The 69,444-nt window shown below is 45.5% G+C and overlaps 3 protein-coding genes across 10 annotated transcripts; 1 reads left to right on the top strand and 2 right to left on the bottom strand.

Moving 5' to 3' along the window:
- Window positions 1-10,376: 10,376 nt before the first annotated feature.
- ISCU (iron-sulfur cluster assembly enzyme) lies at window positions 10,377-17,494 on the bottom strand. 5 transcript variants are annotated; one of them, XM_025403842.1, is made up of 6 exons: window positions 17,282-17,412; window positions 15,873-15,969; window positions 15,641-15,754; window positions 14,330-14,440; window positions 12,462-12,540; window positions 10,377-10,902 (listed from the first exon to the last, which is right to left on the bottom strand). In XM_025403842.1, the coding sequence occupies exons 2-6, from the start codon at window positions 15,909-15,911 to the stop codon at window positions 10,817-10,819; spliced, it is 429 nt and encodes a 142-aa protein (XP_025259627.1). In that variant the 5' UTR covers window positions 15,912-15,969; window positions 17,282-17,412; the 3' UTR covers window positions 10,377-10,816. The 5 variants fall into 5 exon arrangements, with proteins under 5 accessions (XP_025259627.1, XP_025259624.1, XP_025259625.1 ...); XM_025403839.1 differs by lacking the exon at window positions 15,873-15,969 and having other exon boundaries at window positions 17,282-17,494; XM_025403840.1 differs by lacking the exon at window positions 15,873-15,969 and having other exon boundaries at window positions 10,377-11,811; window positions 17,282-17,490.
- Window positions 17,495-18,584: 1,090 nt separating this feature from the next.
- SART3 (squamous cell carcinoma antigen recognized by T cells 3) lies at window positions 18,585-53,942 on the top strand. Of its 3 annotated transcripts, none has more exons than XM_025403833.1 (19): window positions 18,585-19,139; window positions 27,180-27,306; window positions 28,406-28,510; window positions 31,077-31,261; window positions 31,873-31,978; window positions 33,262-33,386; window positions 37,339-37,494; window positions 38,209-38,347; window positions 38,814-38,921; window positions 39,629-39,706; window positions 39,842-39,900; window positions 40,930-41,039; window positions 44,059-44,171; window positions 45,094-45,170; window positions 46,067-46,235; window positions 49,938-50,392; window positions 50,882-51,034; window positions 51,988-52,178; window positions 52,861-53,942. In XM_025403833.1, exons 1-19 carry the CDS (start codon window positions 18,828-18,830, stop codon window positions 53,036-53,038), a joined length of 2,946 nt encoding a protein of 981 aa, XP_025259618.1. In that variant the 5' UTR covers window positions 18,585-18,827; the 3' UTR covers window positions 53,039-53,942. The 3 variants fall into 3 exon arrangements, with proteins under 3 accessions (XP_025259618.1, XP_025259620.1, XP_025259619.1); XM_025403834.1 differs by having other exon boundaries at window positions 18,592-19,139; window positions 31,927-31,978; XM_025403835.1 differs by lacking the exon at window positions 38,814-38,921 and having other exon boundaries at window positions 31,927-31,978; window positions 52,861-53,810.
- A 3,130-nt stretch (window positions 53,943-57,072) lies between these two features.
- Window positions 57,073-61,398, bottom strand: FICD (FIC domain containing). Of its 2 annotated transcripts, none has more exons than XM_025403837.1 (3): window positions 61,221-61,398; window positions 59,319-59,677; window positions 57,073-58,189 (listed from the first exon to the last, which is right to left on the bottom strand). In XM_025403837.1, the coding sequence occupies exons 2-3, from the start codon at window positions 59,617-59,619 to the stop codon at window positions 57,108-57,110; spliced, it is 1,383 nt and encodes a 460-aa protein (XP_025259622.1). In that variant the 5' UTR covers window positions 59,620-59,677; window positions 61,221-61,398; the 3' UTR covers window positions 57,073-57,107. The 2 variants fall into 2 exon arrangements, with proteins under 2 accessions (XP_025259622.1, XP_025259623.1); XM_025403838.1 differs by having other exon boundaries at window positions 57,073-58,471; window positions 61,221-61,295.
- Window positions 61,399-69,444: the final 8,046 nt, after the last annotated feature.

Genomic DNA, 69,444 nt, shown 5'->3' with positions numbered 1-69,444 from the left:
CCTGTTTCTGTCTGTAGTCTATACTTGCATTGGTTGTGTATCCAGTGATTTTCAACTTTTTTGAGGCACAGAACCCTTTGTTCAAATAAACGAATCCTAACATGTAAGTCAAATGAAAGTAAAGCTAAACCCTTGAAAGGGATGGGATACCCAGGCTCACTTCCCTTTGCCCCCATAGGGGCCTCAGGCTCAGTGAAGCATAGTTTGCAGACAGTTGTTCTAGTCCCTCCACTCAAGCTATGGATGGGAAACTGAGACTCAAATTGCCCAGAAAAGTCATGGCCAAGGCCAGTCTCTAGTCCAGGTCACCTGACTCTGTCCAGTGCTCATTCAAGAATGGTCTCTAGGTAGATGATCGAAGCATCCACAGAAAGGAAGATTTACCACTTCCTTTCTATACTCTTCACTTCATTTATATTTTTATGTGCCTTATTGTAATCACTGAAATGTCTAATTCAATAGAGTGCTGGTTGTGGTGGTGGTGGAGGTGGAGGTAGTGATGATGAAGGCGAGGGAGACAGTGGTAGTGGAGGTGGAGATAGTAATGATGGTGGTTGTGGAGGTCGTGATGGTGGAGGTGATTGGAGGTGGTGGTGATGGTGATGGCAGAAGTGTTGGTAGTAGAGGTGGAGGAAGAGGTGGAGGTGGAGATGGTGGTTGTGATAGTAGTGGTGGTGTAGGTGGTAATGGTGGAAGGGGTGGTCATGGTGATCGTTGTGGTAATGGTGTTAATGGTGGTGGTGGTGGTGGTGATGGTAGAGGTGATGGTGAAGGTGGAGGAAGAGGTGGTGGTGAGATGATGGTGAAAGAAGTGGTGGTGGTGGAGGCAATGGTGGAGGTGGGGAAGGAGGTGGTTGTGATGGTGGCGGTGGAGGAGGTGACAGTGGAAATGGTTGTAATGTTGGTGGACATAGTGGTGATGGTGATGGTGATGGTGGTGGAGGTGGTGGTAACAATGGTGGTAGAATTGGTAATGGTGGAGGTGGTGGTGGTGGTAGAAGTTATGGTGGTGATGATGAAGGTGAAACAAGTGGTGGAGGTGGNATAATGGGGGTGGTGATGGTGATGGTGGTGGTGGTGATAATGGGGGTGGTGATAATGGTGGTGATGGTGATAATGGGGTGGTGATGGTGATGGTAGTGATGATGGTGGTGGTGGTGATGGTGATGGTGATAATGGGGGTGGTGATAATGGGGGTGGTGGTGATGGTGATGGTGATAATAAGGGTGGTGATGATGGTGGTGATGGGGATGTTCATGATGATGATGATGACAATGATGATGATGATTGTGATGATGATGATAATGATGATGGTGATTGTACTAGTGTTCAGGGTGCCATAACAAAATACTACAAACTGAGTAGCTTACACAACAGAGTCCAAAATCAAGGTTCTGGCATGTCTGGTTTCTGGTGAAGGGTCCTCCTCTTTCAGGCATATAGATGGTCACTTTTCTCACATGTCACATGGCCTTTCATGTGAGTGCACACTGACTTCCTTTTTGTTTTCTTTTGTTATTGTTGAGACAGGGTCTCTGTCACCAAGGCTGGAGTACAGTGGCATAATCATAGCTCACTATAGCCCTCACCTCCTGGACTCAAACAATACTCCCGCTTCAGCCTCCTGAGTAGCTAGGACTACCGGCTTGTACCACCACACACAGCTATTTTCATATTTAAAGATGGGGTCTTGCTGCGTTGCCCAGACTGGTCCTTAACTCATGGCCTCAAGCGATCCTTCCACCTTAGCCTCCCAAAGTGTTGGGATTACAGGTGTGAGCCACTGTGCTGGGCCAGACCTCTTCTTATAAGACCACCAGTTCTTTCAGATTACGATGCCATTTTTATGAACTTATGTAACCTTAGTTACCTCTTGAAGACCCTCTCTTCAAATATAGTCACATTGGGGATTAAAGCTTCTACATAAGACTTTTGAGGTGATATGACTTAGTCCATAGCAGGAATTGGTAGCAATAACAACTACAGCAGAGCTGATGATTTTTATGGTGATGATGATGATGGTGATGGTGAGGATGGTGATGATGGTAATGGTGGTGGTAACCAACATTTACTGAGCACCTACTACATGCCTGGCACTGTGCTTTTTTCACTTTACATGGGATAATTTATTTAATCCTCACAATAATCCTGTGACTTGGGAGCTAGTTGTCTCCTGATTTTTCAGAAAGAGAAACCAAGGCTCAGAGAGCTTAAGTACTTGTGTAAGGTCACATGGAGAGATCACAGCAGAGTTGGGATCTGAACCTGAGCCCCCAAGACCTTGCTCAAAGTTGTTACCTAACGTCCTGTGGTCTTACCCAAAGGGACCAGTGACATAGGACTGTCTATTGAGGAGGTTTGGGGCAGAAGGGAATCCAGCCCCATTTCCCCACTGGGGCTTCCTTCGATGGATAGGACTGAGGTCCTGGGGGCAGGATGGGAGGCCCCTGGAAGTCCCTTTGCACCAGCAGCTCCAGGATAATAAAGTTATCCTCACCTGGGGTGCCTTTTGGAGTTATTCTGGGAGTTGGGTTTCTTTGAGGTGAGGCTATGGGCTGGAGTGTCTATGTGACATTTGCAAAGATAGCTGGGTGGGGTGGTGGTATTAGAGAATGGGTCTGGGGAATAGCTGTGGCCTGTGGTCGGCCACTCGCTGTGGGGTGAGCTTGCTTGTCAAGCCATGTGTGACAAAAATCACGTCAGGGTGTCTCCTGCATGGATGCAGACAGGCCACTGCTTTGCAGAATTTTGGAGGCTGGACTGTGAGGGTTGGTTCTATGCCAAAGACACCAGAGCTTGGAAGCCTTGAGGCAATAATATTTTTTAAATAGTTCATAGTAGCAGTAGCAACAATAGTAGTAATAGGACCAATAGTTAGTATTAGTCATGGTAATCTGTGGCCCACCTCATTTTATTGTGCTTCCAAGATACTGTGTTTTTTATGCATGCATTAAAGGCTTGTGGCAACCCTATCTTGAGCAAGTCTATCAGCACTATGTTTCCAGCAGTGTATACTCACTTTGTGTCTCTGTGTCATACTTTGGTAATTCTCATAATATTTGAAACCTTTTCATCACGCGTCAGTAATTGTTTTGGGGCACCACGAACTGTGCCCATATAAGACAGTGTCTGTAATCAATAAATGTGTGTATTCTGACTGCTCCACCAATGAGCTGTTCCCTTCTCTCCCTCTCCTGTAACCTCCCTATTCCTAGAGGAACACAAACATATCGAAATTAGCCAATTAATAACCCTACAACGGCTTCCTAAGTGTTCAAGGAAGAGTTACATGTCTGTCACTTTAAATCAAAAGCTAGAAATCATTACACTTGGTGAAGAAGGCATGTTGAAAGCTGAGACAGGCTGAAAGGAAGGCCTTTTTTACTTAATTGTTTGCCAAGTTGTGAACGCAAAGGAAAAGTACTTGAAGGAAATTGAAAGTGCTACTCCAGTGAACACATGAGTGATAAGAAAGTGAAACAGCTGGCCAGGCGTGATGGCTCATGCCTGTAATCCCAGCACTTTGGGAGGCTAAGGTGGGTGGATCACGAGGTCAGGAGTTCAAGACCAGTCTGGTCAAGATGGTGAAACCCCGTCTCCACTAAAAATACAAAAAGTAGCTGGACATGGTGGCACGCGCCTGTAATTCCAGCTGCTCGGGAGTCTGAGGCAGAGAATTGCTTGAATCCTAGCTGCTCGGGAGGCGGAGGTTGCAGTGAGCCAAGATCATGCCACTGCACTCTAGCCTGGGCAACAGAGCAAGACTCCATCTCAAAAAAAAAAAAAAAAAAAAGCAAAACAGCCGTATTGCCTTATTGCTGATGTGGATAGCACATCACTGCGGTCTGGAGAGAAGATCAAACCAGCCACAACACTCCTGTAAGCCAAAGCCCAATCTAGAGCAAGGCCCTAACTCTCTTCAATTCTGTGGGGACTGACAGAGGTGAGGAATCTGCAGAAGACAAGCTGGAAGCTAGCAGAGGCTGGAAGCTAACAGAGGTGAGGAATCTGCAGAAGACAAGCTGGAAGCTAGCAGAGGTTGGTTCATGAAGTTTAAAGAAGTCATCTCCATAACATAAAAGTGCAAGGGGAAGGGGCAAGTGCTGATGGAGAGGCACATCAAGTTATCCAGAAGGCCTAGCTATGGTCACTGATGAAGATGGCTACATTAAACAACAGATTTTCAGCTGGGTGCGGTGGCTCACACTTGTAATCCTGGCACTTTGGGAGGCCAAGGCAGGAGGATAGCTTAAGGCCGGAAGTTTGAGACCAGCTTGGGTAACATAGTGAGACCCCATCTCTATTAAAATTAAACAACACATTTTGGCCGGGCATGGTGCCTCATGCCTGTAATCCCAACACTTTGGGAGGCCGAGGCAGACAGATCACTTGAGGTCAGGAGTTTGAGAACAGCCTGGCCAACATGGTGAAAACCCGTCTCTACTAAAAATACAAAAATTAGACAGGTGTGGTGGCACGCACCTGTAATCCTAGCTAATCAGGAGGCTGAGGCGTGAGGATTGCTTGAACCTGGGAGATGGAGTTTGCAGTGAGCCCAGATTGCACCACTGCACCCCAGCCTTGGTGACAGAGGGAGATTCCACACTACAGATGTGGTGGAAATAGCAAGAGAACTAGAATTAGAACTAGAGTCTGTAGATGAGGAGTTGTTTCTTATGGATAAGCAAAGTAAAGGTTTCTTGAAATGGAATCTACTCCCAGTGAAGATGCTGTGAACATTGTTGAAAGAACAGTAAATTATTTAGAACGTTGCATAAGTATAGTTGGTGGGCTGGGCATGGTGGCTCATGCCTGTAATCCCAGAACTTTACGAGGCTGAGGCAGGCGGACCACTTGAGGACAGGAGTTTGAAACCAGCCTGGTCAACATGGAGAAACCCCATTTCTACTAAAAATACAAAAATTAGTTGGGCGTGGTGGTGCACGCCTGTAGTCCCAGCTACTTGGGAGGCTGAGGCACAAGAACCACTTGAACCCAGGAGGCAGAGGTTGCAGGGAGCTGAGGTTGTGCCACTGCACTCCAGCCTGGGCAACAGAGCAAGACTCTGACTTAAAATAAGGAAGGAGAGAAAAAAATGAAAGAAAGAAAGGAAGGGAGAAGGAAGGAAGGAAGGAAAGAAGGAAGGAAGGAAGGGAGAGAAAGGAAAGAAAGAAAGAGAAAGAAAGAAGAGAGAGAGAAAAAAGAAAGGAAGGAAGGAAGAAGGAAAGAAAGAAATTTGGTGAAGCAGTGGCAGGGTTTGAGAAAATAAGTTCCAATTTTGAAAGAAGTTCTACCATGGGTAAAATGCTATCAAGTAACATCACAGGCTATAGAGAAATCTTTTGTGAAAGGAAAAGGCAATCAAAGTAATGAACTTCACTGTTGTCTTATTTTAAGAAATTATGGCTGGGCGCAGTGGCTTGCGCCTGTAATCCCAGCACTTTGGGAGGCCGAGGAGGGCGGATCACCTGAGGTCAGCAGTTCAAGACCAGCCAACATGGTGAAACACCATCTCTATTAAAAATAAAAAAAATTTGCCAGGAATGGTGGTGCATGCCTATAATCCCAGCTACTCAGGAGGCTGAGGCAGGAGAATTGCTTGAACCCGGGAGGTGGAGCTTGCAGTGAGCCAAGATCGATCGCAGCCCTGCACTCCAGCCTGGGGGACAGAGTGAGACTCCATCTCAAAAAAAAAAAAAAAAGACATTGCTGCAACCACCTTGACCTTCCGCAACTCCCAGCCTGATCAGTCAGCAGCTGTCAAAATTGAGGCAAGACCCTCCACCAGCAAAAAGATAATGACTTACCGAAGGCTCTGATGACTGTCAGCATTTTTTTTTTTTAAGCAATAAAGTATGTTTATATTAAGGTATGCACATCGGTTTTTTTTTTTTTTTTAAGCTGTAATGCTATTGCACACTTAATAGACTCCAGTTTAGTGTAAACATAACTTTTATATGCACTGGGAAAATTTGTGTGACTCGTTTTATTGAAGCATTTACTTTATTGCAGTGATCTGGAACTGAACCTGCAACATCTCTGAGGTGTGCCTGTAGTAATACCAATGCAAATAGTAATAGTGAAAATAGCAGTAGAGAAAATACAGTCATAGCATGCAGGGTGCTTGTGCTCTGGATCGAACAGCTCTGGGCTAGAATCTTGATCTTACCATTTGCTGACACATCACTTTACCTTTTAGTTTCTCTACCTATAAAATGGGATATTGATAGTATTTTAGGATTTTTGTGAGGCAAATGAGCTGACCTCTGTAAAATACCCAGCAACAGTGCCCAGGATGTAGTCAGGGCTGAAGTGTTACCTGTAATAATGAGAACCACCTCAACAGCAATGAACTATTTTTTTCCTCTTTCTTTCTTTCTCTTTCTTTCTTTTCTTTTTTTTCTTTCTTTTCTTTCTTTTCTTTCTTTCTTTCTTTCTTTCTTTCTTTCTTTCTTTCTTCTTTCTTTTTCTTTCTTTCTTTCTTTCTCTTTCTTTCTTTCTTTCTTTCTTTCTTTCTTTCTTTCTTTCTTTCTTTCTTTCTTTCTTTCTTTCTTTCCTTTCTTTCTTTCTTTCTTTTTTCTCTCTCTCTCTCCCTCTCTCTCCCTCCTCCTTCTTCTTCTTTTCTTTTCTTTCCTTTTCCTTCCTTCCTTCCTTCCTTCTCCTTCTTCGTCTTTTATTTTTTTTTTGAGACAGGGTCTCACTCTCTCTCCCAGGTTGGAGGGCAGTGGTGCTTTTGTAGAGATGGGGTCTTGCCATCTTGCCCAGGTGTTGACAGCTGTTGCGAGATCTCAGTTCTCGCCTTCTTAGTTTAAAAGAATATAGACAAGAGACACATAGCAAAGGGGAGGTGCAGCATAGAGTAATTTATTGCAGAGAAAAAAGAACATTTTGAAAGTTAGGTACAGAAAGGACAGGACACCCTGAGAGAGACGGGATTCAGGGCAGACTGCTTGTAAGGATAAGACAGCATTGATTGTTGCTGGGAGACTCCCTTTGAGGGGGTTTTACATGATTATTCATAAGGGGTTGAGAGAGGCATTACTAGTAAGCATGTTCTGGGTGGTCCTCTCAGTGCCCATGCACAGTAGCTGTACGTGCTTGTTCATATGTTGCATGTCTCATTAGCATCTTAAATCTCCACCTAGGGGTGTGTTTTTTACTCTTTTAATGCACAAAGGGTCAGTGTGAGGACAGTAAAATCAAAGTGCGTATGCTTTCTAGAGGGGAAAGTCCCTACTGAAGATCACTTTGCTTGAGTGAGCTCAATTACAATGCGAATGCTGAGGCTTGTTGTGTTGACTGTATAGTCACCACGGATGCTGCATCTTGAGGACATGGTCACTTCCTTGACTACCTATCCTGCCTCACAGGCTGGTCTCAAACTCCTGGGCTCAAGCAATTCTCCTGCCTTGGCCTCCCAAAGTGCTGGGATTACAAGCATGAGCCACTGTACCTGGCCCAATAATGAACTCTATGTGCCATGTGCTTTCCATGTATTATCTCATTTAATCGTCAGGTCTACCTGATCAGGTAGGTACTATTATTGTTCCCATTTTGCAGATGAATAAACTGAGGCTTGAGGAGGTGGAGCCTTTTGCTCAGGGTTACACAACAGTAGCCAGCATTTGATTCAACACTCCAAGCTCACTCCACTCTGCCCTGCTGCTTCCTCCCTGGGTGGAGATGATCTTCTCTGGGGAGGTGGCCTTTTGAGGGGTTGGCTGATATTATCTCGGAGGGTGGGGAAAGCAAGCAGACAGGCCACAAAGAGCCATTGGCTGGAACTCATCTGCAGGAGTTCTCTAACGCCACCAAAACTTGGCGGGACCTAGAAGTCTTCTCTTCTGTCGTGAGGATAGACACAAGGTCTTCACTCTTGCCTCAAGTTCAAAGGGCCTGAAGTATTGAGAAGTACGCCTCATTTGTTTGTCTTTTTAAGAAAACTCACCCTAGGGCCAAGTAGTTTTTACAGGACAATGCTTAATGTAAGTTCTAGAACTGTGCATTTGGATGTGGTCCCGGGTAGCCCTGGTCCAGGAATCACACTGAGGAAAGGTTACATCTGAGATGTGGTCATAGCTGTAGTGTGGCACCCAGGAGAGGGTGGGAGGTGAGCAGAAGACCTCAGCCAGAGCTTGATTCTACCACTTCCTAGCTGTGTGCCTTGAGGCAAGTCATTTCACCTCTCGGAGCCTCTGCTTCCCCGTCCATCCATTCATCCATCCACCCATAAACTCACCCAGCCCATCAGGTGATGCCAGTGCCCAGGCCCCACCTCCAGAGCACTGGCTTTAACTTGGCTTCAGAATTTAATTAGGCTCCTGGTAGGAGCCAGGGTTGGCATGAGGGCCATGGTGCTTGGCAGCCAGTTGGCCAAGTGGATGCATCAGGCTCAACCTGTGTTGGTTCAGCTATTTCATTGAATGTTCAAGGCACAGGTGAACCTCAGATATGCAGTTTGAATCCCTGGTGTGTTCTGCCAGGAGGGGTAAGGCAGAAGAATGGGCTTTGGGTCACTCAAATCAATCCAGCTGGCTTGAGGGTCAGTTGGCCTCTTGAGCCAGTATCCTTGTCTGAAGCAATGCCCACCGCAGGGGGCTGTCATGAGAATTAACAGGATGACAAATGTAAGGGCCTGGCACAGAGCACGGATGCTTAACAGACGGTTGTAACGTACCTGTGGAGGTTTTCCATGGAGGGGTTTATTTAGAGATGCTAAGACCTATTTGGAGGCTGCAAAACCCCTAGACTTGAGCTCACTGAAGGGCACATGATGCCCTCGTGTGGCTCTAACTAGATTTGTCTTGGGAAAGGGTGTCTTTAATGTGAGTTTAAAAGATATCCATTCGTTTTAGCAGCACAACCACATTTGGAGACTTGGGTTCTTCTGGGAATGTTGCTTCAGTTGTTTATAAGCTCCTCCTGATGTCAACTCTGAGGACGTTAACTGGGACAGAAATGTCTCATTTAAATTAAAAAAAATCACAAAGAAAAGTGGTGGGGAATTGTGGTGGTGCCACATGTAATAAACAAGGGAGAGACAAGCTCAGTCTAGAGGGACTGTGAATTAAATTGCAGAACATGCCACACATGACAATTTTACATGGTTCTACCCAGGGTTCTAATTTGAGATTCCTATAAAGTCCCTGGTCTGTGGCTGCCTTCACAGACTACACAGGGAACAGTCTTTGAAGTTCTGCGCCCTCCACCAGAACCCAGAGCATTAAAACAAAAAAAAACCAAAAAAAGTAAGGGAGGCATATTTAAGAGGCAGCCAGCCTATGCCTGAACAAAAAAACCACCACCAGAAAAAACAAACACATCTTACTTTTGAAGATGAACATTTGAGACCATGGGAGTCAATATTTCAATAACCCATCTTCACTAGAAGATAGGGCATCCTTTATTGAGATTTGCATGACTATGAGTAGCTAAGAATAGGGAGACATCAGGGTAGGAGGAACCGTGCTTAGACTTATGCCCAAGCCAGGGATGAATGCTTGTTTGTCTGGTTTTTTTTTGAGAGAGTCTTGCTCTGTCTTGCAGGCCGGAGTGCACTGGTGCAATCTTGACTCACTGCTACCTCTGCCTCCCAGGTCAAGCGATTCTCCTGCCTCAGCCTCCCGAGTAGTGGGATTACAGGCACATGCCGCCACGCCTGGCTAATTTTTGTATTCTTAGTAGAGACAGGGTTTCACTATGTTGGCCAGGCTGGTCTTGAACTCCTGACCTCGTGATCCACCCGCCTCGGCCTCCCAAAGTGCTGGGATTACAGGTGTGAGCCACCGCGCCCGGCTGGATGAATGTTTTTTAAACAACCTCAGGTGTACTATGCAGGTACAGAGAGTTCAGAATGAACCAGTTACATACTACACCGATGCAGAACAGAACATTCAGAAGTTTCTTCCCTAAAGTTTGGCTCATCTATGACCTTGGTTCTTAAAGTGGTTCTTAAAAGTCAGGGGCTCTGGAATTACCTGCCCAGACAGAAGTCAGAAACTTGGGCCTAGAAATCTGCATTTTAAACTCATTCCCGAGGTGCTCGTCGCGTATCTTTAGGGTGCTAAGCCAATGCTTCTTAGATTTGAGCAACCAGTGAAATTACAAAAAGAATCTTCAAGACTCACTTCGAGCTGTCAACTATTATCTCACAAAGAACAATGAAAAGCGATAATCATCTCCTTTCATCCTTGTTCCAAAAAAATATTATGTGTATTTGTCTTTGGAAAAAATCTTGTACATGACCTTTACTGTTGTTTGCTTGGAGAGCTGTGTATGTCATTGCGGTCCAACATCTGGGAACCCCAAGGGGCTTTGGGCACCACTTTGGAGTGAATGATGGGCCCAAGAGACAAGGCTTATTAGAGAACACCATTATCTTCCATTGTTTTATTATTTTTTATATATATATATGCAGATCTGTTTTATGTACAACAATTAGTTCTATCAAATATTCAGACAAAGGCATTCTACTGGTAATTTCCCTCCAAATCAATTCAGGTAAAATTAGATACTTACGCACTTCATGGGCTATCAACATTTGCGACTTATCAATTTCAGTTCTGAGGTCATACACACAATTCAAAATATACATTAACTAGGTTAAGGCAATAAAAGTGGACTGAAAGAAACCACGGGATTCAGAACAATGAAACTGTGTATTTTGCTTGCATGAGAGTCATAATGTGAACAGCAAGTATTGTGCGTATCTCATAGCTCTTCAGTGGAGAGGGAGCGGCTTCTGAACATCTAAGGTGATTGCACGGCAGGTGGGAAACAAGGGTGTGGCCTGCTGGAGGCTTCGCTGAGGGAGGGCTCATTTCTTCTCTGCTTCTCCTTTTTTGGGTTCTTGTTTCAATTTGTAATCAGCCAGGGCGGCCTTGATTGCATCTTCAGCCAGCACTACAGGTAACAGAAGGAAAGAAGCCTAAGTTTCTAGATGCGAAAGAAGTGGTTTTGGGAATAGAATCTTTAAGAGCTTGGAGGAAGTGGTGCTGGTGGGGACTAACGGGGTAACCAAGCCAGAAAGCTGGGGTGAGGAGTTGCCAGGCAGGTCAGCAGCTGCTTCCTGAGCTGAGTTACTCCTGTGGGTAATCCTGGAGACAGACTAGGTTTTAAATATCTGTGATCCCAGGCTAGTTCCTTAGCCTCTTCGAACCTACTTTCTACTCTATAGAACTGGGATAATCATGCTTTTCTTGCCAGGATAGTGCGAGGACTTACGGAAGATGTCTAACACATAGGGACATAGCAAATATTAGTTCTTGCCTGCTCCCATCAAAGTCTGGCTTTGGACAAAATCATATCATGATAAAAAGTTGACATGACCTTTGGAAAAAAGATCATGTCAATCTGTTGATGGGATGGCATTTGCCACATCACCCTCTAGTGATCAAGAGTTTGACCACTTTTATTTAGGAGTCAATATTCAAAGTGAGGCTATGGGGAAAATAAAAACCAAGAGAGCTGGAATGACAGCAGAAAGCAAGCAAATAGCAGAGAACATCAGCTAAAGGTTTCAGTACCTAAAAATGCCTAATAAAAGGGCTAGGGATTTCCTGAAACCATGTGAAAATGTTTACAAGTGATGACCTTTCTTTATGGGTACTTAAAATTCCAGATCAAGTGGAAAGAACTTGGGTCTGACCAGGCTTCCTGAAGAATGAGTTAGTGTGTCTGCCCCGGCACCTGGCTCTTCTCCTTGTGAGTATTACCCTGGCAAGAGGCCTGACTCTCTGCTGATTTTTAACTAATTTGGTTAGTAAACCTCCATCGATGCATTAAGGCTAATGTTTCTCATTCCTTCTTTCCCTGAGAAGGTTAAGAAATGATGGAAAAAGCATTAGATTTAATACAGAGACCAAACTGGAAAGCCAAGTACAAGTCTTAAGGCATCTGAGCTTTTTTTTAGGATAGCAGAGAGGGGGACATTGTACAACTGGGCTTAGTTGTGCCATATATACAGATGCAGACCCTGACAGTTATAGCATCCAGACAGGAAGTGAAGAAATACACAGGAAACGGGATTATGGAGAAAGCTGAGTTTTCTCCTCTGCTAGAAACAGCAGATTCTGAAATCAAAGATTGGAGCTTAAATTCTGGCTCTCCCACTTATTAGCCATGTGATGTGGGTGTCTCAACCCAAGCCACAGCTCCTTCATCCATAAGAGGAAAGTAATGACATCGACTGTGCACTCAAGGATATCTGTGAGGTTTAGAAATGATGCCCATCAAGTGCTCAGTATGATGGCTGGTGCATATCTCCTTCTGGCATGATTCTCTTAGGGATGAATGTGAGACCACGGGGGCTCTAACCCTCTGCAGGTTGTAAGGACAGACTCATGAGCTCTAATTCTGAGGGTTATAAACATGGGCTCCATGACCTAAAAGGACTGTTGCAAATGCAAGTTGAAATTACTGCCAAATGTCCCAGCTGACTGGTATGGAGAGCAGAGACTTACTGGAGCAGTGCAGTTTCACGGGAGGCAGGCAGAGCTCCTTGGCGATATCTGTGTTTTTGATAGTCAAGGCTTCCTCCACCTGAGAGGCATAATGGAAAGACGGGCAGTTTTAGCAACGCTTTATCTTGTGAGGGCCAGACAATAAAAAAGGGAGGCCAAAAAGGCCCTCGGGGTTGGTGGGGATAATTTTTGTTTAATAACTCAAAGGGCTGAGGGTCTTCTCAGGATGACTCCCACTCTATCAAAGCTGCAGCTGCGATTCTCAAGCATGAAGTATACACAGCTGCACTGCCTGGCTTGGGTAAGCAAAGACCGCCCAGACACTTCTCTAAGCCAGGAGTGGAACCGGTGAGAAGTCTCTTAGGGATCTGCTTGTGGCCTGTGTCAGGAATCTTTTCCTTAAAAGGTAGTGATTTCCGATACTGGTTTTGTGAATATCAGCTTCTCTGATATCCTCATACGAAATGTTAGAAAAAATCCTTTTGACTAGAAGTGCCAAATGGCATCAGAGAGGTTGGGAAGATGTCAGGTAAGTGGCACAGTGGCAGTGGCACAGCCGGGTCAGGCTGAACGCTCTCTCTGGTGTCACCCTTTGCCTATAGGAGCATCTCCTCCAGATCAACTGAGGACGCCTGGCATCTGGTTGACAGCCCGGGGGGGATAATGTGAGGCAAACAGATCCTCGCCTATGTGGAACAGTGCCCCACCGCCTTACAGAAAACAAGATTTCCCAACAGCTGGGCTCCTTCGCTATGTCTGACTATCGTTCAATTTCCCAATTCTGCTAACCCTTCTTGGCTGATTCAGGTTCTGCTCCTGAAACTCAGATAGGCGATCTCAAGGTTAAAGAAAATGTTCTCTCTCCCATTTTCTGATCACAATTCACAGTCCCCTAAGGGCCAGGTTCTGGGAGCATAAGTGCCTTGTCTCATTTCTCCCTTCACCTGAGGACAGTTCCTGACAAATCACTTCAGGGCTACCTCCTGCCAGAGCAGGTTAGGTCTGAGCTTCCTGGCCCACAGGAGCTTGCCAGCCAGAAGGCCGTGAGCCACAGGAAGCAGGTGGCACGTGGCCTGGCAAACCGCTCTGCCGTGGAGCTGGCCAGCTCCCAAGCATGCTCCTCCATGACTCAGCTCCCTGCACCTGGTCCCTTGGGGCAGCAAAGATGAGTGCCATGATGGTTGGCTTTTCTGAGAGGTTCTGACAGCAACTGGATTTTAGAAAGTCCAGCGCTTCACTGCTTTTGGGACCTTTGACCTCTGCAGCTACCAGGGAAAGACACTTCGGAGAGAAAGGGATGAAAGAGAAGTTCTAGCTCTTTATTATCTCTGCCTTTAGAGGGCTTGCGATCAGCCACCTGGATCACTGTTCTGATTTCGTTGTTCACTTTGCCCCTACCCTTGCTGTGTTTTTGATTCTTTAATCCCTCTTTTAACACAGGCTAGTTTATTTCACCAATCCTTGTAAGCCACCTAGAACCCTTCCTGAAACATGAGAGGAAATAAGCAAGAAAATAACTACCATATAACAACTCTCTGACTTGACAAATTATAAGAGTATTGGTAACCTTAGAGAAAGCCAAAGATTTCTTCTAAATTCTATTTTGTTAGAGGGACAGGTGAGGATCTTTTTTGTATGTAATTAACACCCAAACAAACAAAATGATCAACAAGAAAAAAACCCAAACATCATCTAGAATGATCTATAATTCCCAATTTGAAGAATATAATCAACATCTGTATAGCAGAAACTTTAAAAATTCAGAATATTAAAAAAAAGTTATGGTTGTTTTTGACCCATTAGACCCGTCAAGAGACAGGCTTGGGGTGAATGCAATTTCATTCTGTTAGATATGTGAGCAACCTTACCGTCTTTCCTTTCACCCATTCAGTGGCTAATGAGCTGGAGGCAATTGCAGAACCACAGCCAAATGTTTTAAACCTAGCATCCACAATTTTCCCCTTTTCATCCACTTGAATCTAGAAAAGAGACAAGAGTTAAGTGGTGAGTCCTGGGACCACCCTCTGGAACTTGGCACTCACGAAGGTTCATTGGGGCCTTCCCCAAGGGCTTTGGGCTTGCTTTCCATACTAAGTGATGGCATTAATTACTGATTTTGCCTTGTTTCAGAGAGCTCAGTGATGAAAAGTGAAATGCAGGGACAACTATCCAGGCCCAACTGACAAAGATCAGCTGAAAAATATGTTCCTCCACCCCAATATTATTTTGTTTTGCGACTCTGGCTTGCATTTTGGCTATGAACTTCTATTTGAGGCAGTCTGCTCACAGCTGCTGGGGCAATCTGCCTCTTTAAACACTGAGAGAGTCCACAATAAAGGTCTCTGGTTAATACTTTTTTTCTTGGGCAGCAGATTATACTTAGTGGTTTCCTCCTGTTTTGTTTCTGTATTCCAAGATAGGTATGAAGATCTGGCAAGCTGCCCACTCACCATGAAGCAGCAGATTGGCGCTACAACAACAGTTTCCCCAAAGCACTAGACACTGTCTTCATGTTGCCCCCAATCTGGGGACAGGTTTAATTTACTGTGTTTCTTATCTCATTGGGGACTGCTAGCTCACTGGGATTTTCCTTTGATCAGTAAAACTCACAAAACTCTTTCGTTGGCTGAAGTTGGAATTTAAACTTATACAGTGAGTACAAAAATGAGATTACTTTTCTATTTCGGAAAAAGTCGGCATAGTACACTAGCCTAGCAGGAGAGCTACGATTGAGGCCCTGTTCCAATCATGTCTAACATGGACTCATCCCATCTCACAGGAATAAAGATGGAGACTGAGTGAAATGCTGTATGTGCAAGTGCTTTGTAAACTTAAAGGGATTATTGTTATCACTATTAAAGACTAGCCAGGGCCGGGCGCGGTGGCTCAAGCCTGTAATCCCAGCACTTTGGGAGGCCGAGACGGGTGGATCACGAAGTCAGGAGATCGAGACCATCCTGGCGAACACAGTGAAACCCCGTCTCTACTAAAACTACAAAAAACTAGCCGGGCGAGGTGGCGGGCGCCTGTAGTCCCAGCTACTCGGGAGGCTGAGGCAGGAGAATGGCGTAAACCCGGGAGGCGGAGCTTGCAGTGAGCTGAGATCCGGCCACTGCACTCCAGCCTGGGCGACAGAGCAAGACTCCGTCTCAAAAAAAAAAAAAAAAGACTAGCCATACCTGTAATTTCATTACGTCACCACATGCTGGAGCCCCCACCAGTCCAGTTCCAACATTTTTAGATGTCTTGTCAAGGGACCCCACGTTTCTAGGATTTTCATAATGATCAACAACCTAAAATGAGAGGGTTAAGATAAATCGTGTTCACTCTCTATTGGTGCTGGTCTCTGGTATGATGGCAAGCTCCTGGAAGTCAGCATCTTGAACCTGGCAGGCAATCACCAAATTTCACCTGAGTAGAAAGGTCTACACTCATGTCAGTGAGAACCATTTGTGACCCCCAATTCCTTTTGTGTCTCCTCTACAACTACTTCACAGATTAGCGATACCTAGAAGAAAAAAAAATCAGTGAAATCATGTCTTAATTCCATAGGGTTTTTACAAAAATACTTGACTTTTACCCACCTACATCACCAGACTTGGGCTCAAACAGCAGTTTTGTTATTTTCAAATAAAAACGATCCTCAAAGGATGATTACTATTTAAAAATTCTAAAAATAACTATGGCCCAGGGAGGGAAAACTTTCTTAGAAGCCTTAAGGTGACTGTTACACAGAGAACAATGCTATGGAACGTGTACGTTTATGTGTCTTTTAAAATAAAAACAGTGCCATTACCGTATTTCAGAGCCTGTCATCACCCTGGTGCAGCAGCGCACCCTGGCTGCTGAAAGGCTGCTAGTCCAAGTTTCCTCGCGGTGTACCCTCAACAAAACACACCCCCGGGAGGGGGAGGAGTGAAGAAGCCCTTGGAGAAAGGGCAGAGGCCAGATCAGAATCAACATCCATTCGAACTGGCACACAGAAGGCCTTAATGTGGTTACTGGTTAGTAGTAAGCACCCCGATCTTCCAGTCCCCTTTTCCTCCCCATCTGACTAAGGATTTTGACTCCGAGTAAAGGCCCCTATAGGATAGTATCTAACGGAGGGACTTTTTGTGCCACGTTGATTTATGGCATTCTTTAGTTGTTTCTAGAGTGGGAGTCTCACGTCTGGGGGACTTTGCGTCACCAGACAGCAAGGGGCTGCAAACTATGCATCTATCCCTCCTTCCCCGCCAAAAAAACCCCCAAAACAAAACAAAAACACTACGCATGTTGGTTACAAGCCTGACTCCCCTATGCACTCCTAAAGCAGTAACAGAAACGGTCTCCTCGTGCTGGGGCCTATGTGCCAGGAACCATGACAGGATTCCACGCACAATATACTTTGTAAGAGACAGCTGAGAGTGCCTCATTTACACCTGGGGAAACAAGTTCAGAGAGGCGCAGTGACTAGCGCAAGGTCATCTGGCCAGGGCAGCAGCGTGGCTGAAGCCGGAGCCCGCTCCGGGGGTGTGTCTGTCCCTGGACTCTAAAAGACAAGTCCCAACAGGACCCTGCCTCCTGGGCTGTTGGCGAGTTTAAAGTTGGGATGCACGAAGTCGCGGCCAGCGGCGGAGCCCCCTGGAAGTCGCAGCCCGATGAGCGGTAACTGTTGTTTATCAGTTGCAGTGAGCCTCACTGCGCAGCAAGGGAAAGTGAGTCAGGGCAAAGACGTGGGAGGCGACAGCTAGTCCTGGCTGCGTAGAACCCCGCGGCCGCCGCTCCAGCCCAGGCCTCCCCCGAGTCGGCATTCCGCCTGTCCCCTCGTTTGTCCCTACCTTCTTGTGATAAAGTCGGGCCGGGGCCGATAGCTCCCGGGCGGGCAGGCGGGGGCTCCGGAGCAGCAGAGCCGACGCTGCCCGCCTCAGACGGCCAGCTCCAGCTGCCGCCATCTTGCCGGCTTGCGCCTGCGCCAGTCCAGAGCGATGCCGAGGGGCGGGGCGCGTCTGCGAGTCGGCTCCGAGCTGGGAGCGCGCCTCTCTGGCGTCACCGAGGCTTTGCGCCTGCGCCTTACGGTTCCGTGCAAGCGTCCGCCCTCTGGCCCCGCCTTGACCACGCCTCTCGGGGGCGGGCGGGGTCGGGAGCGGGAAGGTCTGAAGTCGCTAGAGGGCTTGTCCTGGGTGCTGGATTCTGGTTGAGAGAGGACCTCAGGCTTCTGCAGTGTGGGAATGCGGCGCAGAGGACCACCGAGTCCACTTTTCCTAACCCTATTTTGCAGCTAAGGAAGCTGAGATTCAGGGCAGTTTGGTCACTCCGTCCAAGGTCGCTTAGGGCTTAGGTTCAATTAGAATTCGAACTTGGGTAGTCCTGGGTTAGAATCCTGGTTCGGTTCCTTCCTGGCTGTGTGTCCCTAGACAAATGGTACCGGCTTGCTAAGTCTGAATCTTCCCTTTTGTATTAATTCGAGGACAATTCCTTCATCATGAAGCCAGCATCTGTGTCGAGTACCTACTATGTGTCAAGGCACTCTACTAGACCCGGGGATCCAACGGAAAGCAAAACAGACGTAATTCCTGCCCATTAAGCTTGCTAATGAGGGAGCAAGGTAGAGATAGAGATACACTCCAGTACTTGCCTACCTCAACAATGGGAAGCTTAAGAAGGAAACGAACACCATGTCCTGATTGAAAAAAAATGAGTATATGTCTATTTTTCTCTCTAAAACAACAGCAAATTCAATTTGTATGTCGGTGCCTAGCAATTAAGAATTTCTAAAGAAATGCGTATTTACTGTTGGTTTGCAGTATGTGAGCTTATAAAACCGGAAAACTCAAGTGTATTTAACGCCTCCTAAGTACCAGACGTTTACATAAAGGGGAAGAATTTCTTTGGGAAATGGATTTTTCTCTTGAATGGTGAAATCGATCCTTCCCCGAGGACCTGCAGTTTTCTTTGCGTTTGAGGTGCAGTTGCTGGGGAGACTAAACCCAAGCGCCAGGTCACACTAGGCGGTAAGTAAGGTATTTTTTCTAAGAATCACTTTGACCTTCTCAAGATGGCGCCAAATTCTTTACTACAGACACCACTCTCGCTCCATGACTTCCTCTATGGCCTCCACTTCCTGCCCAAAGACCCAACTTCTGTCCGAAGTTGTGACGGAACGTATGCCATGATAATGAGTTTTTTCTCTGGTGGGAGTTTTTACAGGGGTATAAAATAAAATGAATTTAGTGTATTTGGAGATTTTCTCGTTATCTAAGGTTCCCAGTTTCCCTTTCAGTGTCAAGAAAACGGGCTTTTGATAAGGCGCGCGCGGCGGGCAGCTTCTGCCTCAGCGGGTCTTCGGCGGCCGCGGGAAGACCCGAGAGTCATTAGAAGCGCAAGATGGCGACTGCGGCCGCAACCTCGGCTTCAGAACCCGAGGCTGAGTCCAAGGCTGGGCCCAAGGCTGACGGAGAGGAGGATGAGGTTAAGGCGGCCAGAACAAGAAGGAAGGTGTTATCGCGGGCTGTGGCCGCTGCGACATACAAGACCGTGGGGCCAGGGTGGGATCAGCAGGAGGAAGGCGTGAGCGAGAGCGATGGGGATGAGTACGCCATGGCTTCCTCCGCGGAGAGCTCCCCCGGGGAGTACGAGTGGGAATATGACGAAGAGGAGGAGAAGAACCAGCTGGAGATTGAGAGACTAGAGGAGCAGGTGGGCCCGGGGGTGGGCAGCGGGCACCTTCCAGTCTTTCAGGTCCTCAGGTCCCCGTGTCCTGGCCCGCCTCCCTAGTCCTCGGCGGCCATAAAGCCGCCAAGGCTGCAAACCCCTTTTTCATGACTGTAGCTCCTGTCATTTGAGTGCTTATTGCGTGCCCGGTGCTTTGCAAATGTTATCCCATTGAATCCTCCTCACCACCCTGTGAAGGAAGCCCTGTTATCTATCCCCATTTTACTGGAGGAAACTGAGGTTCGTGGAGGAAAGTCTCTTGCTCAAGATAATACTTCTGCAAGTCAGGCCTCGTACTTTGATCCCATTCCAGAACTCCCTCTCGTAGCCACACGTCCAACAGTAGAAATACACTCATTCACAAGAGACTGTTACTTTGTTGTGTAGGAATGACGGCGGTGATGAAACTTGTGGTAGGAAAAATATTGACCGCGATGGTGATAATAGAAATGGAAAGGTTTGCTGGTTCTGGAGTTTAAGGCCTCAGTTCTAGCTGTTCCACCCTTGTATGTCCTTGTGAGAATTTCTTATTTTCTCTGATCCTCTCGGCTTCCTCATCTGCAGATTGGGAGCAACAATGTCTGCATAATGTAATTGTTGTAACAGTAACTATAGCCCAGTGCCTAGCATCTAGTCATAATATGGTCTCTCGTTTGTAACCTTACGAGGTGGTGATATCTACTGTATAATCCAGGATCTCAGCAGGAAATAGGTGGCACATTTAGATTGGGATGATCTGAGAGAAAGTAAAGGTGTGGGTAGGGAAATCAGGAGTGAAGGTTTAATATCCCATGGCTAGTAACTCCAGAACCTGGTGTCCATCTTTGGGCCTGAAGGGGTGAAGGGAATGATCTGAGTTGTGTGGAGAGGGCACCTGAGACCTGCTGATAACTTTGTTCAAGGGATGCAGCCCCAGTTTCCTGTCAAGGATTGGGGTGGGGGAAGAAACACCTTGACCTCCCTTTTTTCCTTCCACCAAACTTCTTCTGCTGGTGCCTTCTGCTGGGCAGACCCATCTGGAAGCTGAAGAGCCAGAAAACCTGTATGTGGGGTCTATACTTGGGGACACAGGGCAGGGAGGAGAGGGTAGGGTGTGTTTGGAGGGGGCAAACAGAAGAGATGGAGCACATTCTCTTTTTTTTTTTTTTTTTTTTTTGAGACAAGAGTCTCGCCCCGTCACCCAGGCTGGAGTGCAGTGGCACCATCGCGTCTCACTGCAAACTCTGCCTCCCTAGTTGAAGCGATTCTCCTGCCTCAGCCTTCCCAGTAGCTGGGATCCAGGCATGCCCCATTGCGCCCGGCTAATTTCTGTATTTTTAGTAGAGATGGGGTTTCACCATGTTGTCCGGGCTTCTGTTGAATTCCTGACCTCAGGGGATCCACGCACCTTGGCCTCCCATAGTGCTGGGGTTACAGGCCTGAGCCACTACACCCGGCCCACATTCTCTTTTTACAGATGAAGAAACAGAGGTTCAGAACAAATGATGAAATGATTTGCTTTAAGTCGTTCATAGTGGGATTTACACTGAAAATGTGGACTAGATGCCACACTGGATGTGAAATCACTCAGTGAATGTGAAGTTGCTAATCTAGGTTACTCATTAAACGTTGCTGAGTGTCAGTTTCCTTATAATACTCCCTCTGGCACTGATATTTTTGTTACATTATGAGATAGTGATGTCATCCATTGGTATAGCTTGTCCCACCCATTACATTTGATTGACAGAGGAACCAGTTGGGGTTGGCAGGTAGTTACCATTTCCACTTTTTATAAATAAGTGTACTGAAGCTAATTTAGTCTTATTCAGCAAGTACAGGGTGACACTGCGTACCAGATTGACTGTGTCCCTGCCCTTGTTGATATCATTTCTTCAGACTGCTAGTCCTGGGCCTTTCGATGAGCCTATTCTGTGAGGTGGGGGAAAGAGAGGTTTGGGACCAGAGAGGTTAAGTCTTTGATGAGGGTGCACAGCTTGCTAAGGAGCAAGAAAGGGGAGAGCAGAGGTCTCCTGGCCACTAGTACTCTGCAGTTGCCTGTCCTGCCACAAATCACCAAGGGTGGGATGGAGTTTAGAATGTGACCACACAGGATGGGACCTGGCAAGTGATGAATTGAAGACCCTCTGGCCTTATGCTCTTTGTCCTGGGGTCTAGAAATGGACTTTTCCAATTTCTCCAAGCCTCCCACCCACCTCACCTGGTCCCACAGCTGCTGCTTCCTGCCGTAGCTGCTCTTATGGTAGAGCATCATGATGAATCGCTTCCAAATAGGTCTGGGAGAAACTTGGCCTCGCCATATTTGAAAGTTCTGGTTCTCATACCTGAGTGTTTCTGAGAGAGCATCTCACTCTTACCCAGGCTGGAGTAGTGGCGTGATCATGGCTCACTGCAGCTGGGACTTCCCAGGCTCAAGTGATCCTCCCAGCTCATCCTTCAAAGTAGCTCGGACTACAGGCATGAGCCCCCACGCCTGGCTAATTAAAATTTATTTTTGTAGAGATGGGTTCTTACTATGTTGCCCAGGTAGATGTTGAATTCCTGAGCTCAAGTCATCCTCCTGCCTCAGCGTCCCAAAGTTCTCAGATCACAGGCATAAGCTACCACACGTGGCCACGATTATATTTTATGGAAGCTGGCAGTTTGCTATGGTATCTGTGTAACAAAAGCAAATATTTTCCATTATTTGTGTTTGTGTGCTGAAACTAAAAGTGGCACTTCATGGTCGCTTCAGCAGATTTGTCAGTGCAGCAGTACAGAGACTATTGCTTTGCAACCCTGTGTGATCCCCAGCCTTCCATTGAGTAGCGGAAAGGCCTTGTAACAAGTTATTTCAGCTCGCAGAGCCTTGGGTGTCCCAGTTAGTAAAATGAAGGTTGTAATAGTGCTTTCCTCACAGGGCTGTTGTGGGGTGTGGCACAATGTGGGTAAAGCTCCTGGCACGGTTTGGTACATGATAGTTGCTGCTCCATTCTCCCTTCCCCGCCTTTCCCTTGATCGCACCAGTTGTTTTCTTTCCATCAGACCTCTCTTATTTCTCCCCCTTTCTAGTACAGGTAGGTGTAACACTTTCTTCACGTTGCTAGGGAGTTCAATCAGTTAACGTATCATTTTGTGATTGGTTAAGTTTCCTTTAAAGCATCTATGTTATTAATCCCAGCTACTCGGGAGGCTGAGGCAGGAGAATCACTTGAACCCGGGAGGCAGAGGTTGCAGTGAGCTGAGATCACACCACTGCACTCCAGCCTGGGTGACAGAGCAAGACTCCATCTCAAAAAAAAAAAAAAAAAAGTCATTAATGATGTTCTAAGACCAGAATAGACCAGCATATTTATCATTTCTCAGTATAGGTTGAACTATGTAGAAATAGCTCTTTTAAATGCATTTCAATATGTATTTAATATATGTACTTTCAGAGTATTTGCCCTTATATAGCAACTTCATCATTTTACCCTGAAAATCAGAAGTTTACACCAAAAGCCACACCTTAAAGGCAGCTTCTTGACTTTAGCGACTTTTACACCTTTTTCTTCCGCTGATCTACACATGGTATTCATGTGAGGGGTGCTTGCATACATAGATATTCGTGACACTGACTGGCAAGTGCTCTCCCACTCCTGTTCGTGCTCCACAAGCACCTCTAGTGAGTTCAGAGTGGTGATGTGGCGCGGAGAGCCTTGAATGTTCTTTAATGAAGAAAGTATATCCTTCTCAAACTTCATTTCTCAAATATCCCAAACTGCGGTTACTTTGTGTGACACACTTGATACGTGATTTTGAAACATCAATGTGTCATGGTAGCCCATTTAAGAACCAGAGCTTTAGCCCAGCTCTTTCGTGGTACAAATGAGGAAACAGAACAAGTGGGGATTAGAACACTTGTGTCCTGATCTGGTCCAGTGCTTTTCACCTATCGTGATCATCGGATGAGTTCAGTTTGTCAGCTTTTAGGAGTCATAAGCAGGAGAACATTGCTAAAAGTCTTAAGATTTAAAAATGAGAGCTCTTATCTGTAATGGATTATTATCTTTGGCATGTAATTTGATAAATACAAAGCAGTTCACATCATGTAAAAGAGTTTCTCACCAGATGCAGTGGCTCACACCTGTAATCCAGCACTTTGAGAGGCTGAGACAGGATGATCCTTTGAGCCCAGTAGTTTGAGACCAGACTGGGCAAGATGGTGAGACCCCCCCTTTACAAAAAATAAATTTAAAAAATGTAGCCGGGTGTGGTGGCGTGCGCTTGTAGTAGCAGCTACTCGAGAGGCTGAGGTGGGAGGATCACTTGAGCCCAGGAATTTGAGGCTGCAGTGATTCGTGATTGTGCCACGGCACTCCAGCCTGAGGAAGAGTGAGACCCTGTCTCAAAAAAAAAAAAAGAAGAGTTTCTCAAAGTCACTATTTTTCAACCTGGGGGTCACAATTGTAGCTCATAAATTTATTTTAGCTGAAACAGCCATTGCCACCTGAGCCATAATGTTTTTCAACTGCATGGGTCTGTTTTGGGCTCTCTCTTCAGTTTGTCTATCCTGTGCCAGTTCCACTGATTAACTTATTGCTAAGGCTTGCTATCTGGTAAGACAAATCCTCCTACCTCATTTTTTTTTTCTTTCCCTGCAGGGTGTTTTGGCTCTTTCATATAAATTTTAGGATGATTTTGTCAAGGTCTATGAAAAACCCTGTTGGTTTTTTTATTTGAATTGCATTGAATTTATGGATTATTTAGGGGAGAATTGACGTCTTTGCCATAATGATTATTCTAACCCAGAATATGCATATAACTCCATTTGTCTAGGTATTGAATATTCTTTCTATTTTTGAGACATGGTCTTGCTCTGTTGCCCGGGCTGGAGTGCAGTGGCATGATCTCAGTGCACTGCAACCTCTGCCTGCTGGACTTAAGCGATCTTCTCACCTCATCCTCTTGAGTAGCTGGGACCACAGGCATGTGCTACCACTCAGCTAATTTTTTATAATTTTTGTAGAGACAGAGTTTTGCTGTGTTGCCCAGGCTGGTCTCGAACTCCTGGACTCAAGTGATCTGCCCAGCTTGGCCTCCCAGAGTGCTGGGATTACAGGCGTGAGCCACCGCACCCAGCCAAGTCTTTAATATCTTTCAATCAGGTTTGAAAACATTTTGCCATACAGGTGTCACACATCTTTTGTTAGATGTATTTCTAGGTACTTTATGGTGTTCGATGTTTATGCTATCCTATTTAAAATTACATTTTAAAGCTTGCTGGTTTATAGAAATGTAATTTTTTTATTGTAAAAAACACATAACGTAAAATTTGCTATGTTATTCTTAAGTGTACAGTTCAGTAGTGTTAAGTATAGTCAAATTGTTGCGAAGCAGATCTCCAAAGTTTTCATTTGCATAGATGCAACTCTGTACCCATTAAACAGCTCTCCTTCCCCTTCCTTCCCAATCCACTGGTAACTACCATTGTAGTTTTCTGTCTCTATGAATTTGACTAGATACTTCATATAAGTGGAATCATACAGTATTTGTCTCTTTGTATGTAATTGATTTTTATACATTGCTCTTATTGCTTGTCACCTTACTAATCTTGTTTATTATTTCCAAATGATTTGTTTGTAGATGAGTTTTAGTTTACTATACAGTGATATCATCTGACTATAATTACAGTTCTCATTCTTTTCTCTCTTTACGTTTCTTTTCCTTGTCTCATTGTTCCAACCCCAGACCTCCAGTACAGGGTTAAATAGAGGGTGATACTGGGTAGCTTTTTGTGTTTTTTTTTTTTTTTTTTGAGACGGAGTCTCGCTCTGTCGCCCAGGTTGGAGTGCAGTGGCCGGATCTCAGCTCACTGCAAGCTCTGCCTCCCGGGTTCACGCCATTCTCCGGCCTCAGCCTCCCAAGTAGCTGGGACTACAGGCGCCCGCCACCTCGCCCGGCTAGTTTTTTGTATTTCTTAATAGAGATGGGGTTTCACCGGGTTAGCCAGGATGGTCTCGATCTCCTGACCTCGTGATCCGCCCATCTCGGCCTCCCAAAGTGCTGGGATTACAGGCTTGAGCCACCGCGCCCGGCCGCTTTTTGTGTTTTTTAAAAGGAATTTTAATATATTATCATTAGGAGTCATATTTATTGTAGATTTTTAAAATCAGGTTAAGGAAGTGCCTTTCTATTCCTAGTCTGCCAGTTTTTAATTTTGACTCATGAATGGATGTTTTAATCACATGCTTTTTCTTCATTGAGATAATCATATTTTTTTTCGTCAAATTTGATGGTGGAAAAAATTATACTGGATGATTTTGTAGTGTGAAAACACCCTTGCATTCCTGGGATAGACCCAATTTGGTCATTATGTATTGTTCTCTTTATACATTTCTGATTTTTAATTTAATTTAATTTAATTTATTTTTTATTTTTTATTTTATCTTTTATTATTATTATTTTTTGAGATGGAGTCTCGCTCTGTCGCCCAGGCTGGAGCGCAATGGTGTGATCTCAGCTCACTGCAACCTCTGCCTCCCAGGTTCAAGTGATTCTCCTGCCTCAGCCTCCCGAGTAGCTGGGACTACAGGCATGTGCCACCACACCCAGCTAGTTTTTTGTATTTTTTGGTAGAGATGGGGTTTCACCATGTTGGCCAGGCTGGTCTTGAACTCCTGACCTCGTGATCTGCCCGCTTCAGCCTCCCAAAGTGCTGGGATTACAGGTGTGAGCCACCACGCCTGGCCATCTTGATTTATTTAAAGTGATTTTTAGTGTAATTGCTTTGAATAGTTTTCTCAGTGGTTGCTTTGGGTGTTAAAATATACAGAGTTGACTTACATGGTATCAGTGTTTTACCACTTGAACGAAGTGTGGAAATCTTCCATTTCAGTTCTCTTTCCATCCCCACTTTTAAATAATACTGTGTTGGGTATCAGAAGTTCTTACAATGTTTGTTTCATTACATACGATTTAGAAAGCTCATGAAGAGAGGAGGATACTCATCTGTCATAGTGCCCGTATTTCTGCTCTTCTTTTAACTTTTCTGTTCGAAGAACTTCCTTTAGCTATTCTTCAAGGGTTGGTCTGCTAGTGACATTCTTTTTGTTTTTCTTTGTCTCAGATATATGGTAACTTAAAATAATTTTAGTTTGAAAAGTTTCAAATGTACAAATAAAACTTTATGTACCTGTCACTCAGCATCAACAGATACCAACCTGCTGCCACTCTTGTTTCTCTAATATGGATTTCCATCTCTTTTTTTGGAGATAGGGTCTTGCTCTGTCACCCAGGCCCAGAGTGCAGTGGCGTGATCTCGGCTCGCTGCAACTTCTGTCTCCCAGGCTCAAGTGATCCACTTCAGCCTCCGAAGTAGCTGGGACCACAGGCGCATGCCACAATGTCCGGCTAATTTTTTGTATTTTTGGTAGAGATAGGGTTTGACTATGTTGCTGAGGCTGGTCTTGAACGCCTGAGCTCAAGCAGTCCACCTGCCTTGGCCTCCCAAAGTGCTGGGATCACAGACGTGAGCCACCGTAACTGGCCTCCATCTTTTTTATTTAGTAAAATAAAAGAGGTCTTACAGTGTACCTCACATGTACTGAAGGATGTTATAAAATTACCTTTTTGGTTTTTAGTTTTTCTTAAAGACCAGTGTAATAGTAGAATTTTTAAAAATCGTTGGAAGACCTGGTATGAACTAGAAACAGTAGTGTTCTCATTTTATAGATGAGGAAATAGAGGCTTAGGAAAGTAAATAACTTACCTGAGGTCACATACTTTTTATTTGTTTCATTAGAATGCCTCCTTTATTTCCGAGAGAACCCTGATGTCTTCTAGCAGGAACTGTAACAGATTTGAGGGAGCTTTATGTTTGTTTCAAAAGCCTCTTTTATTGTTTTGTCTTCTGCCTGTGGGTACACGCTGGGTTGCTGTTTCAGTGGTTTTCTCAGATAGCACATTTATTTTGTTTGTGGCAGGTATGTGTGTAGTTACCAGTAGTGACAAAAGCTAAGTTACTTGATGATGGCATTTTAAATTTCAACTTGTTTCTTTTCCTGTTAGTTGTCTATCAACGTCTATGACTATAACTGCCACGTGGACTTGATCAGGCTGCTCCGGCTGGAAGGGGAGCTTACCAAGGTGAGGATGGCCCGCCAGAAGATGAGTGAGATCTTTCCCTTGACTGAAGGTAAGCTTCAGCAGTCAGGCTGCTTTTAGAAACAGAAACAAGGCTTGTATATTTGTTTCAATGTTGAAAGTGGGACATGCTCCTTGTAGAAAACCTGGAACATACAGTGTAGTAGAAAGAAGAAAACCCATCAGAGTTAGCTATTTTTAGTTTATTATCTTGTAGTTTTTTGCAAAATGTAGTTATGATCATATAACACGGATTTTGAATTCTGATTTTTTAATTATAACGTTATGGTAAACATTTGTAATGTAATTAAACTTGAATCCCATTTCTATTTCCCATTTCAGTATTTATGTATTTAATCCATTCTCTTGAAACCAGAAAATTGTAAATATATTTAAACTTTTACAGATAGCTTTTTATGTAAATGTTTCATACATTAATTGTTCCAGAATAGTTGGGCATTTAGGTTATTTCTACTTATTTGCGTATTAGAAACATAATTGCACTGAACAACTCTTTAGTTTAGTCTTCATGAATATTCATAAGTGATCTTTTGGGCAGTGCTTAGGACACTTTGGTCCTAGATCCCACTCTGCCCCTTTTCCCTTCTGCAAAGCATAACTGCTGAGTGTAGATGCTAGAGTCAGATGACCTAGATTCATTCCTGGCTACATCGTTTACTATCTGTGTGACCTTAAGCAGATTATGTAAACATTCTGAGACTCAGTTTTTCTAGCAGTTAAATGATGGCAACAGTAGTTTCTGCCTTGTAATGTATGACAGAATAGGATGAGCTATTCTACCTATAACACTTAACACATGCCTGGCATGTCGTAATCCTTAAATAGATGTCATTATTTTTAGTGTTACTATCACCAACCTTACAGGATTATGATAAAGACTGAATGAGAAAAGTGCTTTGCCAAATATGAAATGCCTAACAAGTGGAGGATGTTATGATTTTAGTGATTTGATCTTATTTGGAAGCATAAAACCTCCTATGTGCTTAGTTCAGGTTTTAAGAAGTGAATTTCTGGAACAATGCCAGGTTGTGTAAGATGGATGAAACATTTGCGTGCTGATGTTTCTTGGTAAAGTCCCTGCTCTCAGCCTCCCCTTTGGTATTAATGCGGGAAGTACTCTTGTCTCGTAGAGCTCTGGCTGGAGTGGCTGCACGACGAGATCAGCATGGCCCAGGACGGCCTGGACAGAGAGCATGTGTATGACCTCTTTGAGAAAGCTGTGAAGGATTACATTTGTAAGTTCCCGTGGACTTTTTTAGGGTATCTGAAAATGTCATGTAGATCAGTCTGCTGTTGAGGACTGTATTATGAGATGCTGCTACCCAGAAAAGGGAACTTTAGTCTAACAATTAGCAAGATTTAAGTTCAGTCGTCTTATCATTGTCTTTGTTCTTTAATTGAGGAAGTGTAGTTTTAAAATAAAAGTGGAAGAAGCGCTTGCAGTAAGGGAATGAGTACACTCACACTCAGGATGTACTGACAGAGCTTACATGGCCTTTCCTGGTGATCTTTTATACATTGAATAGGGTTTTAGAGGTTTTGGACAAGATGCTTAAAAAAAAAAAAAGATGAAAACATTAAAAGAAAACCTTTTTATTTTGAAGTAATTATAGAGTCATAGGAAGTTGCAGAAGTAGTACAGAGAAGTCTTGTGTACTCACTTTACCCAGTTTCCTCCAATATCTTGTTTCTGTAGTACAAAATCAAAACCAGGAAATTGACCTTGGAACAATGGGAAAAAAAGACATTTTATTACATGTGTAGATTCATCTAACCACTGCTGCAGTCCAGATACAGAATCGTTCTGTCCCCACAGAGACCTCCCTTGCCTGCTGGTATTGACATCTTACCAGTGCAAGTGGAGTATAGAAGACTCACCTCCCTTTAAGTCTCTTTACTGTCCCCTGTATATAGTATAAGTGTCTTAAATATTTTCTGTATGTGAACTGGGGACCACATCAGACAATGCTGTGGACAAAATGCTATTAAAAAGCGTTTTAAGGCTGGGCGTGGTGGCTCACACCTGTAATCCCAGAACTTTGGGAGACCGAGGCTGGTGGTCACTTGACATGGGGAGCTCAAGACCAGCCTAGCCAACATGGCAAAACCCCGTCTCTGCTAAAAATACAAGAATTAGCCAGGCATGGTGGCACGTGCTTGTAATCTCAGCTACTCAGAAGGCTGAGGCAGGAGAATTGCTTGAACTGAGGAGGTGGAGGTTGCAGTGAGCTGAGGTTGTGCTACTACACTCCAGCCTGGGCAACAGAGTGAGATTCTGTCTCAGAAGAAAGCATTTTAAAGTCAGGCTTGGTAGCTTATGCCTGTAATCCCAGCAATTTGGGAGATCAAGGCAGGCAGCTAACTTGAGCCCAGGAGTTTGAAATCAGCCTGCCCAGCATGGGGAAACCCCATCTCCACTAAAAATACAATTAGCTGGGTGTGGTGGCATGTTGGCCTGTAATCCCAGCTACTCAGGTGGCTGAGGCATGAAAATTGCTTGAACCTAGGAGGCAGAGGTTGCAGTGGACCAAGATTGTGCCACTGTACTCCAGCCTGGGTGACAAAGTGAGACTCTGTCTCAGAAAAAAAAAAAAAAAGGCATTCTAAAAATTTCCCCTTTCAGACTGGGGGTGGTGGCTCACGCCTGTAATCCCAGAACTTCGGGAGGCTGAGGCAGGTGGATCTCAAGTTCAGGAGTTTGAGACCATCCTGGCTAACGCAGTGAAACCCCATCTCTACTAAAAATACAAAAAACTAGCCAGGCTTGGTGGCACACACCTGTTGTCCCAGCTATTCGGGAGGCTGAGGCAGGAGAATCGCTTGAACCCAGGAGGCGGAGGGTGCAGTGAGCCAAGATCATGCCTCTGCACTCTAGCCTGGGTGACAGAATGAGACTCTGTCTCAAAAATCAAACAAACAATTTCCCCTTTCAGATTTCATATCCTCTTCCTTGTTGATTTCCCACTGGGAGCAGTCCCTCTTGTGAGAAGCATTGCTGCTTACCATATAGACTGTTCTGAGATAGAGAATTTTTTGTGTATCTTTGCAAGCCAAAAAGAATTCACAGTTTTTTGGTTTATAATCTGTATAATGAAAATAAGAGGTGTTTTATGAATATACAAGTATAGTGTGTGTGTGTGTGTGTGTGTGTGTGTTTTTTCTTTTTTGAGAGTCTCGCTCTCAGGCTGGAGGGCAGTGGTGTGATCTCAGCTCGCTGCAACCTCCCCCTCACCTGAGTTCAAGCGATTTTCCTGCCTCAGCCTCCCAAGTAGCTGGGACTACAGGTGCCTGCCACAACGCCCGGCTAATTTTTGTATTTTCAGTAGAGACGGGGTTTCACCATATTGGCCAGGCTGGTCTCGAACTCCTGACCTTGTGATCTTCCCACCTCAGTCTCCCAAAATGCTGGGATTATAGGCGTGAGCCACTGCACCTGGCCAAATGTATTTTTAAAAACTATATCTGTACCTCTGCTCTGTGGCCCATGAGTCTTCTTTTAGAACCACTGATAATTTTAGCAGTGCATGGTGTTCCCATGATTTCTGATGATCCTGTTACCCACTTCTTTCTCTCTCACAGCCATTGTTAATAGCACCAGTTATCTTTTTCTGAGGATCTATGGTCTTCCCCAGACTGTAATGTTTTTTGGTCCTTTATGGTCATCTCTGCTGTTAGGCCTTCACTGTCATTTAGTGCTGCTGTCTGAGAACTTTTTTGGTAGGCACATTTCTTTTGTTTTGCATCAGTTTTGATATTTGGGTATTTTATATCCCAAACTAATTGAACACTTCTTATTTTTAGGTCCTAACATTTGGCTAGAGTATGGCCAGTACTCAGTTGGTGGGATTGGTCAGAAAGGTGGCCTTGAGAAAGTTCGCTCCGTGTTTGAAAGGGCTCTCTCGTCTGTTGGTTTGCATATGACCAAAGGACTCGCCCTTTGGGAGGCTTACCGAGAGTTTGAAAGTGCGATCGTGGAAGCTGCTCGGGTGAGTACCTGTGGTTGTCTCTGAACAGGCTGGGGCTGTCTTTGTAAGTCTCCTTGGAAGGATTATTTTGAAACACATGTCCAGGATGAATCTTACAGTTCATATAGTTAACAAAATGGTCTTTGCCGATCCCTTAGTGGTTGGGTGATAGATAACCTGTTTTTATACCCCTTCTAGCATTTGGTTCAATATGTATGGAAGAGGTCGTATACATTTTTTTAGCTTGAACTGAAAATTTGTTGAGATATTTTTTGAAGTAGAAAGAACCAGAGTTGGCCAAGTACGGTGGCTCATGCTTGTAATCCCAGCAGTTTGGGAGGCTGAGGCCAGATGATCTCTTGAGTTCAGGAGTGCAAGACCAGCCTGGGCAATATAGTGAGACCTCATCTCTACAAAACATAAAACATTAGCTGGGCGTGATGGCATATGCCTATGATCCTAGCTACTCAGGACTCTGAGGTGGGAGGATTGCATGAGCCTGGAGCATGAGGCTGTAGTGAGCTGTGATCACACCACCGCACTCCAGCCAGGGTGACAGTGAGAACCCTTCTCAAAAGAAAAAACAAAGAAAGAACCACAGTTTGTTATTTACTACTAATTTGCTTCTTTAGCCCGTAGCTGGCTTCCTTTCCCCTTTTGACCGGGAACAAACCTTTGATTCACAGCTTGAGAAAGTCCACAGTCTTTTCCGGCGACAGTTGGCGATCCCACTCTATGGTAAGAGAAACTGACATGTCAATAGCCAGCCCTCTATGGTTTTTAAAATACTTTGGGGGAACGACATGTAGTTAGACCTTTCCCACCATCCTGTGGGGCAGGTAAAGCTTGTGTTCTTACTGTCCTTGGATATTGTCTCTCGGGATGAGGTCCTAGGTAAAAACATCTTGAATGTTAGTGCTTAAGAGGGTTGTGAGGGTCAGAAGCAGGACTGGAAGCCAGACTCCCTGACTCCTAGGTGAGAGCTCTTTTCTCCTTTGAGACCTAGCTGGAAAGGCAGAGATAGGGTCTCTGAAAGGAATAGTGAATGACACTGGTATTTTTGGGGGAAACATCATTGAACAAGAGTTCCATTATAATCATTTTCTCTTCATAAGTAACCTCTTCCGTAACAGCAGGAATTTTGCGTAGGTTTAGATCATTCCTCTGTGGGAGGGATTTGGTTCAGAAGTGCAGTTGATTGGAAGTACTCATAAGTGAGTTTCTTGGGGGTTGATAAAGAGTTTCCTTATTTGGTAAATACATTTTGGCAATCTAAGCCTTTTGAGTCTTTGGAGCTGTGAGTGTGTGTGTGCTGGGAGGATTTTTCTGAGTATGGGAAGAGTTTGGCATGGCTGTTGTGTTTGTTCCCTAGACACGGGCATGTGTTGTACATACTCAGAACCTCTGGGCAACTTTACTGGAGCCCAGGTGTTATTTTTCTTCATGGTTTATTGGATTTAACACGTTATAAAGTAGTTGTCTAATCAAATGATTGAGTGTCATGCAGCAAAGGCTAGAGCTGAGCTGGCTTGCAGATTTCACTTCACCTACCAGCGTGAAACAGCCTAGCATAGTGATTAGAGTGTGAACTTGAGCCAGACTGCCTGGGTTCACAGCCTTGCTCTACCATTAACTGTAGACAAGCAGCTGAACCCTCTGCTTCAGTTTCCTCAACTGCAAAATGAGGATCACAATAGACTACTTTGTAGAGTGGAGCTGACTGAATGAGTTAATGGATGTGAAGTGTTAGAACATAGGCAACACTGGGTAAGTGTTGTTAAATTGTTGCTACTAGTGTCATTGACTGATTAATTAGCTGGGAGGGTTGCCTGGGACATTGTTTTGAGACAGATTCTACAGACAGGTTTGGGCTCAGCAGAAATCAAAATTTGATCAGTAAGAGCTGCCATGGCCACAGATGTGGGAGGGGCTAGTGGCACCTGAGTCTCATGGCTTAATCTGTGTTTGGGTTGATAAAGCCCAATGGCAACACCCACGGGGCTGAATCCATCTTTCAATAGATATGGAGGCCACATTTGCAGAGTATGAAGAATGGTCAGAAGACCCAGTACCAGAGTCGGTAATTCAGAACTATAACAAAGCACTACAGCAGCTGGAGAAATATAAACCCTATGAAGAAGCACTGGTAAGTGTTGGCTTTAGTAAACGTCTCTCTGCAAACCTTTCCCTGATGGATAGTTGCAAGTTAAACAGTATCTTTACAATGTTTTATTGTGAAATATATAGAGTGTATAAATGTATACATGCAGTTTACATACTAATAATAAAGTGAACATCCATGTACCTACCACCCAGGTTAAGAAATAGAACATTGCCAGTACCTTAGAAGTCTCCTATGTGCCCCTCTCCGATTGCCTCCTCCTCCCTCTCCCGAGAGGTAATCACTTTCCTGACTTTTGTGATAATCATTCCCTTGCTTTTCTTTATAGTTTTACAAGCTATGAAAGTATCCTTAATTAATATATTTAATTTTGCTTGCTTTTGAACTTTTATATATTGGAATCATGCTGTATATTTTATTTTCATTGAACATGCTTTTGGGTTTTACTCATGTTGCTAAGTATAGTTCCAGTGCATTTGTTTTCACTGCTGTAAAGTTGTCTGTGTACTGCAATGTATTTATCTATGTTGCTGGATAGTTGGGTCATTTCCAGTTTTTTGCTAGGAGGAGGAGCAGTGCCACTCTGAATATTCTTGTGTGTGTCTCCTTGTACATCTGAAAAAGAGTTTCTCTAGAATACTTAGGAATGACTTTGCTGGATCATAGTGTGTTGTTAAAGTGTTTTCCAGGTTATCAGTTTGCACTGCTGTGAACATTATCTGAGAGTTCTTGTTGCTTGTGCCAGTCTTGGATATTGGACATACTTAAATTCTACTTAATTTGATGAATTTGAAATTGTAGTTTTAATTTGTATTTCCCTGGTTACTAATGAAGTTGAGCATCTTTTCACGTGGATTGGCCATTCAAGTTTTTGTGCGTGTTAAAGTCTTCAGGCTGGGCACAGTGCCTTATGCCTATAATCCCAGCACTTTGGGAGGCAAAGGCGGGAGGATTGCTGGAGCCCAGGAATTTGAGATCAGCCTGGGCAACGTAGCATGACCCTGTCTCTGCAGAAGAAAAAAAAAAATTAGTTGGGCTTGGTGGCACGTGTCTGTATGTCTGTAGTCCCAGCTACTCCAGAGGTGAAGCCCAGGAGGTCAAGGCTGCAGTGAGCTGTAATCATGCCACTGCATTCTTGCCTGAGTGACAAAGCAAAACCCTGTTTCTTTAAAAAAATGTGTTTGGGCCGGGCGCAGTGGCTCACGCCTGTAATCCTAGGACTTTGGGAGCCCGAGGCAGGTGAATCATGAGGTCAGGAGTTTGAGACCAGCCTGGCCAACATAGTGAAACCCCGTCTCTACTAAAAATACAAAAAATTAGCTGGGCATGGTGGCTGGTGCCTGTAATCCCAGCTATTTGGGAGGCTGAGGCAGGGGAATCGCTTGAAGCTGGGAGGTGGATGTTGCTGTGAGCCGAGATCACACCACTGCACTCTAGCCTGAGCAACAGTGCGAGCCTCTGTCTCAAAAAAAAAAAAAAAAAGTCTTTGACCCATTTCCCTTTTGATGTATCTTTTTTCTAATTGATTTGTGGGAGTGCTGAGTCTTAAGTCTTATTTTAGGCTGTATGTGTTGCAGATTTTCTCCCCAGTTTGTTGTTTGTCTTTTCACCCCCCCCCCCCCCCCCCCCGAGGGAGTTTTCGCTTTTTCACCCAGGCTGGAGTGAAGTGGCGTGATCTCGGCTCACTGCAACTGCCCCGCCCCGTTTCAAGCGATTCTCCTGCCTCAGCCTCCTTAGTAGCTGGGATTATAGGCCCTCATCACCACGCCCAGCTAATTTTTGTGTTTTTAGTAGAGATGGGGTTTCGCCATGTTGGCCAGGCTGGTCTCATACTCCTGACCTCAGGTGATCCACCTGCCTCGGCCTCCCAAAGTGCTGGGATTATAGGCGGGAGCCACCGTGACGGCCTTTTCATTTTTTTTTTTTTTTAATGGTGTTTTTTGATGAACAGTTCTTAGTCATAAATCCAATTAGATTAAAATTCTTTACCTTTTGGTTGTGCTTTTGTTGTGCTTATTTGAAAAATATTCCCTAGTTAACTCTAATTTCTTATAACAATTTTATAGTTTTCTGTTTCATATTTAGGGCCTCATCCACCTGGAATTGATTTTTAAGTGGTATGAGACTGGGTCTGGTTTCATTTTTCCATATGGAGAACCAGTTATTCTAGTACTGAGTTTGATTATTCCTTCCTCCCCTCACTGATGTGCAGTGCCACATCTGTCATAGATTAGCTGTCCATGTATGTGTGGGTTTTTCTCCTGGATTTTCTGTTCTGTCCCACTGGCTTACGTTACACTGTTGTAATAATGAGAGTTATAATGTTTTGCTCTTGGATAGGGTGAGTCCCATCCACCTTGTTCCTCTTCAAGAGTATCTTGGGTTTTTTTTTTTAGCCTTCAATGCTTCCATCAGATTTAGAATCAGCTTTTGTAGTTATATTTTTAAAATCTTTTTTTTTTTTTTTTTAATTGGAATTGCATTGAACCTGGAGATCAGTTTGGGGAATTGGGGAAGAATTTACATGTTCCAATCTATGAACATAGTATAGGTTTCTGCTACTTACATCTTGTCTTTCTGTAAAGCTTTATAATAATATTATAAATTTGTCCAGTGTCTTCAACACGTGACCTTTAGAGTCCCCTGCGAGGGCGATTTGCTGGTAACAGATTTTCTCTGTTCAAAAAGGTCTTTACTTCCCTTCTTGAAAATTATTTTCTTAGGCTATAGAATTCTAGACCAACAACAACAACAAAAGAGTTCTGGACGGACAGTGTGTTCTCAGCAATTGATTGTATCTTTCTGTCTTCTGATGTCTGTTGTTGCTGTTCAGAAGTCAGCGGTTTGTATAAATCTTGCTTCTTCAGAGGTAGTCACTGTTTTTTCTCTGACTGCTTTTAAGATCTCATTGATTTGGTTTACTGTCCTCTAGTTTCATTGCAGTAGGTCCATGTGTGGACTGACTTGAGGTTTTTTGGGCTTTTTGACTGTTTTTTCTATCTTTCTTTGCCAACAATAGAATTGTGAAGATCAAATTCTTAATGTATGTCAAGCCAGCAAAAGGTTAACATTTACTTAGCTTGCCACCCTCATTTAGATTTTGTCCTTAGTCCTTAGAATTTCTTGTTTCTTTGCCAGTTTGTTGATGAATTTTAAGAAGATATTATATTTAATTTAGTAGTTTTAGTTGTTTTGAATGGTACAGTGTGTCTGGGTAACTAATTCTTTCTCGTTACTAGAAATGGAGGCTGTGAAACATCCCCTTTCTGAGTACGGAGCCTGTGTGTGTTCTTACTCTTCTGCACTACTACTTCCTTTCCTTTTCATGTGTAAATGATTTGCATGTACCTGTTCTTCTCAAAACTCCAATCATTCAATTATGTCCTGGCCATCAGCAAAATATGCCTGAAGAGAAAACATGTCGAATAAGATTTTTTTCTAAAAAGAATTTGATCGTATGTCTTTGGATCATTAAACATTCAGCACAGCTGCCTCCATCTTCTGCATTTACCTACATTCTTCCAGGAACTGATATTTGGAATAAGAAACTTGAAATAGCATCAGGCACCACAATTTTCCAGTTTGGTTGTGTTAACTCGACTCAGTAGCCCAAGAACATGACTTCTGGTTTGGAAGGGTGGTTAACAGTGGTCACTGGCAAAGGTGTTGCGTTGCTCTTTCACTCAGTTCACGATTGATGGTCCACTTAAATTCCCTGTGGTCTAGGAATGGATTTAGAAAAGGGTTTATGGAGCCTTTGTTATGACTGCCATGAACTGGCACTTTGGACCAGATGAGAAGACTCTTGTTCTGCTCAAGAAGTTGTGGAGGCCATAGTGGAGTGGTTCTGAGAGTGAGGATTTGGCGATTCGTAGTTACTGTAGCCAGTTTTGCCAAAATTTATTTTATTTGCAGATGTGTTGTGCTTCCTGCCAGTAACTCAATTCAACTTTAATACAATTTTCCTGTACTCCAGTTGCAGGCAGAGGCACCAAGGCTGTCAGAATATCAAGCATATATCGATTTTGAGATGAAAATTGGCGATCCTGCTCGCATTCAGTTGATCTTTGAGCGCGCCCTGGTTGAGAACTGCCTTGTCCCAGACTTATGGATCCGTTACAGTCAGTACCTAGTAAGATCACTGTTCTAATTTCATTTTATTTTTGCCAATTTATAATCTACTTAGAGTGCCAGGAGTTTGTTGCATATGGCCCTGCTCTTGCTTTTCCTCCATCCACTTTTTCTCCTCTTTGCCAACTCGTTTAGGAAGTTTTAGTGTTTCAAGTTATTTTAAAATGGTCACTAACTGTAAGTAAAATTAGCATATAGTCTGTGTTGAGGACTTAAATTGATATTTTTCTTTTAACTTTTTATTATGGAAAAAATGTAAACATATAAAAGTAGACAGATAAGTAAAATGAAACTTCCTGTACCCCTCACCCAGCTTCAACAATTATTAACAATTATAGCTTTAGTTTACTTTGATCTGTAGTCTCACCTACTTGCCCCTTATGTGTTACTTTGAAGCAAATCCAGAAATGATATTTCATTGGTAAATATTTCAATATGTGTATATAAAATATTTCAGTGTATATGTATAAAAGGATCCAAATGAGGTCTATCCAGTAGGGTTGGCTGACGTCTCTTAAGGCTGTTTTAACCTATAAGTTGCTTCTGTCCTTTTCCTCCACTCCCCCTAGTGATTTTTTTTTTTTTTGAGGAAACCGGGTCACAAGAGACGTTTATAAGGATATTTCTTTCATCACTTGGTTGTGCTGGCAATGTCTTGTTGATGGTGAATTCTTAATAAAGTTTAATTTCCTGATTCTGGAATTCTTTATCATAGGATCGACAACTGAAAGTAAAGGATTTGGTTTTATCTGTACATAACCGCGCTGTTAGAAACTGCCCCTGGACAGTTGCCTTATGGAGTCGGTACCTCTTGGCCATGGAGAGACATGGAGTTGATCATCAAGTAATTTCTGGTGCGGATGTTTTTGTGGGAGAACTTCTAAGCTATTTGTCCCAAGTGAGAAACAGAGAGCGGTGACAAAGTCATTACATCAATGTTGCCTGGGGTTTTCTTTGGGATATGGAGTGTAGTGACAAAAAGGGCTCTGAGAGATGAACTGGTTATATTTGTGGCTTCTTTGAGCTTTTTAACATGCTAATGTTCATTGCATTTTCTAAGAAGTTGTAGTCTTTTCTCCAAACTTCCTTGACCTGGAACTCTTCTTGCAGGACGTCTTGTGAAAGAAGTTTTTTCTAGAACACAGTCTGTAGAGTGCTGCAGCACCTTCTCTCTTCAACATTCCTGTCTAGCTCATTTCATCCTGTTGCATCTATTAGTCTTTAAAGTCATGTAGTGTTTTATAGTCAGTAGAATGTAGTAACTTTATATTAGCTTCCATTCGAATTGGTAACAAATCCTGACTTTTTCTCCAACTCCAGTAACCTTCGAGAAAGCTTTGAATGCTGGCTTCATCCAGGCCACTGATTATGTGGAGATTTGGCAGGCATACCTTGATTACCTGAGGAGAAGGGTTGATTTCAAACAAGGTATTTAAGCGCATGTTTTTCACTTCAGAGCTGAACATGTTCTTAACACAACTTTTGGCGAGATGTCCCAGGTCCCCAGATAACATTGTGATTGGGCAAATGATGTAGACTAGGCATTGGTGACTTTTTCCCCCAGAAATTTTAGTGATTTCTATCTTTAACAAGTCATGCTGTGGATTGTAAGCAAGAGAATAATGGTTTATACTGGCCTCTGCCAGCCTCTTTAGTCTTAGCTCTCATTTCTCTTTTCTGGTCTTTTTATTTATCCTAAATACTTCTTGTAATAAGACTGCTGTGTTTTAGAAAAATGTTTGTACCTCTGTGGGATCCTCTGCCCCTTCATGTCCCCCCCAAAACAGCCAGAAAACCCCTAACTTGTACTTGCACACTCATGTCAGCTGTCACCTCATACAGGTAGCCTTTAGCCATTCTTCTGTTTGCCTGTGTCACCCCAGCTGGGGGAGACTCCCCCCATACAGCACTCTGTGTTCACCTTTTTCACCATGCTGTCCATACTCTACTGTGTTCTAATTTCTTTCTCCCTGACTATGTGATGAGGGCAGGAATTGGCAACTTTATTTCTGTGTCCCTTGTATGATGCCAGGTACATAATGGGTCTCTGGGCAGTTTCAGCATAGGATAAAAAACAAAACAAACAAAGCCAGGCTATGTGGTTTCCTGAAGCCTTTTTTTGTACTTTCCACTAGACTCCAGTAAAGAGCTGGAGGAGTTGAGGGCCGCCTTTACTCGTGCCTTGGAGTATCTGAAGCAGGAGGTGGAAGAGCGTAAGTATGCCCCAGCCTGTGGTTTTGCCCAGTTGTATTTCCTGGTCTGTACTATTTCCTGGTTGATGTACCTTTCCAGCTAGAGGCTATTTGTCTCCAAGTTCCTTTCTAATTTTACTAATTCTGTGTTTGAAGGTTTCAATGAAAGTGGTGATCCAAGCTGCGTGATTATGCAGAACTGGGCTAGGATTGAGGTAAATGTTTTCGACAAATCTACCACTTTCACCCACCATTGTTGAATAGCATCCTATTAAACCTTAATTAAAATTGAGTCAGAATCCCAAATAATGGGCTAAGCTCTATAAGGATTTATGTTATTTACCTAAGTAATGGTCTAGGCTCTACAAGGATTCATGTTATTTACCTAGCTTGACACATATTTGTAAATAATGTTGGTGAAAATATTAGCTCCCAGCTACAAGTTGTGCAGTAAATGTTTAAATGCTAGGTATTCACTCGTTTACTTCCGCCTCTGCCTCTTTGCTTCATTTGTGAGAGCACAGTGAGCGTGTACTGTTTGTCAGCACTGTACTAGGTGCTGTGGAAATAAGAATTCCTGTGCTAGTAAGGCTTCTATCTAATGTAGAAGACAGATTATTTGGCAAGTAATTAGAGGATATGATCATTTGAATGTCATTACTGGGTCAGGGGCTCCAAGGTCAGTAAGACACGGAACCTGCCTTGATCAGCAGGTAGGATTGTAATAATTCTAATCATGTTTTCTCCTCTGAGGGAGCATCAGATAGAAGAAACTAACATTTGTCAGGTAGTTTCTATATGGGATGCTTATCTCTTAACCATTTTAAAGATGAGAAAACTGAGAATTACAGGTTGCGCAAGTCAGTTTGTAAGCATTAGTAGCAGAGTGTACATTTAATACTAGAGCAGCCTTTTTTTAAAAAAAATATTGTCTCTCAAACACTTGTAGTTAAGCTTGATAAAAATAAAAAACAAATGACTATCCAGTACTGTCGCGTAAGTACCGCGTGCTGTCTCTCTCAGTTCTCAGGAAACATAGGCAGATTAGCTTGTGGCTGCAGAAAGGCTCAAGTGTTTGGGCTGGGCCGTTTACCACTGGAGGGAGGCCTGGGGAATGCCCAGGGACATCTGTAACAGTAATAGTTGTGGGGTGCTTTTTATGTGTGTCTGTTGGAAGTATGTTGTATGATGGGTGTCGACATCATAAGGTTCAGGTGTCCTAACAGCCTGCTGATACACTTTAGGCTCGACTGTGCAATAACATGCAGAAAGCTCGGGAACTCTGGGATAGCATCATGACCAGAGGAAACGCCAAGTACGCCAACATGTGGCTAGAGTATTACAACCTGGAAAGGTAACTGATCGCGGGGTGGGGAGGGAGGCAGTGCTTGTCAGCTGTGCACCCGTCTTCACTCCTGGCGGACTCCTACCAGCTTGGACTAGCTCCTTGGAACTGGGCTGCCTTCTTTCATTCTGTCTCTTTCAGTAGTGGGTACATTTTTAATTTTTATCATATTTTGTGCCTGGAACTCTTATAGCTGTGCATTTCTTTTAATTTGTTTTTGTTTCGATTTTTGGGCATGATATTTTATTTGATCTTTTGGAGCTATTTATTTTTTATATTTGCTTTTATAGAAAAGTAGAAAATACTAAAAAGCTAAGAGAAAAAAACCTCAAATTACTGACCCAGTCATAACCATGACCCATTCTTTGAGACTTTTCTATGTTTAAATTTTTTTGTAATGAAAATGCAATTATAGCATACATGTGTTACAAGCCTTTAGAACTGTTTGAATGAAATAAGATATGCCTAACAATATTTATAACATGGGGAAAACATAAAGAATGTGACCAACTTTTCAGTCTGTCTTGAACATTGTTCATTGCATAACATTGCTACATTGCTGGGGGTTTTTTTGAATGTTTTTTCCCTATTTAAAAAACACTGTGTGCCCATATTAGTCAGAATGTTTACAAAAATATGTGATAGAAAGCGGCAGTTTCTTTTCTTTTTTGGGGGCAGGTGGGGAGTCACACTCTCACCCAGGCTGAAGTGCAGTGGCTCAGTCTCAGCTGCAACCTCGCCTCCTGGGTTTAAGCTGTTCTTCTGCCTCAGCCTCTTGAGTAGCTGGGATTACAGGTGTGCACCACCACACCTGGCTAATTTTTGTTTTTGTTTTTGTTTTTTTTTTTAGAAGAGACAGTTTCACGATGTTGGTCATGCTGACCTCAAGTGATTCTCCCACCTTGGCCTCCCAAAGTGTAGGAATTACAGGCGTGAGCCACCGTATCTGGCTAAAAGTGACAGTTTCTTATAATCCCAACCCAGAGAAAACCACTGTTAAAGCTTGTTGAATATTCCTCTAGATCAGCAGTTCACAATTTTTTTGGTCTCAGGATCCGTTTTCCACTCTTAAAATTGGAGGATCCCAAAACACTTTTATGTATGTGAGTTATATCTATTGATATTTATAATTTATAAATTGAGAAATGTAAAAAACATTTTCATTCATTTAAATATAACAAATTATTTAACATTAATAACTTTTTTGAACAGTGACTGTTTTTCAGACTCCAAAATAATACAATGAGAAAAGTGGCATTGTTTCCTATTTTTGCAGATATATTTAGCCTGGCCTAGTAGAAGACAGCTAAATTCTCATGTCTGTTACCGATTCTGTCTGTTGTGATCTGTTGTTTTCATTGAAGAGTGTGATAAGAGGTTAGAAAAGAAAGGTATTTTAGAAGCATTTTCAGATAATTGTGGGTATTCTTCTTTCATACATTTTATAGCAAAACTTCAGTGTTGCATGTGGAATCTAAAACCATATTGACAGATTCTGTTACAGTAATACCCATTTATTTTATCTTTTACACGATGCCATAATTCTATGACATTATTTGGAAAAATCCCAATTCACTAAATCATGCAGCTCTTTCAAATGTTGGCGTATTTTCTTCTATAGTATTAAAAAATCGTATTTGTTCATATCTGTACTGATCTTAGTAGAAAAGTATTTTAAGTAGGAAGCTGTCAGACTTGTGGTGGCAGATACAAGTTTTCCAAAATTCTAATTTTCACTTGAAAGCTTGAATTCTATCACATACAACAAATACTGTCAGTGGTTTTCCCCAGAGTGGCAGCCTCACTTTGTAAATTTTCAAAAATGTCTGCCAAATACCCAGGTCTGAGTAACTGACCGTGGTTTGTCACTCAAGTTTTCTTTCAAGTAAAAATGGTGTCCTTGAAAAAAGTGACTTGATCAGCTTGCAACTCAAACGGTAATACGTTTTTTTTTTTTTTTTTGCAATAACCGTTGTACTTCAGTATGAGAAGGGCTTTAAGTGTATTTAGTATTTCATCACACAGTGCATTAAAAAGATTTCTGCTGCCTTGATTTGTGCTAAGGGCCACCATTACTTGTGCACTGTCTTGAAGATGTCAACACAGTGAAAAAGTCCAGTAATGTCTTGGTATTATTATTTATAAAAGGAGTTTTGACTTTGCAGGCTCCCTGAGAGGCTCTGGGAGAGCCTCAGGGGTACATGGATCCTACTTTGAGAACCAGTGCTCTGAACTTTTTTCTGAGTATCATAATATGTATATATAATTGTGTATATTTAAAATGTTTTAAAAACATATATGAATACACTGCTTCATAACAGTTATGATTAACAGAATTGTTGTGTAGCTGTTGTGATTAGCAGTGTATAAAAAAGATCTGTTGGCAACCAGCCTGGCCAGCCTGGTGAAACCCTGTCTCTATTAAAAATACAAAAATTAGCTGGGTGTAGTGGTGGGCACCTGTAATCCCAGCTACTTGGGAGGCTGAAGCAGGAGAATTGCCCAAACCTGGGAGGCAGAGATTGGAGTGAGCCAAGATCGTGCCATTGCACTCCCACCTGGGTGACAAGAGCGAGACTCTGTCTCAAAAAAAAAAAAAAAAAAAAGATTTGACTCTGGGTATGAAATTTGACACTTCCCTGGATTCATGACTCTCCCCTCAGTAGGACTCCATAGTAAAATTTCCCTGGGGACTGTATCAGGTTACAGAGAGCTGTTGGACTCCCCCGCCATGTGCCGCAAATGTGAATGCTGTAAAGGCAGAATGGTGGTTGCAGATCACATTCTCAGGTACGCTTTCCAGTAGCCCCTGCATGGCTGAGGGAGAGAGTGCTTCAGGGAAATCCTTAGTAGGTGACTGTAGAGACTGTGGAAGGAGAAAGCATCGTGGATAGATCTGAAAGCTAAGGTCTTCTCAGAAGCTGGAGTTACTGAAGAGTGAGTTTCTACCTGGGAGAAGACGGCCTCTCCCTTTGAGTGCCTTCCACTTTGTGTCCTGGTGGCAGCAACTTTTTGTTTTCTGCCTTAGAGCGCATGGTGACACCCAGCACTGCCGGAAGGCCCTGCACCGGGCTGTCCAGTGCACCAGTGACTACCCAGAGCACGTCTGTGAAGTGTTACTCACCATGGAGAGGACAGAAGGTGGGACCCCCGGCTTTCTTCTGGCTTGGAGCCTAACCCATTTGCTGTTTGGTCTCAAGTAGGAGCATCTGGTTACAGTCTGGCGACAGACTGTGTTTACGCTGCCACCCCTTAAGTGGTGCCCTATGATTAGACTGTCACAAGTGTCCTGAAAATGAGTCCTCCTGCAGCTCTTCTCAAATTCTGCAGCTACCAGGAGGACTCTGTGATGTCACTGTAGCACAGAGTTCTAATTCTTTGTTGGGGGGACTGTGCGTTCGATGTTTAGCAGCATCCCTGGCTTCTAGCCCTGAAATGCCAGTAGCAACTTCCTCACTGCAACCAAACATGACAACCAGAAATGTCTGTTAACATTGCCAAATGTCTCTTGATGGGCAGGATCCCTCCTTTGAGAGCCACTGTGCTCTAGTACAACGTCTGTCCAACAGAGGACCTTGGAGAGGCAAATGGCTCAGTGTGTTCTTTGCATCCCTTGTTAAATTTCAGAGCCTTCAGATAGAAAAATAATATGAACTTATCTGTGGGTATTGGTCTGGATTTTGGGTATGGACCCCTCAGAACTGGGAATCAAAGACCACCAAAAAATAAGAAATAAATGCCTCAACATTTGAGTAGCTCTTAAAATTCTTCAGTCTTAATATAAATGTACTTTTTGCATTAGAACGTTTTCATATTCTTTGCCTTCTAGAGCCCTTAATAGATCATATTCTGGTTTTCAAGTCTCTCCTGAAAGGGAAGGGACATTTTAAACCCACTTAGAAGGACTATTTGAATTCTGAATTTCAGTGCTACATGGATTACATTTTCTTATTATTTGATGGGAGAGATCTCTTCTGGAGGTATAGAGAAATTAAGAAAAATTTATGTGATTGTATCCTTCAGAATCCTAAAGAGTGAAAGTTTTGCTTCTCTTTCTTTCAAGGTTCTTTAGAAGATTGGGATACAGCTGTTCAGAAAACTGAAACCCGATTAGCTCGTGTCAATGAGCAGAGAATGAAGGTAATGACAATGTTTGTTTGAAGTCTTTGGCACCTCTGGTAGCTATTTTGGCTCGGTTTGGTATGGATGTTTCTTGTCAAGACATTTTACATTTTCCTAAGTGTCTTTTACTCAGTATTAATTATAAAATATTTAGATCAATGCTTAAACCTGTCTTTTTAGATTGTTCTAAAACTTCAGCCCCAATATTAAGTACTTGTTTCATGTAGTGAGGGAATTTTGACTCTAAAATTTAGTAGAATTGATGAAAAAGAATAAAGAAGAGCGTCACTTAGCCTAGTGAGTGGAACATGAACACCCCCAACTTATTTAGGGCTTTAGTTTTATGGATTTTTTTTTGTTTTTTGATACGGAGTCTCGCTCTGTCACCAGGCTGGAGATCAGTGGCACATCTTGGCTCACTGCAAGCTCCGCCTCCCGGGTTCATGCCGTTCTCCTGCCTCAGCCTCCTGAGTAACTGGGACTACAGGCTCCGGCCACCACACCTGGCTGATTTTTTTGTATTTTTTAGTGGAGACGGGGTTTCACCATGTTAGCCAGGATGGTCTCAATCTCCTGACCTCGTGATCCACCCACCTCGGCCTCCCAAAGTGCTGGGATTACAGGTGTGAGCCACTGCCCCCGGCCAGTTTTATGGATTTTTTTCCCTTTCCTTTTGATGAGTAATGATTAGGGTGAGGAAATTGCTAATATTAACAGAGACATCAGATCCAGAATTCCAGAGAACCTGAATGAGCCCTGGTGTGGAACAGCTGTGAGAGCCTGTCCACATTTTTCTCCAGATCTCTGCTTTTCATTTAGTAATGAACTTCCACTCCCTCTCCCCTTTCATGACAAATCAGTACAGTGAATGTAACTGCCACATCCAGGGATGCATCATCTTCCCACTTTTCTAGGCTGCAGAGAAGGAAGCAGCCCTTGTGCAGCAAGAAGAAGAAAAGGCTGAACAACGGAAAAGAGCCCGGGCCGAGAAGAAAGCATTGAAAAAGAAGAAAAAGACCAGAGGCCCAGAGAAGCGCGGAGCAGACGAGGACGATGAGAAAGAGTGGGGCGATGATGAAGAAGGTAAGGAGCTCTTGAAAAATTGTGTTTTGAAACGTATCAAAGTTAGAGAAGTTGCGAAAACAGTACGAAGAACTTTCTTCCCTGTACCATTTGAGAATACGTTACCAGCTTGATACCCATCACCCTTTGATCACTGTTAGGGTGTATGTCTTACAAACAAGGGCCCTCTTCTCCATGACTAGAATGCAGCCATCAGAGCCGGGGTTAGCAGTGACTGCTACTCCCATCTAATCCTCAGACCCCAGCCATGGGCTCCCATTTGTCCTGATAATGTCCTTTGTAGTGAAAGGATCCGGTTCAGGATGCACTGTTGTGTTTAGCTGTCTTGTCTCCTGGATCTCCTTCCATCTGGAGCACTCCTCAGCTGTTTTTTACTCTGATGACCTGCACTCTTGGAAGGGGACAGGCCAGTTGCTGTGTTGTGTCCCTCAGCCTGGGTGTGTCTGATGCTCTCTAGGGATTGGATTCCGCTCATGCATCTTGGGCAGGAATAGTGCACAAGCGCTCCTGTGGCCTGCTCATTGAGTCCCATCAGGTGGACTGTGATTCGCTTTGTTCCACTGCTGGCGACAACCCTTTTGATAATTATTTATGTTGATGCTCTACTTATCCCAGGTTTGGCTAGCAAGAGTTCCATCACACAGGCTTCTGTGTCCCTTTGACCTGTCCCCTTGTTCTTTGATCATTTCCTCACCTTCTGGCACACAATACCCAAGGGTCATCTTGTACTTTCCATAACTCAGTCCTGGAATCCATCATTTCTCCAAGGTTCCTTTGAGTGATGAGTGGTATTTAGGAGGTGCTGGTTGTGCTCACTGCTATTGGGTATTGTTCCTAGGCCTGAGTGGTCAAGGGTAGGGAGAGTGTGTGTGTGTGCGCGCGCATGTGCGTGCATGTGTACACAGACATATTTATGTCCGTGTTTACTTCTGTAACTATTTGTGTATGCTGAAAATCATGATTTCACACCAGTACCTCCAGTTCCAGTCTAACACCACAGGGTTCCCTTTCATACTTACAACGCCTTTCTCTCTCTTTTTAAAATTTATTTATTCATTTATTTTTGAGACAGAGTCTCGCTTTGTTGCCCAGGCTGGAGTGCAATGGGGTGATCTTGGCTCACTTCAACCTCCGCCTTCTGGGTTCAAGTGATTCTTGTGCCTCAGCCTCCCAAGTAGCTGGGATTACAGGCACGCACCATCACACCTGGCTAATTTTTGTATTTTTAGTAGAGATGGGGTTTTGCCATGTTGGCCAGGCTGGTCTTGAACTTGTGGCCTCAAGTGATCCACCTGCCTTGGACTCCCAAAGTGCTGGGATTACAGGTGTGAGCCACTGCGCCCAGCCATGTCACGCCCTTTTCTGACCTTGAGAAACTTGGCTGCCTTTATCCTCAGCGTCCTCACTTATTCCACCCAGCCGCTGTAGGTATGTAATCAAATTCCTGTCCCTGCCTCCCCTTCTCACGGGTGCCATCCCCACCCTGTTTGGTCTCCCACACCTGGGGTCAGGCACGGCTCTGCATGGACACCCTTGCCTCCTTCACTCAGGCTTCCAGATCTAGGCTGGGTCCCTGCCACTGCCCCATGTCTGCTCGTCTTCTTCCTTCCATTCAGGCTCTAGCATCCCACACCATTGCTGCAGCCCCTACCCTGCACAGACCTGCCAAGCTTGGCCCTGCTTTTTTTTTTTTTTCTTCTTTTTGAGAGGGAGTCTCGCTCTGTTGAGGCTGGAATGCAGTTGCATGATCTCGGAGTGCAGGAGAAGATCTCGCTCTGTCGAGGCTGGAGTGCAATTGCATGATCTCGGCTCACTGCAACCTCTGCCTCCTGGGTTCAAGCGATTCTCCTCCTCAGCCTCTCAAGTAGCTGGGATTACAGTTCGCCCGCCACCACACCCAGCTAATTTTTGTATTTTAGTAGAGATGGGGTTTCACCATGTTAGCCAGGCTGGTCTGGAACTCTTGACCTTAAGTGATCCTCCCGCCTTGGCCTCCCAAAGTGCTGGTATTACAGGCATGAGATACTACACCCGGCCTTGGCCCTGCTTTTAATGGTTCTGACTTAGTGGAATTTTCCAGCAGTGTTTCTTTCACCCTTGTAATTTCAGGGACGGGCAGCTCTGGGTCATATTTATTTCAGAGAGTCAGTCAAGGTAAAGAATTGTCTCTGGTGGCTGGGCGTGGTAGCTCACGCCTGTAATCCCAGTACTTTGGGAGGCTGAGGTGGGCAGATCACCTGAGGTCAGGGGTTCAAGACCAACCTGGCCAACATGGTGAAAACCTGCCTCTACTAAAAATACAAAAATTAGCTGGCCGTGGTGGTGGGCGCCTGTTTTCCCAGCTACTCGGGAGGCCGAGGCAGGAGAATCACTTGAGTCCAGGAGGTGGAGGTTGCAATGAGCTGAGATCATGCTGTTGCACTCCAGCCTGGGAGACAGAGCAAGACACCGCCTCAAAAAAAAAAAAAAAAAAAAAAAAAAAAAGAATTGTCTCTGGACATGAAAGGACTCTCTGTACACTTTCTTAGTACAGATGTGTGAGCCAGAGAGAACTGGGAATGGAGTCATCCATCGTTGAGTTGACCTTGCTTGCACACCTTGTTTGGGCTGCCCTAAATGACTGAGGGTGGCTCATTGCTCCTCTGGCCTCACAGTTTAGCAGAGTAAGGCAAATGTGATGTGTGACCGCAGTGTCGTGTGATCAGGGCATGGCGTGTGATCAGGACTGTGGGAGATGGAGTTGTTAATACTGGTGGAGGCCAAAGAAGGCACTAGTGGGTCAGCTTCATACTAGGAAGACTGTGGGGAAGAGATGCGGCATCCAGGGGGAAGACCGAGTGACTGGCAGCAAGAAGGGAAGGGCTGAGCTAGACAGGGAGCCAATGTTAGCACAGCCTGAAGACACAGCACAGCCTGGCATTCTCTGTGAGCAGCAGATAATTGAGTTTGAACCCGGATGCATGGGAGAGGGATGGGGCAGTGGTTGAGGAGGCTGCGGTGGTAGGTGGGCCAGTCAGCTGGACCCAGCCCAGGGACACTCTTGAATACAGTAGCAGTGTGCAGGGCTTACATTGCATTGTAAAGTCAGTGGGTGAACTGATGGGGAGGTCTGTTTGCCGGAGGCTGATGTCTGTTGAACTTCAGTCCTGGCCCTGTGGAGGCAGTGGTGAGGACAGACTGCAGTAGAAGATTGTGGTTAAGCTGTCTTAAGGACACAAGACCTTATTGAAAGTGTTTTAGAAACCACAGCCCCTTTGTAGTACTTTTCCTAATGTGCTCCCTGGGGCACGGGCATCAGTCACTAGGGTGCTTTTCCAGTGCAGATTCTCCTGTCCTATCCCACCCCTGTTGACCTGGGCTTTGTAGGAGAGGGGCCCTGGAATTTGCCTTCTGAACTTTGATATCCACTGGCCTTTTGTATAATTTGCCTTTTGTATAATTTAAGAGTGGACAGTGGGGATTTATGTTGTTACTTCCACTTGATTGAGCCCACTTACCCGAGTGTAACTGGGGCACAGAAAGTTGTGGGACAGGTCAGGTGGGTCACAAAAGACTTCTCAGGGGTGACGCTTGCCCCACCGAGTCTGGCGAGGGGGAGTGTCACATGCAGCTGTCACAGCGCTTGGACTTCACACCTCTGTTCAGGCTCCCTGAAGAGAAGTAACAGTTAACCATGGCTACTTTTGTTTTGAAAACCTGTAGAGCAGCCTTCCAAACGCAGAAGGGTCGAGAACAGCATCCCTGCAGCTGGAGAAACACAAAACATAGAAGTAGCAGCAGGGCCCGCTGGGAAATGTGCCACTGTAGACGTGGAACCCCCTTCGAAGCAGAAGGAGAAGGCAGCCTCCCTGAAGAGGGACATGCCTAAGGTGCTGCACGACAGCAGCAAGGACAGCATCACCGTCTTTGTCAGCAACCTGCCCTACAGCATGCAGGAGCCGGACGTGAAGCTCAGGCCACTCTTCGAGGCCTGTGGGGAGGTGGTCCAGATCAGACCCATCTTCAGCAATCGCGGGGATTTCCGAGGCTACTGCTACGTGGAGTTTAAAGAGGAGAAATCAGCCCTTCAGGCACTGGAGATGGACCGGAAAAGTGTAGAAGGGAGGCCAATGTTTGTTTCCCCCTGTGTGGATAAGAGCAAAAACCCCGATTTTAAGGTAGGTTTATGGAAAAAAAGAATACCTTTCCTCTATGGTTGCTTTAGACAGGCACTTTCTTCCTGCAGCAGTGATATTTAGGGTAGACATGGAAGTTTTATGCTGTGTTTGGATGTAAACTTCCTTGTGAGCCAAGGTCCGTCCTGAGCCGGCTGACTGAGGTCTGACTCATGGCATGGCTCCTTCTTGCTGGGTGCTTAGTAATGACAAGGGACTGTGCTGAATGCTTTATGTGTGTCACCTCATTGACTCCTCATCAGACTCTGTGAATGGCCACTTTTATTCTTGCTGTTTTACAGAGGAAGACATGGAGGCCTGGAGAGGTTAAGTGACTCACCCCAGTGGCCCCGTTAACAAGTTTCAGAGCATGGCTTGGCTCTAGTCTGCTTGGCTGGGCTGCTCCTGGGGACAAGGCTGGTGTCAGAGGAGTCAGGTGAGCTGGGTCACGCCTCGAATCATGGTTTTTCTCTGTCTTCCTTCTTCCTATAGGTGTTCAGGTACAGCACTTCCCTAGAGAAACACAAGCTGTTCATCTCAGGCCTGCCTTTCTCCTGTACTAAAGAAGAACTAGAAGAAATCTGTAAGGCTCATGGCACCGTGAAGGACCTCAGGCTGGTCACCAACCGGGCTGGCAAACCAAAGGTCAGAGTCAGAGCAGATCGTGCCTTGTCTTCAAGGCTTGGGCAAGCTTCCTGTCTGTCTCTGTTCAAAGATGATTTAGCCTCTAGAATGGATTCCTAGTTTGTCTGCTGAGAAACAAAAGTTAATTTCACAGAAAGATCTGCACACTTAGCTGTACTTACATTTGGAGTCAGATTAACTTGTTTGTAGTTAATTGTGCTAAAAAGAATAAAGCAGTTGGAAATAGATGATCATGAATTCACCACACTATTGGCCTCTGGCTGTGGGGCTTGGGGGAATCCCTGTGACCAGCAGCACATGGGCTTTGGGGTGGGCACCCTCCTGTAGCCTCTTCCCTCTGTCCCAGGCCTCTCTTTCCCTGGGGCCTCCAGCCAGGCCCCTTGAGTCCCTCCATTGCAGTGCCTCTTCTACTGTCCTTCCTTCTTGCACGCTCAGTCTCCTGCTAAGTCACTTTGTGCCCCATTTTGTGTAGTAAGTGGTTTTGTTACTGTCTACCCACCGCCCACTCTCCCTCCCCTTTATCCAGGTTAATGGAGAGAAAAAGAGGATGAAATGAGGGAGTGGGTGAAGGCACAGAAACACAAGGGCTCACCTGGGCACCTGGGCTGCTGGCCCTGTGTCCCATCTACCTCCTGGTTTATTTGCTGGATTTATACTGGTCCATCTGTCTGTTTCCTTCTTTCTTTCTACTTCTGCAGCACATACAAGGTGTACTGAACTTGGAAGGGTTATCTGAAGTTACAGTGCGTAGCAGCAGTTGGGAAGGAGAGTAGGGTGGGGAAATAAGCCTGTAGACAGAGGATGCAGTGGTGGGGAAGGTAACCTGTTGGTTGGTCATTTGCCGTGGCCTGGTCTGCTGGTCTCATGGAGGAAGCCCAGTGCCTGCCCTGCGGGAGGAGGTTACGTCCCTGGTCTGTGGGATCTGACTTGGTTCTGAATCTTGCCTCTTCCAGGGCCTGGCCTATGTGGAGTATGAAAATGAATCCCAGGCGTCGCAGGCTGTGATGAAGATGGATGGCATGACTATCAAAGAGAACGTCATCAAAGTGGCAATCAGCAACCCTCCTCAGAGGAAGGTTCCAGAGAAGCCGGAGACCAGGAAGGCACCAGGTGGCCCCATGCTTTTGCCGCAGACATACGGAGCGTAAGTGCTTGCATGGTAGACTAGTGCAAACTTCGTCCTGGCTGGCACCAGTTCATGGACCATGGGGGGATTAACCCGGCATGAATTAGCTTCCTGTTAGGACAGAAAAGCCAAGACGTGCTGTTCCTTGTGGTAATCAGTGTGGTTCCACTGGAGCAAGGCGTCCAGAGCAGGATGCAAGCCTAGGCAGTGACCTCTGCCTGGTACTGGCCAATTTACACTTGTCATTTATTTCAGACAAAACTAAAGGCAGTGATTATTTTCAAGTCCCCTTTGCCAGTTGGAGCTGTGTTTAAAACGAAGTCTTATACCCACGTGTGTGCCAGTCTACAGCCCTAGCTATATGATCCACATAAGCTGTGCTTTTTGCCTGCTAGGGATGAGGAGGAGATAGCAGAATTGCTGGGTGACTGGCGAGGTCTGAGAGGTGATAGTCACACTGATCCCCTCTGAGTGCGACTGGTGCTCAGGGTTGATCTTTGCCAAAACTGAACAAGGCCAAGTCTGTTGAAGTAGTTTTTACTTAACAGCCAGAATTAAGGAGGCAGGGATTATCTCATCCTTTTTTTTCCCCCCTTTTAGCTTCTGGTTATATTTAAAACTATCTTGGCTTACTTTTACAAATAAATGAGGGGCCACAAATTGTTGCTTCAAAAGGTCCATTCAGTGTTTGCTCTTCTAGGAGGGGGAAGGGAAGGACACAGCTGTCTCTACTGCCTCGTGCCCTGCAGCGCCCAAGTGCTGCAGCTCCTCAGGCCGAGAATGGCCCTGCCGCGGCTCCTGCAGTTGCCGCCTCAGCGGCCACCGAGGCACCCAAGATGTCCAATGCCGATTTTGCCAAGCTGTTTCTGAGAAAGTGAACGGGACTCTGGGAGACAGGAAATGCCTTACTTCACTCTGGCCCGGCGGACCTCCCACCACCCCGCGGTGCACTGGGGATGGACAGGCCTGGTGTGCTGCCCGCTCGCAACCACAGATGGCTCCTCTGCTTTAGACAGAAAGGGGGAAGGGGTTCTAAGTCAAGAGCCTTTCAGTGCTCCCTCATATTGAGGGCAGTGGCAGAAAAGTGACCACTCTGCAGGCTCCCTGGACCCAGGATGTGGTGTCCCAAGATACGTTTGTATCTTAAAGACTGAGGCACAGAAGCGAAACGAGAACACGGTTTTTGAGACGCAGTTGTCCAAATGTTTCTGGCCAGCTCCGGCCCCTTTTTGTATGACACTTCTCTTCTACACTGCACAGCACATGTGCCCGTCATTCTTTTAATTTTAAAAGATGAAATGGCAGATGCTAGTAATTCACCAGAATGGCCTATTACGGGGGTGGGTCTGAGGGAAGTCATCTATAAAACATTTGCTGGATTTTTGTTCAAGGGGGCTGTGCATTTTTATATTATGTATTTGTAAATGACATGTCAGCCATTTCATGTTTCCTAAAAGCAGAATATTTGCAACATTTGTTTTGTATAGGAATTATTTGTCCCACCTGCTGTGGACTGTTTTCTTTGCCTAGTGACTAGTGACCTGTGTTGTCTAAACATGAGTTCAGCCCTTTGGTTTTGTTTAATACCATGTCAAATGCAAACTTCAATTCTCCCCATTTAGCTTTATTAAACTGAAGTTCTCTTCAAAACTTCTTGCTGAATGGTACTCAGATGTGCATTCACATACAGATGTGTTTTGAAGTGGGTGTACCTTGCTTTACCTAATAGATGTGTAAATAGAACTTCTGTAAGTCAAATCCCATTGTCACTTTGATTTAAATGATTTCAGCTGTGATGTGTCTTCAGTTTTTATACAATTCAGTTTATAGCAGTTTGACACTGGAGCTTTTGAGCTTTTTTACCTCACATCTTTTATCAAATATTTATTGCTTTGAAAACAGCATTGCCAGTTCAGTAGGGGAAGCTTACTTTATTAAGACACTCTGGAGAAAGATGTCAGGGAATCCTTGTATATGTCATGGGAATTAACTCCTCATTTATCTGTTGTGTAAGTAAGTTTTTGTGCATCAGTCGGGCTTTTCTATATTTTTTTAACTTAACATTTTTTAATATAACCGATTAAAAAGTAGACAGAACAGTAAAATAAACTCCTGTGTGCCTACCATTCAGCTTCCAGCATTCCTCAACTCCCAGCCCCTTTTCCTTTATGTCTGTCTCCCCTCCACCTTCTGTTATATTGAGGCATGTTCCAGATGTCATTGTGCTCGTCCAGTAATGTTGTGGCAGGTGTCTCAGGAGGACTGAAAGGCCTTCACTCCTAGAAACATTAGTGGTAATCCCTTAATGTCAACTGTCCACTCAAATTTCCACCTTCCTATAAATATCAGCTCTCCTCCCTGTAAATTATTGGTTCGTAAGCCTCTTACATCTTTTAAAATGTAGGTTCCCCTCCGTCTCTTTTTTACACAAAACAAACTTTTTACTAGACTTCTGAATTAAATTCAAGCGCTGGCTGTTGACAGCAGCAAGAACCTTTGCTGTCCCACGTGTTCCTCCTGCAGTGTTCTCTGTGATGCTGTTTGGAAGGCTGTTCAGCTGGTGAGATGATTTGGGTAGCTCAGAGGGAGCCCTCATAGTTGGGGACCTGACACATGAAGAGCCGTGAACATCACTATGGGTGAGTGTGGCCTTACTTTTCGCTGCTTCACATTAACGGTTTGGCTTTCTTGCCTGCAGCCAGTATTCTGACCTGAATGTCATACTTGCAGATGTCAACCCAGGCTTGTTACAGGGACAAACCTTTTCGGGCTTGAGCAGAACCCAATTTAGGTTCGGGGTGTTGACTGTTCTAGAAATGGATTTCCAGGAGCACATGAGTGGGTTTGTGTTTTCTGCAGAAAATCCAGAACTGATGGTAAATAGAAACATGAAAAACTACTCCAGTTAATTGAGTCTTAGTAAAAAAAAAAAAAATCAGTAATTTGTCCTTATCCACCTAGGTAGGTGGTTTATCCAACTTCTGGCTCGCTTGCCCATGGAAATCACCATCTTGGATCTGTTGCTCTCCCAGAACAGTATTATGAATAGGGCTGAAGGTCAGAATACCCCCATTGCCCTTATGACAGATGGGAACATCTCCCAAATAAGAGAGCAAAGTCTCAGGCATTCATGTAATAAAATAACTTTATTAGAATCAGGAATTTGTTAAAATAATATCCTTCACATATAGCTAAAGTGCAAATTCTCTTGCTCTATAGTAGAAGCAAACACATCTGTCAGACCTCCTTGGTGTGCTTATAAACCAAGACGAGAAGAGTTTAAGAAGTACCTCTGGCAGTCCCAGCTACTCGGGAGGCTGAGGCAGGAGAATGGCGGGAACCCGGGAGGCGGAGCTTGCAGTGAGCTGAGATCTGGCCACTGCACTCCAGCCTGGGCGACAGAGCGAGACTCCGTCTCAAAAAAAAAAAAAAAAAAAAGAGTATGAAAACATATTTTATAGAGGTTTGAATAATTATCATTTGGAGCCATTTCATATATCTTTTCACTTATTTTTCTTAACCTTTCAAAAACTACTCAATGTGCTGTTTATACAACTGAATAACTGTATAAACGACATTAGAGCAGTGGCCTCATTACTGTCAGGAATGGAATTCCCAAATCAGACAACACTGCGTATTCGCCATCACTGACACGCTGACAAAGTGCAGTACAGTGTTAGACATCACGGGCTCCGTCACTGGGAAAGGGACCCAGTGACTTCCACCACTCTGACTCTAAATAGCAGCAGTCACATTGGCAGCTGTGCCATATGATTGAAAGAGAAGATTCTACTTCCATTGGATGACAGCTTGGAGACTCGGCCATATTACATAGAGCACTGCATCATTTCACAAGTTGCGAGAAAAATAAGGCCACTCTGAGGCAATCTCTTCTGCCTCCCCACGGGGGACGGGACATGGGACAGTGCAAAGGCCGTGGAAGGTGGGGGTCCAGGCAGTAAGTAGATGAAACTCCAGGACCAGAGGGATGCAGCCTGGCCATGGCTGAAGGTTTTTGCTCCATTCAGTAGAAACTGGTGCTCTAATTCATTATCAAAAATGCTTATTTGGTGTCCATGTGGCACTTGTTTTCTCAGGTTAACATCTACCTACAGAAAACTCAGGCAGAGGGGTGAGGGCAGATGCCTACTAGCATAACACCTGGCTGGCAGCATGACACAGGTGGAATGACAAGCCCAGAGAACTTTTAGACGAAAACATCTGGCCTGAGTTACTACAAATGAAGTGTGAGAGAAACGCCAATACACAAAACCAAACTGCCCACCCCCCATGTTTCCCCTCCAACATACAGCTCTTTATGGCTACCCCCTATTCTTAAATTAGAAAAATAGTCTCAACATGGAAAAAAACAGCCGCTGGCACTAAAGTTTGCAAACTATGGCTCAAAAAGTTCCTGGAGGTAAGGAATGTCAGCATTCATTTTCTCTTCTATGAAGTTTGCTTGGAAGTTAGTCACCACTAATCTAAACCTCGAGAAAGTGAGCTTTCAGCCATTTCTCTCAGCCGCGACTTGGGTCTGACTTCCCAGTTGCAGTCACAGAACCTCTCAGCCTGTTTCAGAGAAGTACTTGGAGGCGTTATATCAGTGGCTCTGGGCCCTGTCCCACATCTGGCCACTCCTCCCCCTTAGTGCAAATTCTGGTCCAGAACCTGTGTTCTGATCACATGGTGGCACTGTTGCCCCTAAAGTACGGCCACCAGCAAGACACAGCAGACACCACACAACACTGACTAGCTTGCTTGAATTATAAGTTATTTTAGAGACCAGGTTTCATAACTTAAGTGTTTTCTTGTTTTTTTAAACTAAACATTTGGAGGTAAAGAATGTTTCTCCTTTTGCTTTGGAAAGTGACTAGGTTTCTAGAAATGCTGTTTCTTTTTTTTTCCCTGAACCTCAGGACATCCTTTGTCACTGAGGAAGGATTTCTAGGGTGAGGGCTTCACAGGAAGCGTCTCCTTGAACCCAGAGTGGTTGGGCTGGGCTTCTGGCAGTGCCACCGAGTACTCAGTTGTGGCAAAAAGCAGGGTGTCCAGGGTGGTCTCAGTACACTTGGCGATGAAGCGAATGAAAGGCCTCACATCGCCCTCGTTGGCAGCTTCCAGCACGTGGTAGTACTCAGACCGCTGCTCCTTGCGGATGGTGATGGGCGGGTAGCCCGCCTGCATGAGGATGAGGTTCATGAGCAGGCGGGAGGTCCTCCCGTTGCCGTCAATGAAAGGGTGGATGTAAACGAGTTTATAATGGGCTAAGGCTGCAAACTCCACCGGGTGCAGGTTCATGGCATCCTCAGAGTTGAGCCACTGTACAAACTCCTGCATCTGCTTTTCCACATCCTGCGGATGGGGAGGGATGTGGTGTCCGACCAGGACCTGTGTTGTCCGAAACCTGCCAGCTTCCACGGGGTCCACGTAGCCCAGCACCCGCCTGTGGATCTCCAGCACGTCGCTGATGGTGACGGAGCCGATGCGCGAAACCAGGGTTGTGTTGATGTACTTCATGGCCGCGTGCATGCCGATGACCTCGTTCTGCTCCTCCAGGCTCTTCCCGGGCACGGCGTAGCGGGTCTCCAGGATGTGCCTGATTTCTGAGAGGGTGAGGGTGTTGCCCTCGATGGCCACTGTGTGGTAGATGTGATGGTAGTAGGTCTCCTCCATGACCCTGCGCAGAGCCGAGTTCCCCTTGGGGATGGACATGATCTTCTTCACTTTGCTGTCGATGATGCTGAAATACCTCTGATCGATCTCCTCCACGAGTGGGAGCGTCCGATCACGGCTGACCAGCGCTTTCTCATGGTAGGGCGAGATGGTCAATGCTCTGGTGTACAAATAGTCCGCCTGGATGATGTCCTTGTCTTCTTCTGAGAAGATGCCAAACTCGGTGAGCGCGTCCACGAAGTCCGGATCCATCTTGAGGGCATGCATGAAGAGCTTTTGGGCTTTTTCCCGCTTGCCCTGGCGCTTCATCTCCAGGGCCTGGTTCAGGGCGGCTCTGGCTTCCAACTTACCTGCTGGAAGAGAGCCAAAGAAGCGATGTGAGGGAGAATAGGGGGCAGAGGACATTGAGGGGGGCTGTCACCTGTGCTGGTCTCCACGGAAAACCATGATGACCAGCCTGGGTCCCTGGCCTTGGGCCTTGGGGGGCTTCTTCCAGCCGCATAGTGTGTACTCAACGTGCCCAGTACCACTGATCCCCCAGCCGTGTGGTGGTATGCCAGTCACTATCCGTGTGTCCCCAGAGCCACACTCTGTGTTCAGGGAGGCACCTCCTTGGCTTCCTAGCCTCCTGCCTTCTGGACATAGAAAGTTCTGGGCATTTACTCTGCCTGGACCCTCTGTGTTGGACCTTTCCCATTGGCCACAGCTCCCAATGTAGGCCCTCTCCTACATCTCCAGCTCGTCCTGTGCTGGTGACACACCTTTGGGCCTGCAGGGGCCCAAAGGTGTTAACAACTCCCCACTCTTCCTAGACCCTGGGGGCTTTACCATCGCAGGACTGTTCTTTCACTCTTTTAACCCAGTGGTTTGATTGTGCGCCCCAGGGGACATTTGGTGATGTCTGGAGACCTGGTTAGTTGTCATAATTGGGGTGGTGGTAGGGGTGCTACAGGCATCTCATGGGGAGAGGCCAGGGATACCACCATCATCTGACAATGCACATTCAGTCCCCACTACAGAGAACTGGTGGAGGTGGGGAGCCTGCTCTAGCCATAGCCTTCCTGTCCTGGCCCCTCTCGGCCACCTGAGGATCAGCTCCACACATTCAACTTCCTTTAGTTCCTCGAATGCCCCCAGGCTCTCTTATGACAGTTATGTCAGTTATGACAGCTAACCTCTGGTCTCTGCCTGGAGTCCTTTTCCTTGGATGCCCTTCTCCTTGGATGACTCCTACTTAACAACTGGGTCCCAGCTCAGGTGTCACTTCCTCCAGGGAGCCTTCCTGGTATGCTCCTACAGCCCTTTGTGCTTCCCCATCACCACACTTGTGACACTGTCTCAGTCACGTCACCTTGTCTATACTAGGAGCTCAGGGCTGACTTGTTCACAATACCCCGATGCCCTGCACACAGGACATGGCACACATTCTATGTCTGTCTGCTCAGTTAACAAACACTGAGGAAGACAGCCAGTCTGTCTTACCTGGAGAGGCCTTGGTCTTGGCCACCAGCAGCGTCACGCCCCTGGAGGTGATGCTGAGCTCCGTGGATGGGCTGCTGCACTTGGTGGCGGCATGCTGCGCCCTGTCCAGTTTGCTCCTGAGCAGGTAGAAGCCTTTGAGCACAGCCAAGCACTGCTCTTCCACAGCCCCCAGTGGCAGCAGCAGGGCCAGCAGGGACCCCAGCACCATGCTCAGCAGCGTCACCCAGAGGAAGCGGCCCCAGACTGAGACCCATTTCGGTTCAGTCACCGCCATCACTGAAACCATCGGCATGAGCATCATCTGGACTCAGGAGAGGGCCCTTTGCGCATGTCCACAGGCAGCTGAGACACAGCAGGATCTGCAAGGAGCCAAGAGTCACAGGAGAAACAGACACGTTCAGGACACGGCGTGACTTCAGCCAGGAAGATGGGTTTGGAGACTTCCTCTTTTAGCTCACTAGAGAGACGGGGTGGGGGCAAGTCAAGGAGTGGATCTCACTAGAGGAGGGACCAGCCTAGAAGGACTGGTGCCACCTCCTGAGCAGTGTGACTGTGAAAATAACACTGCTGTGGTCCAACAATTATTGAGCACTTGCCATAATCCAGGCCCTGTGCTAAGCAACAAAGGCCTCCCATGGGTCATAGTCTTCAACTTGAGCTGATGTTTTCATCCCACTCTCCAGGTGAGGGAACTGAGGTTCAGAGAGGTGAAGTCCCTTGCCCAAAGTCTTGCCGGGAGCAAGTGACAGCCTTAGGACCTGGAACTCAGGAACCCCACGGCTCTAACGTGTTCCCCCTTTCCATACATCCCTGTGGCTTCTGACTACAGACACTGGATTTGTGGACATATGTCAAACATTTGGGACACAAATGACTGACAGGCACACATGCAGATCAGCCACAGCAGTTCTGACACCCAATCTTTGATAAGCACAACTGTTGGGTGGCCTCATTTATTGCCCTCACCTTGATATTCAGCCACAGCTCCCACAGTGCCCTTCCCCTCTCTGGCCTTCCGTTTCTGGCCTGTCCAGAAGGGATCCCACCAGGAGGAGGAGCAGTTCGAGCATCTCGAAAGGAACTCAGGCTGTGGGCCACAGTGCTTGGCCTCAGTGACAACAGGGCTTGTATGTACTTGGGGCTGGCAGTGGAAGTGGAGGGGGGCCAGGTATGCAAACACTATGCTAACAATAAGCACTTATTAAACAACTATGGTGTGCTAGGTGCTGAGCTGTGTACTGGCCACACATTGCCTCATTTCACCCTCATGCCACCCTATGAAAGAAGAGCTACCCCTAGCTCTATTTTACAGACAAGGGAAACCAAGGCACAGAGAGCATAAGTTAAATTCCAGAAGGCCCACAAGAGGTAAACAGAGGCATCCAGAAGGAAACACCAGGGCCTCTGAGCCCGGTCCCCGGGTCTCAACTTCTACCTTATTACTAAGCAGGGCCTGTGCACCTGCTCTGGGCTGGTACTGACCCGGGAATGACTGATGGATCGGGGGTTCGGAGTCTTATGTGGAGCCTGGCCCTTTGCCACAGAACATGAGAAATGGCTTGCGATGAGCTTTAACGGGTGCGCCTGGAGTGCTGCGCGGGTCCAGGGGTCTGGGCGGGCTTCCCGAGGGGACAGGCTCCTGGACGGGGCGGTACAGGCAAGGGGCAGTTCGCCGGTGCCAGGGGTGTGTGCGGGGAAGGAATGCGTTCCAGGAGGCGCGAATCTCTCCCCCACACTTCCCAATAAAAGGGGAACTGAGGCCGGGAGAGAAGAGGGGACCGGTCCAAGTCCCCTCCAAGACTGCAGAGCCTCCCCTTCCCGAACCCCGCCCAGAGCTCGCGGCCCCGCCGCACCCTTCCCGGCTCCGTCCTCTCGAGCCCCTCGGGCTTGCCCCCTTCTCACCGCGCGCGGCTGTCAGAACCCCAACCGCCTTCCCCGCGCTCCCAGCTCCGAGGCCGCCGGCTCCCGGGTCCTCCTTCTCCGCCGGCCTCTGGCCCCGCCCTCGGCGACTCGCCATTGAACCGCCCGCAGCCCTCGTCTCGGCGGATTGGCTTTCTCCACTTGTCCTTCCCTCGCATTTCCGGGTTCCCGCGTCCGCCTCGGCTTCCCCGGGAAAGACGCGCCGTGGGCCACTCCCATTGGTTGTCTCTTGCGTTTGTCCCGTTCATGTAGCAGCCAATAAGCAGCGGGAGGGGCGGGGCCTAGGCCACAGACGGGAGGAGCAGGTGCTGGAAACCCGACGCGCGTGGGGATTTGCGGCACGCTAGGTGGCTGGCCCGGAAATTCTAAGTTCCACGGCGGTGCCTTCCTCGGGTCTCCTCGTCCCGGATCCGCTGTCGTGTGCCTCATTTTTCCCTGGTGTGAAATGAAGAAGCAGATGCTTTCCACCCCTTCACCCTGTTAGCCTTCTTGACTGCGCAGCCCCTGTTCTTAGCCTCCACCCCGTGCTGCTGAATTTGCCGCCGCCTTCTAATTTTCTCTTTCCGTCTCTGTGTCTTTTCCTCCCTGACTTAAACAACTTTTGCTTTCTTTTAAAATACAGGGTCTCGTTATGTCGCCCAGGCTGGAGTGCAGTGGAGCAATTGCAGCTCACTGCAGCCTCCACCTCCTGGGCTCAAGCAATCCTCCCACCTCAGCCTCCCAAGTAGCTGGGACTACAAGTGCGTGCCACCACGCCCGGCGTGTTTTCTTTTTCTTTTCTTTTTTTTTTTTTTTTCTTGAGACGGAGTCACTCTGTTGCCGAGGCTGGAGGGAAGTGGCGCGATCTCGGCCCACTGCAACCTCCGTCTCCGGGGTTCAAGCGATTCTCCTGCCTCAGTCTCCCGAGTAGCTGGGATTACAGGCGCACATCACCACGCCCGGCTAATTTTTGTATATTTAGTAGAGACGGAGTTTCACCATGTTGGCCAGGCTGGTCTCGAACTCCTGACCTCAGAAGATTTGCCTGCCTCGTCCTCCCAAAGTGCTGGGATTACAGGTGTGAGGCACTGCGCCCGACCTATTTCTGATTTTTTATTTTCTTTAGAGACAGGGTCTGGCTATGTCACCAGGGTTGGTCTCGAACTCTTGACCTCAAGCTCTTCCTCCACCTTGGCTTCCCAAAGCGCTAAGATTACAGGCATGAGCCACCCCCTCGGTCCTCCCTGACTTTTTAATTTGTATCCTCTCCAGAAGGATCTGGCTAGTTCTTTTGGCTTCCCATAGAGAAATTTTTTCCTTGAAGCAGAGAATGGAAACCTCCATCTTAATCCACAAATACTGAAATTAAACATCTAGGGAGGTGCCCCAGAAACACTAAGTATTTAGAAATTAGCAATTCAGATTCTGGGGAGTCAGAGAGACCTGAGCTCAAATTCAGACTTTGCCATTTACTCTCTGTGTCACCGTGGGCATGTTACTCCTAGCCTCACTTTCCCCACTTGTAAAATGGGGACAAACAGCCTACCTTGCTTTTGGCATCCAGTTCAGGATTTGCAGAAGGCTTGATGCTTCAAGATCTGACCTCTTCTGTGACAGGTACTGCTCTTGGAGGCAGGACTAGGTGGTGGTGGTGGGTGTCACTGTTAGGAGTCACATAGCCCTGGGTTCAAATCCCAGCTCTGCCACTTGCAAACTGAATCACATTCAGCAAGTGACTTGATCTAGTTGATCATCTGTCTAGGCTTTTCTGTAAACTGCACACAATGTGATGATATTACCGCTTTACAGGGTTTTATGTGAGGGTGAAATGAGATTCTATACATCTGGCACAGAGCAAACTATGTATGTATGTATGTATCTATCTATCAATCACATATCTATCTTTTTTGAAATAGGATCTCACTCTGTTGCCCAGGCTTGAGTGCAGTGGCGTGATCTTGCTCACTGCAACCTCCATGTCCTGGGTTTAAGTGATCCTCCCATCTCAGCCTCCCTAGTAGCTGGGACTACAGACACATAGGCTAATTTTTTTTTTTTTTTTCCGAGACAGAGTCTTGCTCTGTCACCCAGGCTGGAGTGTGATGTGATCTTGGCTCACTGCAATCTCCACCTTCTGGATTCAAGCGATTCTCCTGCCTCAGCCTCCTGAGTAGCAGGGATTACAGGCGTGTGCCACCGCACTCGGCTAATTTTTTTTGTATTTTAATAGACACGTGGTTTCGTTACGTTGGCCAGGCTGGTCTTCAACTCCTGACCTCAAGTGATCTGCCTGCCTTGGCCTCCCAAAGTGCTGGAATTACAGGCTTGAGCCACCGTGCCTGACCAGAAGATCCATAGTTTTTAAGGAACAAAATCAGGGTGGTGATTATTTTGGTGGCTTCTCATTTTTAATCTTTTCAACAAAGGTCATGAACATTTTTCTTTTGGAGTCCTCTGAATTGCACTTCCTGATGGCCCAAGTATGTCATTGTAAAAACCTTCCCCAGAGGAGGGCCTGGTAGGTATGGGTGACTGTTGGTATGTTAGAAAACAGTGAAGCTCTGGGATCAGACAGATGTGCATTGAAATGCAAGGCCCGCCGCTAGTCACTTATCCTCACTGAGCTGGGTATTATGAGACTTGTCGACCCCTGTCCACACCCAGGTGTAAAGCAATGTAATCGTCTGCTTCTGAAGGCACCCTCCTCTCTTTGTTAGCTCTTTAATTAGCTTAGGCTACGAGTAGTAAATCCAGAAGCTATGCAGGAACGGCTAATGAGTAAAACTTACTGGCCATGAGACAATAGGGAGAGGTGGGAAGTGTGGCAGATCTAAGAGCACATACCTTGTCTAAAGTGGGCAGCAGCTTCTCAGCTGGAACCCATATTTATTAGCTGGGATGCAGTCTAAAAGTGGACAGTTTTCAATTTTTCAAAAGAAATGTGAGGCCTAGATTTTTTAAGCAGTATCTCCAGATTTTAAGGCAATTGGCATGGCTGCCGGCTGGCTTTCCAGGGCCGCCAGATTGCAACCCCTTTGTAGAGGGTAATGGAAGATGGCAGGGGAAAACAGGAAGACTCAAAAGGCTTATTACAGCAAAATGAGCCCATTACTGTGTGTGGCCACCAGGGGGCAGTAAGTCACCAGCCATCACTTCCCCCTTTCAATCTCCTTGTCAGGAGTTTACACTCAATTTTAACTCTTGACTTTGTCTGCATTCAGCTGTGTTGAATGCACAAAATATGGTCCCTGAAGCGATATTGAAAAGTTGGCTTTCTCCATCTTAAGCATTCTGTATTAGGTGAAAATTGCCTCCCCGTGGCCCACGGAGGAGTTTTCTAAACGGTTACCTTGACATATGACAAAGAACCCAGAAAGTCGCTGCATGGGAAATGTGTCCATTATGCAAAACAAAACAAGACAAAAAACCCTTCTGCATGTTTAAGGAACAGCAGTCAAGCGCTTCTTGCTGGCAGAGTCGGATTCTATTGCTTAGGAAAAACAAAACTCCCCGGCTTGAGGCTACATGGCATTGAGTTGGCTGCAGAATGACTCGACGTCATTAAAAAGAAAATACACCACACCTGTTCTTGCTGCTTCACTTCTACCCCTGGTTTTTTTTCTCTTTCTAACTTAATGCTGTGGCTGAAAAAGAGAGCCCAGCAGCCCTTCTCCCTGCTACTGATGAATCCTCCTTTTAACACATACCTGGTGGGGGCTGGGCACAGTGGCTCACACCTGTAATCCCAGCATTTTGGGAGGCCGAGGCGGGCGGATCATGAGGTCAGGAGATGGAGACCATCCTGGCTAACATGGTGAAACCCCGTCTCTACTAAAAATACAAAGTATTAGCCAGGCATGGTGACGGGCGCCTGTAGTCCCAGCTACTTGGGAGGCTGAGGCAGGTGAATGGTGTGAACCCGGGGAGGTGGAGTTTGCAGTGAGCCGAGATTGCGCCACTACACTCCAGCCTGGGCGACAGAGCGAGACTCCGTCTCAGAACAAACAAACAAACAAGACATACCTGGTGGGGTCAGACCCAGTTTCTGAGGTATCCCCAAGAAACAGTGATTTAGCCCATGTGAGTGTCCCTGGGCTAAAGGCTTGTATTCTGGCCTCAGGACGTTTCTTGTGTCATATGGTCTCAAATCACCAGTATTTCAAAACTCAGGCATGCCGATGAGTGTTGTTTTCAGAGCAAATCATTTGGGGAAGTGATACTTCTTACTTGGAAAAAATTAAACATAACTGCTTTTCACCTGTTAAACAACTCTTTTATTTCTTAAAAACAACATGAGATCATTACAGATACAGAATCCACAAAAAACGAGAAGGAAAAAAATACACATTCACAATTCTACTCCATATTTCTCCATGCACATTTATTTATTTTTGAGACAGGGTCTCACTCTGTCACCCAGGCTGCAGTGCAGTGACACAATCTCAGCTCGCTGCAGCCTCAACCTCCTGGGCTTAAATGATCCTCCTGCCTCAGCCTCCCAAGTAGCTGGGACTACAGGTGTGTGCCACTACGACTGACTAATTAAATTTGTGTGTGTGTGTGTGTGGAGACAGGGTCTCACTCTGTCACCCAGGCTGGAGTGCAGTGGCACGATCTCGGCTCACTACAGCCTCAACCTCCTAAGCTTAAGTGATCCTCCTGCCTCAGCCTCCCAAGTAGCTGGAACTACAGGTGGGTGCCACCACGACTGGCTAATTAAAAAAAAAATTTTTTTTTGTAGAGACAGGGTCTCACTCTGTCACCCAGACTGGAGTGCAGTGGCATGATCTCAGCTCACTACAGCCTCAACCTCCTGTGTTTAAGTGATCCTCCTGCCTCAGCCTCCCAAGTAGCTGGGACTACAGATGTGTGCCACCACGACTGGCTAATTAATTAATTTTTTTTTTTTTTGTAGAGACAGGGTCTCACTCTGTCACCCAGGCTGGAGTGCAGTGGCATGATCTCAGCTCACTACAGCCTCAACCTCCTGGGCTTAAGTGATCCTCCTGCCTCAGCCTCCCAAGTAGCTGGGACTACAGGTGCATGCCACCATGACCGGCTAATTTAAACAATTTTTTTTTTTGGTAGTGATGGGGTTTCACTATGTTGCCCAGTCTCGTCTTTAACCCCTGGGCTCAAGAAATCCTCCCACCTCAGCCTCCCAAAGTGCTGGGATTATAAGTATGAGTCACCACAACTGGCCACATCTATTTTTAAATGATGAAATATTTCTGATATCCAAAAGACATCAACAGTGCAATGGGCACTTGTGTACCTGCCATCCAGTTTAAGAAATACCATGTCACCAATACACTGAAGCCTCCCCTTCACATGCCCTTCCCTCCCTCCCAGAGGTCACTATCATGTTGAATTTGGTGCTTCTGCCCCCATGCATGGTTTTTTGCTTTTATCCATATGCATGTATCCATAAATAATATATAATGATATTCTACAGATTTTTACACATGATGTATACTCTGTGGATCCTTCTGCATTTTGGGGTTCAGAATTATGTCTTAGAGATTTATGCTCATGCTGATATGCATAGTTCTGGTTCATTAGTTTTACAGTGCTGTATAGTGTTCCATTTACAATTTATTTCCCATTTACCTGTTGATGAGAATCTGGATTGTTTCCAATCTTTCCCTATCACAGACTGCAGTGAAATACTTGTGTGATTTTTTGACACATGTGTGAAAGTTTCTCTAGGACAAAGTTTCTCAAAGAATCATTTGGGTGGGAGGGCTTTGGAAAATCCAGACCAATGAAATCCTCTGACTGCTCCTCTGAGCCTCCTGTATCTTAGCTACAAGTGGAAATAATCGTACCCACCATGCTACCTCATTTTTGGTAGTGGTAACAACTGAGCACTTACTGTGTGCTAAGTAATTTGTAGGGTATTTGGTTGAATTTTTGTAACAATGCCATGAAGCAGATATTATTAAACCCACTTTATAGAAGGTGAAAATGAGGCTCAGAGAAATTGAGTAATTAGTCTGAGGTCACACAGCAAGCAAGTGGCAGAGCCAGGGTTCATGACCAGTCTTCCTGACTCAAAACTTAAGGTTTTGACCATTATGAGACCCTAGGCTTTCAGAGATCTCAGGTTACATGTTAGCTCCTCAGCTTCGGAGGTGGGAAAACGAAGGACAGAGCCAGAATACAAATCCAAATCTCTAGATTCCCTACCCATTAACATGTCACCTTCTACTGTAAAAATGCTTTGAGGGTAGGGGAAGGAACAAGGAGGAGAAATCTTCATAAAGTCATCTTCTTGAGACAATTTCTGACATCCACCCTATGTCTGTTATCCATTGCTGTGTAACAAATAACCCCAGTGCGTAGTAGCTTAAAACAATAGCCAACGTTTTTTTCTTTACATTATATTGTGTTGGTCAATAATCTGGGAGCAGTTTAGCTGGATGGTTCTAGCTGGCAGACTTTCTTGAGATTGAAGTCAAGGCATTGTTTGGGGCTGCAATAATCTGAAGGCTTGACTGGTGCTGAAGGCTCCATTTTCAGGGTGGCTCACATGGCTGGTGGCTGGGGGCTTCAGTTCCTCTCATGTGGGCTCATAGGACTGCTTGAGTGTCCTCTCAACATGGCAGCTGGCTTCCTCCAGCATGAATGACCCAAGAGTGTGATGTCTTTTATGATCTAGCTTCAAAAGGCACGCTTTAACCTTTGCTCTACTCTACTGGCCACAACACAGATCCATCTTGGTACAAGGTGTGAGGGGGCTACATAAGGCTCACCAGGGGATGAGGATCAGTGGGCCTGTCTTATGCACTGCCTCTTCCCTTCTCAGTCCCAATGATTCTGCCTGATAGGATGGACTTCAGGCCTCCTGGGCCTTGTGTGGTGGACTCTTTGGGTACCTCAAGGCAGGGAGCTTCTGCATTTGTGAGACTCCTCTGTGAGAACAGTGGACTCCCAGTGGCTGACTGCCTTTCTCCCAGCTGTTTACTGCCTGCTTTTTAGCTGTACTACTCTAATTGGCCCGAGAAGCTGCCTACTCCTGCCTAAAAATATGGTCATGTTGACATGGAGACTGATTCAGGTGGTCAATACGCTGTTTTAGATCACAGCCTCTGAAAGATGTGACTAACACTTCTCTTCCTCATGGGGACGGTGACTCAGTTTGGGCCAGGATGGAGTGAAGACCCAGTGGAGCCTACATCCTCCCCCTTCTCTGATTTCTCTGTTTCACCTGATTCAAGGTAGCCAGGGTCTGGGGGCTGCTGGGCAGAGAGGCTGTGGACCCCCCTGAGTCCAAATTGCAGTCCATTTTGATGCCCCCCAAAAAGCTCTCAGTGGAAGCTCTCTGTTGCCATAGTAACGTGGAGATGTGGAAATTAACATGGGTGTCTGGCTAGCCAAGAAAGCCAAGCTCGTAATACTCATTCCCTCTTTTAAATAGATAAGAATTCCCAGGAGGGCTTTGGACAGACATCAAAGGGCCTATTTCAGGTGTTGAGAAAATACTCTTTTAAAAATTATTGTGAAATGAATTCAGCCCTAATCAGAGAGATGGCAGTGATTTGGCGTTCTCACACAGAAATAAGTTTAGAGCTGAGGCAACTGTTTTTTTTTTTTTTCCTAAATGACAGCTTTATTGAGATATAATTCACATACCACACAATTCTCCCATTTGAAGTGTACAATTCTGTGGTTTTTAATATATTCACAGGGTTGTGCAACCATCACCCCAATTTTCATCACCCCCAAAAGAAAGCAAAGACCCTTTAGTAGCAATTTCCTGTTTCTCCCCAAGCCTCTCCCTCAGCCCCTGGCAATCTACTTTCTGTCTGTATAGATTTTTCTCCTCTGGATGTTTCCTGTAAATGGAATCCTATAATATGATGGCTTTTGGGGTCTGGCTTCTTTCGGCATTTTTATTCCTTGCCCTCTTACGGTTCTTCACAGTTTTTCCAACAGCAATGTTTCCATGCACTTTGAGAACAATTCACTGGCTGGGGGTGCAGCTGCAGAATTAACCACCGGCCTGGGGAGGCATGCCAGGGAGCAGACTCCTCCAAGGCCACCAACCTGGCCTTCCTTGTTCCTTCTTGAGCCTTCCTGGCTGCTTTGGGACTGTGGTGGGAAAGGTGGCCATTTGGGAGCATGGCTGGCTGGGCTTCACACGGGCATACGCGGTGGACATGTTCCTGCGACTTCCTTTCTGGGGAGAGTTATAAGCACGAGCAGCAGAAGATCACCAGGTGCC

Source organism: Theropithecus gelada, chromosome 11 (assembly GCF_003255815.1).
Source record: "Theropithecus gelada isolate Dixy chromosome 11, Tgel_1.0, whole genome shotgun sequence".
NCBI classification, from domain to species: domain Eukaryota; kingdom Metazoa; phylum Chordata; class Mammalia; order Primates; family Cercopithecidae; genus Theropithecus; species Theropithecus gelada.
This window is presented reverse-complemented; position numbering and strand designations above follow the sequence as displayed.

Bases quoted from the DNA above. Each gene is read 5' to 3' on its own strand.
- FICD (XM_025403837.1), bottom strand. From the start codon at position 59,619: ATGATGCTCATGCCGATGGTTTCAGTGATGGCGGTGACTGAACCGAAA. The intron at 58,190-59,318 runs GTAAGACAGACT...GCTCTCTTCCAG, and splicing joins CAAGACCAAGGCCTCTCCAG to CAGGTAAGTTGGAAGCCAGA.
- ISCU (XM_025403839.1), bottom strand. From the start codon at position 17,395: ATGGCGGCAGCTGGAGCTGGCCGTCTGAGGCGGGCAGCGTCGGCTCTG. The intron at 15,755-17,281 runs GTAGGGACAAAC...CTCTCATTTTAG, and splicing joins CCCGACTTTATCACAAGAAG to GTTGTTGATCATTATGAAAA. The intron at 12,541-14,329 runs GTAAGGTTGCTC...TATGCCTCTCAG, and splicing joins AATGGGTGAAAGGAAAGACG to GTGGAGGAAGCCTTGACTAT.
- SART3 (XM_025403833.1), top strand. From the start codon at position 18,828: ATGGCGACTGCGGCCGCAACCTCGGCTTCAGAACCCGAGGCTGAGTCC. The intron at 39,707-39,841 runs GTAAGTATGCCC...CTGTGTTTGAAG, and splicing joins GAAGCAGGAGGTGGAAGAGC to GTTTCAATGAAAGTGGTGAT. The intron at 52,179-52,860 runs GTAAGTGCTTGC...TTGCTCTTCTAG, and splicing joins TTGCCGCAGACATACGGAGC to GAGGGGGAAGGGAAGGACAC.